At 48.6% G+C, this 67170-nt stretch overlaps 10 protein-coding genes and 1 pseudogene across 19 annotated transcripts in view; 3 read left to right on the top strand and 8 right to left on the bottom strand.

Moving 5' to 3' along the window:
- The first annotated feature begins 347 nt into the window (after positions 1–347).
- LOC112894724 (probable pre-mRNA-splicing factor ATP-dependent RNA helicase DEAH9) lies at positions 348–12526 on the top strand. 9 transcript variants are annotated; one of them, XR_003229033.1, is made up of 25 exons: positions 349–526; positions 654–798; positions 1453–1527; positions 2226–2315; positions 2505–2584; positions 3057–3126; positions 3230–3315; positions 3754–3823; positions 3904–3999; positions 4842–4947; positions 5504–5550; positions 5647–5730; positions 5808–5861; positions 6482–6582; positions 6871–6961; positions 7511–7675; positions 8810–8899; positions 8989–9060; positions 9608–9706; positions 9838–9924; positions 10379–10432; positions 11379–11458; positions 11543–11700; positions 12036–12134; positions 12273–12369. XR_003229033.1 is itself a non-coding variant. In XM_025962524.1 (24 exons), the coding sequence occupies exons 1-23, from the start codon at positions 414–416 to the stop codon at positions 11688–11690; spliced, it is 2103 nt and encodes a 700-aa protein (XP_025818309.1). In that variant the 5' UTR covers positions 349–413; the 3' UTR covers positions 11691–11700; positions 12425–12526. The 9 variants fall into 9 exon arrangements, 7 of the variants coding, with proteins under 7 accessions (XP_025818310.1, XP_025818311.1, XP_025818309.1 ...); XR_003229034.1 differs by having other exon boundaries at positions 12291–12308; XM_025962524.1 differs by lacking the exons at positions 12036–12134; positions 12273–12369 and adding an exon at positions 12425–12526.
- A 3231-nt stretch (positions 12527–15757) lies between these two features.
- LOC112891819 (sodium/calcium exchanger NCL1) lies at positions 15758–19598 on the top strand. The gene is made up of 7 exons (XM_025958789.1): positions 15758–16186; positions 17395–17583; positions 17859–18040; positions 18157–18302; positions 18389–18656; positions 18745–19047; positions 19154–19598. Exons 1-7 carry the CDS (start codon positions 15808–15810, stop codon positions 19400–19402), a joined length of 1716 nt encoding a protein of 571 aa, XP_025814574.1. The 5' UTR covers positions 15758–15807; the 3' UTR covers positions 19403–19598.
- Positions 19599–20106: 508 nt separating this feature from the next.
- On the bottom strand, positions 20107–23897 carry LOC112891820. The gene is made up of 2 exons (XM_025958790.1): positions 23455–23897; positions 20107–22141 (listed from the first exon to the last, which is right to left on the bottom strand). The coding sequence occupies exon 2, from the start codon at positions 22028–22030 to the stop codon at positions 20246–20248; it is 1785 nt and encodes a 594-aa protein (XP_025814575.1). The 5' UTR covers positions 22031–22141; positions 23455–23897; the 3' UTR covers positions 20107–20245.
- A 1188-nt stretch (positions 23898–25085) lies between these two features.
- LOC112892869 (protein SPEAR4) lies at positions 25086–27199 on the bottom strand. The gene is made up of 5 exons (XM_025959971.1): positions 26771–27199; positions 26539–26667; positions 26236–26408; positions 25736–25925; positions 25086–25608 (listed from the first exon to the last, which is right to left on the bottom strand). Exons 1-5 carry the CDS (start codon positions 27197–27199, stop codon positions 25474–25476), a joined length of 1056 nt encoding a protein of 351 aa, XP_025815756.1. The 3' UTR covers positions 25086–25473.
- An 8169-nt stretch (positions 27200–35368) lies between these two features.
- Positions 35369–36492, bottom strand: LOC112894628 (RING-H2 finger protein ATL39-like). The gene has a single exon (XM_025962393.1). It carries the CDS (start codon positions 36192–36194, stop codon positions 35664–35666), a length of 531 nt encoding a protein of 176 aa, XP_025818178.1. The 5' UTR covers positions 36195–36492; the 3' UTR covers positions 35369–35663.
- A 3701-nt stretch (positions 36493–40193) lies between these two features.
- On the bottom strand, positions 40194–40622 carry LOC112892870 (RING-H2 finger protein ATL39-like). Its single transcript, XM_025959973.1, has one exon. It carries the CDS (start codon positions 40620–40622, stop codon positions 40194–40196), a length of 429 nt encoding a protein of 142 aa, XP_025815758.1.
- A 1439-nt stretch (positions 40623–42061) lies between these two features.
- On the bottom strand, positions 42062–42547 carry LOC112892871 (RING-H2 finger protein ATL39-like). The gene has a single exon (XM_025959974.1). It carries the CDS (start codon positions 42545–42547, stop codon positions 42062–42064), a length of 486 nt encoding a protein of 161 aa, XP_025815759.1.
- A 1784-nt stretch (positions 42548–44331) lies between these two features.
- LOC112895272 (E3 ubiquitin-protein ligase EL5-like) lies at positions 44332–45292 on the bottom strand. Its single transcript, XM_025963217.1, has one exon. It carries the CDS (start codon positions 45037–45039, stop codon positions 44413–44415), a length of 627 nt encoding a protein of 208 aa, XP_025819002.1. The 5' UTR covers positions 45040–45292; the 3' UTR covers positions 44332–44412.
- A 6511-nt stretch (positions 45293–51803) lies between these two features.
- Positions 51804–54356, bottom strand: LOC112895271 (transcription factor PCF5-like). Of its 2 annotated transcripts, XM_025963216.1 has the most exons (3): positions 54253–54356; positions 52327–54100; positions 51804–52218 (listed from the first exon to the last, which is right to left on the bottom strand). In XM_025963216.1, the coding sequence occupies exon 2, from the start codon at positions 53761–53763 to the stop codon at positions 52435–52437; it is 1329 nt and encodes a 442-aa protein (XP_025819001.1). In that variant the 5' UTR covers positions 53764–54100; positions 54253–54356; the 3' UTR covers positions 51804–52218; positions 52327–52434. The 2 variants fall into 2 exon arrangements, with proteins under 2 accessions (XP_025819001.1, XP_025819000.1); XM_025963215.1 differs by lacking the exon at positions 54253–54356 and having other exon boundaries at positions 52327–54176.
- Positions 54357–61075: 6719 nt separating this feature from the next.
- LOC112892872 lies at positions 61076–63686 on the top strand (annotated as a pseudogene).
- A 681-nt stretch (positions 63687–64367) lies between these two features.
- Positions 64368–67170, bottom strand: part of LOC112891484 (GDSL esterase/lipase At5g45920-like) — a 2805-nt gene continuing 2 nt past the window's right edge. The window contains exons 1-5 of the mRNA XM_025958366.1: positions 66825–67170; positions 66520–66732; positions 66339–66406; positions 65263–65430; positions 64368–64753 (exon numbers count right to left, since the gene is read on the bottom strand). The exon at positions 66825–67170 is cut by the window's right edge and continues 2 nt beyond it. Coding sequence (XP_025814151.1) covers positions 64594–64753; positions 65263–65430; positions 66339–66406; positions 66520–66732; positions 66825–66923 — 708 coding nt within the window. The 5' untranslated portion in view covers positions 66924–67170 and the 3' untranslated portion in view covers positions 64368–64593. The remainder of the gene's footprint in view (positions 64754–65262; positions 65431–66338; positions 66407–66519; positions 66733–66824) is intronic.

Raw genomic sequence — 67170 nt, forward strand, 5'->3', positions numbered from 1 at the left:
AGCTAGCGACTGGGGTTTAATTGTCACAGGTTTTTTTTTTTAAAAAAAATCGCACCGGTAAAAGAAAGAAACAAACAAACTGCGGTAAATTGGACCGACCGGCATAGTTGTGGGAGTAAATCGAGTCAAAAAGTAGTCACTTCGACCTGCATTGTAAGTTTACAAGCTAAGAAGAAAACTAAGAAGATTGCCGGGTGCATGTTGAATGTAAAACGGCACTTGGCAGCAAGGAAAAGAAAAACACTACCTGCACTGGGCTGCGTCAAAGGCCCGAGCGGTGGGGCAACTGGGCCGCACGTTTCCTTTCCACGTTGCACACCCCGCTGGACTGGATGGACAGTCTCTCGCCGTTAGCGCTCCCCACTTCTCCCACCGCCAGCCGCGCCAATCGCCAGGCATCAGCGTGGGCGGCCATGTCCAGGTTCTGGAAGCCGGGGTCGGAGAAGCCGAGCACCCTACTCGTCGACGACGAGGAGGGCGGGGTCGTCTTCCTCCCCTCCTCCACCACCTCCGCATCCTCCTCCGGGTGCGGTCCCAAACCCTAAACCCTCCCGTTCCCCCCCCCCCCCCCCCGTGTCCTCGCATTCGCTGCGTGGTGTTTCAAAATCTGAGACTGGGTGCGCTGCTGTTGCTTTGGCTGTGTTTGGCTGCAGGTTTGGGTACGCGAGCTTGGAGAGGCAGCGGCAGCGGCTGCCGGTGTACAAGTACCGTAAGGCTATCCTCTACCTGGTGGAGCGGCACGCCACCACCATCGTCGTCGGCGAGACAGGCAGCGGCAAGTCCACACAGATCCCTCAGGTACTTCCGCAGGTGCTACTAAATTTTTCATCCAACGCCTTCCCACTAGGCGTTCAGTCGAACAGCTGGCGCACGTTAGCCAGTTCACCCCACAAGCGTCGAATGCTACTTGATGTGGGAACATTCTTAGGGTGTTTTGAAGTGACGAGGTCGAAGGGTATGCTTAACGGGTACACAACATATTTGTGATAGTTCTGTTAGAATCCCCAATCATCTTGTGTTGGAGATTGTCATACGCCGCGTGATATGGATTCCTCCATGCTGCATTTGGTTGATGCCCCCATGTAGTGTTTACAGCTACCATTGTATCGGTTCTAGCTACCGTTGTTGCGGTTGGTGATAGTCTGCACCTGCTGCTGTTGCAATAATGTCTGTAGTTTTCTAAATTGTTGTCATAAAGCGACCGACTCTGAATCTAGTAAGCTTCTTCAGATTCCAGGTGCTAATTGTGCATAGGCGTAAGAACTGCACATATCAACATCAAAACTAGATCGTGTAGTGAACTTGAACGCTAGTATATACTCACCTGGATTAGCGATATGCTAAAAGCTGGAAAAGAAGCAAACATGAACCAGAGAGACAGCAAGAACTCTGCATATAATTTATGGCTGTCTTCCTATGTTTCATATCTAACTTCATTGAACTTTAAATCAGTACCTTAAGGAGGCTGGTTGGGCTGATGGTGGTCGACTTATTGGATGCACTCAGCCCAGGCGATTGGCTGTGCAGGTATCAAGTGCTTTTTAATCTTCATTTAGTTGTGCTTGTGCAAACTATTTATTCAAAACCAGGCCCTTTTGTTTTATCATCTGATGAGGGCATGTTGAATGCTATATTTTTCGGAGTACACAAAGCATTCTGTTTTGGTCTTTTATGATGCCACAGTCTTGCTTATTTTGCACATTTCGGATGGCTAATACTTCCAACTGTGTTGTATTTGGGCCTTAGTGTGGCACTTCTACTAAGAATACCTGCCGAGCAGAATTGTTGTGATCAGGCTTAGCATGTCCTGATTCTGCAATTACTTGTCAAACATCCATGGTCTGGATAAATATTTTAGTATTCGATGTCTGAACCTTTTACTTACAGTTATTTCCCCTTGAACATTATTTGCTGAATAGTATTTCAACTTTTGATTATATCCTGTTAGCATGATGCCTACTGAAGAAATACTCTACTTACCAATTCAGCATTGGGAACTACTATGCTGAAAATGTATTCATCTGGTGTTAGTTTTCTTAGAACCCACTCTAGAGCAATCAATTTGTAGAATATTATGATTGACTTGCATGATGGATGCTAACGGCACATTTTACTAGTCTGACACACTGTTATCGCGTAGTATTCCTATTATGTATGCAGACGTTTCTCCTTTCATTTTTTCTTCTTAACATTGCTATTTCAACTCATCCTAGTAATTTGAACAGGCGGTTGCATCAAGGGTAGCTGAAGAAGTAGGCGTGAAACTTGGAGAAGAAGTCGGTTATACAATCCGATTCGAAGATCAAACAAATCCGGTATCATTGATTTTTGCTCCTTGAATTGTTTTCTTTATATGAAGCCGGCAATATGAAACACATTAACATGCCTACAGTTTTCATTTGTTGATTTGAGATTTTGAGTACTAATTTGGGTACCAAAGCAGAATACTCAAATTTGTTGATTTTTTGTCCTATTAATCTGCTTATGCCCACCTGGTTTCTCAGGGTATGACCATGATAAAATTTCTCACAGATGGGGTATTGATTAGAGAAATGATGGAAGATCCTCTTCTTACCAAATATAGGTATGTTCTTAAGCCTGAAGCCTAAATAGCTTACTGTCTTTGTGATGATTACTCAACCATGTCTTATCCAATTGTATACGTGACTCTCTTTGATGCCCTAAATATACATTGGCTGGCTCATAATGGAGTAAAATTTATTTTCTATTGGGAGAAAATCCATTAATAATTACTTCACAAATTTAAGTCCATCTAGGTTTTTCCTACGTCAATTTTTTTTAAACTTTGACCAGCAGTATGTATAAAAATATGTTATCTTAAATGAAAAGAGTTATAATTATAAAGTGATTTTTATAGTAATGTCAATCTATATAAAATTTAGATATAGATGGTCAAAATTAAAATTCTTTGACTTAGAACAAACCTAGATGAACTTATATTTGTGAAACAAGGAATTATCTAATTTGTTGCCTTGGAGGATTCCATGCCAACTCTCCTTGTTCTCATATTGATCCACGTTTTTCTGTTCTATTAGTGTAATTATGGTGGATGAAGCTCATGAAAGATCCATCTCGACCGACATGTTGCTGGGACTCCTGAAAAAGGTTAGCATCTCTTGAATACAGAGTTGGCTTTCTCTTAATGTTCTTGTGTGTGAATAATATTTTTATTTCCCACAATGGCTGTATGTTTACATGGATAAATCAGATTCAGCGTCGCCGGCCCGAGCTGCGTCTGATCATCTCCTCTGCAACAATTGAAGCAAGATCAATGTCAACTTTCTTCAACATTAGGTCAATCCTTATCAAGAATTTCATTTCTTCCTGGCTGCATGTTGTTGTTTTTGCCTATAACCTGCCAAGTGAAACAAGCACATTGCCTATCCAAGTTGTTGATATTCGTAAGTTTTTCCTCAAAAATTGCCATGGAACTAAGCTATACGCAATTTCTGGATCCAGGATACATGGCATAAATAAGCATACTGGTATCAGTAGGAATCTCATGCAATGTGGCTTTGTTCACTGTTTGTTTCTTTTAATGAAAAAGATAAAGGTCTTGCCATGGTGAATCCACCGAGAATCCTATTTATCAACTGCATCCAATTGCAACTCTGATGCATGCATTGGTGACTGGTGTTGAAACATCATTTACGTCCATCATATGCAGTGACACACTCCTTTTCTGCTAACAAGTTAGTGTGATCCTTATCTTTGTATTTGATTTCACAACAGGCGGAAGAATTCCTTGCTTGGGTCTTCTGATGATTTGCCCAACCCAGAACCTGCTATACTTTCTGTTGAAGTATGTTCTCCTTTTGAGATGAGATACACATGGGAGAATGTGAGCCCTTTTATTAATAAAGACATAATTTTTCTCTACAGGGTAAAGGATACACCGTGGAAATTCATTATGTTGAAGAACCTGTCTCAGACTACTTACGGGCTGCTGTGAATACTGTACTTCTTATTCATGAAAAGGTTATTCGCTTCTTGCTGTTTAACGAAAATTAGATTTAATTTGGCTATTATGCTTCCTAGTATCATACTTTTGACGATTTGCGACTTCAGTTTCCTTTATTTCCTATATTTTATTTGATTTGTTTGGTATGTTATTTATTTCTATTGGGCTGTTTATCAACTTAACAAAACAAATGTCAAGCTTATTCACATTTGTGTTAGATCTTAGATGAAACTCTGAAGCTAACATAAACTTTACAGGTGATTTGTATGTGTGCTTTTCAACTGCCATTACTATATGTGACCTGTAGAACTAGTGGTGTTTGCAATCACATTCTCGTCTTAAAGCATTGACACTCAAGTTATAACCTGACTGCTACAATAAACATACATTCCTGCTACAAAGTTCATAAGATGTAAACATCTAATAAAGCACTGCTTGTGATTAAAAGATAAAAAAGGGCATACCAGTGCGGAATTTCCCACACAAGGTGTTTTCTGGGTGATTAAAAGATAACTTGTCAAAATATTTCTGGTTGAAGCAATTTGAGAAAAGAAAGGAAAGACTGTTTTCTTATCCTTGTAATTGGCATCTGTCTAATTTAATTATTTATCTAACATAAAAGGTCTGGCCAGCTAGCCTCTCATCAGCTATGAGGTTACACTGTCAGGCAAAGTAGTTATTGAAAGTCTTAAGAGATGCCATTGTAGCACAGATAAATCGTCATGGTTTCCTGATCCCTTTTTACAGTTTTTTTAGTTTCCGGAGTATATAAGGAGCTGCTATCTTTCATGTTATAGTGCTGATAAAGCTCCGGAATCAAATTGCATTGCTTTGTCTTCACTTAACGGTTTTTTTTCAGGAACCACCAGGGGATATCTTGGTATTCTTAACTGGTCAGGATGACATAGACGCTGCTGTTAAGTTGCTGAATGAAGAAATTCAGCACCTTGGAAGACACTATTTGGGTAATTTATTCTCTCTGCATCATAGAAAATATTGAACTAATAGGTTAATACTATTAATCATGACCAGGGGATGATATTCTGGAAGTGAGATGTGCGGTAGTTACATGCTTACGTAGAAGGGACTGATATTGCAGTTGGTAAGAGGAGGCGCTGGACCTGTCTCTTGCGGTCTTGCCAGCTACCTCCCTCGATAGTTTGGACGTGATTCCAGAATTTGGGGGCACACAGGAAGGGGGAAGGGAGGGAGGGAGGGAGTTTTTTCTACTACTTGATTAAGGAAATAGATCTGACAACCTTGATAGGTCTGCCATAAGAAACGAGGCTAACAAACTGGATCTTTAGGAACTATAACCACTAATATGACCATGAAGTAAGTCACCAAACTAGTTAAAGATAAGGGCACAGCCTATTCATGGCCCAATCCACGCCCAGTCTGAGCCCGCAACTGGTATTTGAGTCCCCACATGACTCTGGGGCAAGTCTACTTGTCAAATTGCATTCTGCTTGCGGTTGTAAATTTTGGTTTCTAATGGATCCAAATTTCTTCAACTTTTAGACTTGCTGATTTTGCCCTTGTACTCTGGCCTTCCACGTGGAGATCAAGTAAGTAATTCACATTAGTGTTAGCAATAAGTGACGCGGCAATTGGCACCACTCCATCTCCAAGTTGACTCTGTCCGTTTCTTTTTGGCTTTCTAGGATCTCATTTTCGCTCCTACTTCAAAAGGAAAAAGAAAAGTTGTGTTATCAACCAACATTGCCGAGACGTCACTGACTTTGGAGGTACTGCATGTGCACGGTTAGGATAACAAATACCAGTTGATTGTAAATGTATTATCGATTCTGTGACTGTTTTGCAGGGTGTGGTGTATGTTGTTGATAGCGGATTTTCCAAGCAGAAGTGTTATAATCCGGTACTTTACATTTCTATTTTCTATGAGAAATAGTTCATCATTTCTTCTCAACTTGACTTTAGCACTGACTCTGCCTATCATAGATATAACTTTACTTTTTGTTCCCTTTTAATTGAATATTTGAAGTGAACATGCCTACTAGTGCAATAACCTTCAGATTATAACTTTTTATATGCTCAATACTTGGTATGCAAGCATGAGAATTCTTGGATTTCGAATCCAGTAGCTAATCAATATCTGTAAAGGCATTCCTCATGAGTAAATTCAGCCCCTTCTCTTGCTTGCTAGAGTTACAGTTTTGCTTGTAAAAGATACTATGGTGCTGTTAATGAATACTTCTATGCTTCACCCTTTCAATTGGAGTTGTGTAAAATCTTAAGCACGCCAACGTGTAAGAGTAGCTAGGATCAATCGACTCTGAAACAGTTAAACACCTCATATTCTAAAAAGTTATTTATCACACACCTTTGTGTTACTCATTCTCAATATTTCCCTTTACCTCTTTTAAAGGTTGATTAGATCCGTCAATTAAAAAAAAGAAAGATTTTATTGGTTGGTGTAGCCTCTTAATATTTCTTGGGAGACTTTGTTTGTGACACTGCATCTAATTTTGGGCTTAGATTTCTGACATCGAGAGTTTAGTCGTTGCACCGATATCCAAGGCCTCTGCAAGACAACGAGCAGGCAGAGCTGGAAGGGTGCGGCCTGGGAAGTGCTTTAGGTAGGTCAGATGTTTTGTTATGGAAATATTATTATTATTATTATTTGTTAATACAAATCATGATGTTGATTTATGGTTCTCATCTGATGGCAATCATATGCTGGCGTAATTTCATCATTACTGATTTTGAACATATTTTTTGCTGAAGTAGAAGTTAAAACATTAAAAATCATATAAATATTTTCAAAGTAAATATAGTTCCTACAGTATGTGTTACACTTTCTCATTGAGTTAGATTTTCACTGTCTTTGTACATCTCGTAATTTCGTTACTTGATATCTCCTGCAGGCTTTATACAGAGGAATACTATCTTAATGAAATGCAGTCAGAAGGAATTCCAGAAATGCAAAGGTCCAACTTGGTCTCCTGCATCATACAGGTAACTTGGTTTGTCTGTGTCCTTATTCTTTTAGTTATATTATATACAATATATATACTGCACAGTGATGTTTTTGTACACCCTACCTTTCATTACTTATGTGGTCTTATATGTGGCTCTATAAAAGACATGGATTGCATGTAGTATAGTTTCCATTTCTTTTGGTAAAAATGTGCTAATATTCTATTACACAAAGATTATGCTTGGATCTGCTGCATGTAACCAAATAAATTCCAACAAAAACGTAAGGCACACCATAGAGAACCAGTCTCATTTTTTTGGAAAGTTTGGATTGAAGTATGTATTTATAGTTAAATTGTTTTCTGCATTCTGGCATTTATGACGCAAATCATTGAAGTTGCTGTTGGTTTCTTAACAGAAGATAACACAACAACTATTAATTGTTAAGCATATAACTATCATAATGACCAACTCTCTCATGTGTGTGTGCGCCTAGCCTGTAAATAAACTGTATGGATTTGTAAATAATTTCCTTCTCGCTGAAGTTCACAAATATAATGCATTGCTATCTACTTTCCATGGTGGCAGTTAAAAGCCCTAGGCATAGACAACATTCTTGGCTTTGATTGGCCAGCTTCTCCATCTCCAGAGGCAATGATTCGGGCCCTCGAAGTTCTATTCTCCCTAGGAATCCTTGATGAAGATGCCAAATTGACAGTACCCATTGGTTTCCAAGTTGCTGAGATCCCTCTGGTATGTGCAGCTTAGTACTTTCCCTGCTGATAACTCCATGTGTAACGAAATGTTCTGAACCTTCTATAATATGATTATGGAAAAGTTGCTTTGGCATGTCCTGGTTGCCATAATACCCTGGCAATCCTGCCACAGCAACTGTGTCAAGTCTGCTTATTCTTGGGTTTGGGTTTAGCGAGTCTAAAGCACTTCCACCAACTGGTATCATTTGTGGACTACTAATCTTTGAGCTACATAGTTACATGTATTTCTAGAAAAAAAAGGATACATAGGACACTAAAAATTCTGCAAGGAAAACTCAAAAGTCAATTAAATCGTGGTCGATATGCTCTAGAGTGGTCAAATTTTTATCTGACTGTCCCCTCCTGGAACTTTCAACTATGTTTGATGGTTACTGCAGCAGCACAGTAATTTGGGGACTAAAAAGGCTAATCTGGCTGTTAAACAGATGTTACAACACATGTTAATCAAAAACCTCTTAGGAAGTATTCAGAATGCTGTTAGCTCTGACAGATATATTTATTTAGCAGGATAAAATGATTGTGTTATTTGAATCCCTTTATTTGGAACGAAAGATTTCAAAGGAAAACAAGGCCTATACTAATATTAATGTCGTTGCTTAATTGCAAAGAAAAATGATGAGAAAAATATTTTGAAATAAAAACAGGGACATGGGTTTTTTTTCAATTGTTATTTCAGCATAATGCTTTTCAGGTTGTTGCCTATATATTTTTGCCTGGCAGACTGCCAGTTAAGCTCTGTTAACAGATATTGCTGTGTAGTGTGAAGTATGTGATGCAGGCATGCATCCAATTGTGATATGATTTACTTTGTGGCTAAGCTTTTTGAGCAATTGTTGTTGTATACTATTTTTTTCCAGATGACACTTGCAATGTTTGAATTATTTCTTACCCTCATATGGTGTACATTGTTACTTGCTGAACTTGACCAACAACATTCTGAAAGCAGCTGAAAGCCTGAAACTCATGCAGTCATGCTGCTCTGTTGGCCATTTTTATGTGTTTTGATGCTTGCTTTTTCAGTATGCTCTTTTATTCTTACAATTGTGCTGAAGAACATTCTCTGCCTAAGTTGAAATGCTAATATGTACAATAACATAATAATTTCATGCAGGACCCCATGATTTCGAAAATGATCTTGTCAGCAAATGATTTTGGATGCTCTGATGAGATATTGACCATAGCATCATTTCTATCTGTTCAAGTTAGAATTTGTATCTCAGATACTTTTTTTTTCCTTTTCTTGTGCTATTTTAATCTTGCTATTGTTCTGATACCTATTGATTTATGCAGTCTGTGTGGGTTTCTGTGAGGGGAGTGAAGAAGGAATTTGATGAAGCCAAGCTTCGATTTGCTGCTGCTGAGGTGTGCAGAATCAACTTGCCGCATTTCTATTGTTTATTAGTCAATAACCCAGATGTCACTCAGCTGTTGATATTGACACTTATATTGGTGCTATTCTTACTGAGGTCAAGTACCATGGGACAACCATTGATGACAGTAAAGGAATATTAGATCATAAAAAATATGTTTGACATTAATTTACCCTGTTCCTAATTGCTTTTCTAAATTAGAGAGACACTTTTTTTTTTTGACATTTGAGCAAAATCCTCAATGCATTACGCTGCTTAAAGCGTGTGTCTTTTCTGATGCTGCATTTGCACTGATGCCGTGGGATCAGCAAGCTGATGCTGGTGATAGGTTGATTACTCCTCCTTATTAGAATTTGGATAAGCCATTTTTTTCTTGTTCTATCACAGAACTTGGATATCAGATTAGCATCATTGCTAGCGTATCCATATTATTTAGAGTGCTTCCCACGTGTGTGTCATAGAAGTATGTGCTTTGTCTGTATTTGCTCTTGGTTGGTTAATCATATTTTCTTATGTCTTGAATGTATGTGCTACCACAGGGAGATCATGTAACATTCCTGAATATCTACAAAGGATTTCACCAGTCTGGAAAATCTAGCCAATGGTGTTACAAGAACTTTTTGAATTACCAAGCATTGGTATGTATTCACTACATAAGGTTATGATTCTTTAAAATTAGTTATCTGCACATATCCAAAGCTATGCTGTTCTCCCATTGTTCCAAGTGTGGGCACACATTTTCAATAAATCTTCTTTCTCATTGCCGCAGAAGAAAGTCGTTGAAATTAGGGGCCAGCTTCTCAGGATAGTGAAGGGTTTTGGAATACCGCTGAAATCATGTGACAGAGATATGCAGGTATGATGAACTTCGAACTAGTTTTGGCACCATTATTTTGTGCATATTAGGTCTAATTTATTCCACCCAGCACGACCTTGCTCCCCTGTGGCCGGTCTTCCTTTGGATGCCGAGGTCATCCTCTCACCCTAGGCCAGCAATCAGGACAGTTGTGTCACCGAGGTGGCAGCCAACACAACTGTTTGGCCCTTGGCTCTGAGTAATGAAGCACTGTTCAAATAGCCACACTCAAAGGATATATGTATATATTGATTAAGGGACATACCTAGTGCAATCACCATTATGCTAGCTCATATTTTCTTTGCTGCTGTCCATTTTCTATCTTCTATAAAATATATAGAACTGGTTTCCTCCCACTGTTATGCTTATCTGAAGTGCTTTTAATTGTATCCTAATGTATAAAAAAATACCCCTGTGCTTGTGCTTACTGCGTCACTATCCTGATATTTTGCAGGCAGTTAGAAAGGCCATTATTGCCGGTTCATTTGCTAATGCATGTCATCTGGAGGTATTTTCTCTATTTAATCAATGTGGTCTTATCTATTACATTACCCAGCAGATTGGGTGGTCTCTAATATATCTAACTTGTAGTTTATTTCTCAATCCCCTCCAACATCTTGTATATGATTTGGGCCTGTAAATCTTTATCCGTGCATCAGCTAACTGATAGCAACTTGCCAGTCTGATTGAGAAAACATTCCAAAGGAGATTTGGTCACTCTAGACAGGCCTATTGATTGGGAATGAATTTCACCTGAGCCAGCTGGGGCTTTGCTGAGCTGGCCTGCCTAGCTAACCTGTCTCAAGTTGAACAGTGCATTTCTTCAGTTTTCCTTGCCCCACACCATATCTGTCTGATGTTTGTGATTCTTTTTCTTTGTACATGTGGTCGTGTGTTTGTCCTAAAGTTGATGTCTTAGCTGACCAAATGCTGTATATGTATGGGTCAGCACATTTTCCAGTTACACTTTCACCTTCTCGGTTGCTAACCATAAAAAGGTCACACCTATGCTGAAAGCTCGCCCACAAGGTGGGGTCTGGGGAAGGGAATTCCTAGGTAGCCTTGCCCTTGGCTTATTTTTTGAGGAGGCTGATCCGGATCCAGCCTCCTTGGTTGCTTACCATAGCCTCAACAAAAGAAAAAAAATGCAACATTTCTATGTGTATCTGATATCTTGAAAGTATCATCCTTACCCGCGTGACACTCGAGTATGCTGGCTTTGCTGTGCAGATGCATGGCGATGAGATTTCAGAAGGTTCTTTATTCTGCCACCAAAATTAGTTAGCTGCTGTCTGTTGGACATTGCAATAATATGAATTGTATTAAGTTCTGTAGTTAGCATGCTGTTCCACATTTGTTCTCCATTTATCCTAGAGAGCAGTTTGTCAACAGCATGCGTCTAAGTAACTCGCGTTAAATTTTCAATGACCCTAATGCCTTTCTCTGTTATATAGGAATACAGCCAAAATGGAATGTATAAGATGCTTAGGACATCAAAAGAAGTATACATTCATCCATCTTCAGTTCTCTTTAGGTGAGCTCAGTAATAATTTTTTATATTTCATGAACGCTTGTTTTTTCAAATTATACCTCTCATGACATCGTTGTCGCATTTTAGGGTCAATCCCAAGTGGGTTGTTTACCAGTCTCTCGTTTCAACCGACAAGCACTACATGAGGAATGTTATTGCCATTGAACCGTCATGGCTTACAGAAGCTGCACCGCATTTTTATCAGTTCCGAACACCGAATCCAACTCTCCACTAACTTAACTCTGGTAATTTTTTTTTGGTTAATTGTCTTTTCCTTGCATTCAACAATGTTGTAAAATTTTAACAATGACTTAATGGCAAGACTCGAGGTGTTTACACCTTTTTTCCCAGTTGGCTTATCTGCTCAAGTTTGGATACAAAGGCACCGCTTATATTAGTTCAGCTTGGTGCTATTATGTAGATCAGAATGGCATGCTTTACTAAATGCTCGTGCTTTAACAGTAATCAATTGGGAGTCCAGAGTGTATTGCTGACAGACTTAGCATTTGCTTGATTACTGACTGATCTGTGCCTGACACTGTTTTATAGAGCAGCGCTACACTTTGTTTTGTTTTCTTAGGGAGCTTTACTTTCTTAGCGGCACACTTTTAATGATGAAAAGGATATGCCCAACAGTTGTGGCGTTATCCTACTCCAGTAATTATGGGACATTGCTAAGGTAAAACATGCCTTGTTAGAATCATTCTTATCAGTTTACATGCTTATCCTACTTGGAATTTGATATTGTAAATTAAAAAATCGTTGAAGAGATGAAAGAAATGTGAGTGGAAAATTAAATCAGATAACCATTGAATAGGAAATTGCTTGGCTGCAGCTCCTGGGATAACCGATATGGCTGAGAAATTTCAAAAGGCAGTTATTTTCGCTGCACATATTCCTGAAGATGCCAATATCCGTTGTTACTTGTGGTTAACTTGTTACTGTATGCTTCTTCCAAGCTCCATGCAGATGGTTGCCAGAAGTTTCTGATTAAAGCCTTTTTCTTTGAACGGCGCCTATTTCTATTTCTACTGATATAACATGGAAACAAAAATACAATATTATAGCTTGTTTCGGATTACAGCTCATCTAGTCCATTTTCATCATACTAGGACTATTCGTTTTAGAATGAGCAAATCACCAAGGACTATAGTAGTATCAAGAAGGGAAGAAAAGGGGCCTGTGAGCTCTAAATATCTTCCTTAAACAAACGATGATGTGTTCGCCTTTTTGTAAGCCTGCTTGTACCTGTTTTGGCAAGTGGAGAACCCGACACACTCCATGTCATGAGATTGTCTTGAGCACGAGGTAAAGAACAAGTTAGATTTGCTAGATCCTCAAAACCTAAAGAGTCAGCAGTCCGCATGGTATCTAGTGCTCTTCTGATATGAGTACAATTTTGTACTGAATGTCCCTTGGTTGAGTATGCAACTTTTTGTTCAACCGAGAGAGAGCACTCCGCCCACGGCACCTAGGTACTGGTCGGTAACATGGAATCTCAATTTTGCGCCAGCCGAATCATGTATCATCTTTGTTGTGAGGCGGTTTGAGCTTTATTTGGATTTGTGTTGGAGAATCTTAAATCTTGTCGATTTGGTCCTTAGTGCTGATGGTCCCTTTTTCACAACGGGTAGCTCCCCTTTCGGCATTCGGAGATACGACCTGGTACTATGAAGTGGTAGAGAGCGATGTGATGTGATGATTAAGGTTGTGGTTTTGAAGGCTCCTGCGCAGAGAATGACCTGTCGTATGAAGTCTGAAGTCTGAACCCGAACATGTCCTCTTCCCCGTCCCGTCCCGGCCCAGCGGCGTTCGCGTGCCCCGCGGCCGCGGAGGACGCGCGTCAAGAAACCCAACAGTTCCATGGATCAGCACAAGCCACTGCCGACAAAGTAGAGGACAAACACCAGAGACCTTGTCCCTGCAGCGACGATTAAACGGCCGCGGCGGCAAAGCTATCCTTTTTTTTTTTCTCTTGTCCTTTCAAGCACTCGTGTCGTGGGAACCCGGGCTTTTACGGCCTGCGGCACTTTGATTTGATGCAAAGAAATTAGGATTATTGTGGTGAGCATATCAAAGCTTCAAAAGCGACGTGCAGCTGCCACCGGTGTCTACGCGTTAACGTTGGATGGGCAGCGGCTTCGTCGTGCCACTCATTTAATAGTGGCAAGTGGCAGTCAGTGGCAAGAAGAGACGTAAAGGTTAGCTAGTCATTGCTGCTGCAGGAAGACACCTACAAGCTTGTTTCTTTTTTTCTTCTTGGAGAAATGCTTATTAGGGTGAGGTGTATATTGCAGAACCGGGCTATTCAGATGCGCCACAAGCTCAGCATACCCTGCAAAACTGGGAACGAAGTCATCACTTGATCATCATAACTATTAAAAAAATAAACCCTTTTAATCAGCATGTTGCGACATTGCCTGCTGAAAACCTAACCAGCATCCAACCATACGCTGACTAGCGGCTGGCCAGGCATGGCGTTCTATATTACTGTTCTCTTTCCAGTTTTTTCCACACATGACAACCGGAACTATGGATACTAAATAAATAAGTAACAACGCTTGCATACGAGTATGGTCAGAAACGGGCGCCAGCATGATGGGTAGGTAACATGGGAATTCTTGGTCGCGCAACGCGGCCACTCCGCGGATCCAACACTGAGCGTGACCAGATCTCTTTTCCAACGCACCAAAGCTGCGAGCGAGCGACAGGCTAGTTGCTTCCAAAGCCTGCCAGCCTTTCGCGCAAGCCCCATCTGTTATCCGTCTTACTCTCAAGCTGCGCCCACTGTACTGTGTTTTCTTTTGGTCAGCGAGAAACAGGTTAGTGAGCCGCCGGCTCCGATTGAATCCGGCGTGATCTAGCTAGAAAGGCGATGAACGAGGATGACTGGTAACGACAGAAAGCGACCGGCTGCTTTTTTATTCAATCTGGCAGGTACGGGATCCGTTGGCGATTAGTGGTGGTTTAGTTAGCTGGCCATGCTGGTCAAGATGTGCTTGCGTGGCCTAATCTGGCCGGTCAGTGACAGTGATCTGAACCGGGGTTGCTAAGCTCAGGCAATGCAAGCAGCTGTTACCCCATGGTCCATTAGCACATACATGAGCTACTTCATTTGTTAATCCTTGATGAGAGCATAGCTACAAGCTACAGTAAGCTCTTCGCTGATGGATCACCGACTCCTGATCTGATCGATCATTCATCAGCCTCATAAAATAACGCTCTCGTGCATGGGCGTGGGCCCGGGGGCGTGAGGCTATCCACGTGGCTCGGATAGATGGTACCTTAATCACCCTTAATTCGTGGCACGAGATAAGATCTCGGATGCGTAAGCCTACGTGGGGGGTGGGCCCCTCATTCGTTCCCGACGGGCAGGTGGGGTCGGGGCGGGCCCACTTGGCATGCGAGCGGGAGTACCGTTGGCCGGCCAGTAGAGGAGCTGCTTGTACATATCCGGATCGCTCAGAGTCACAGGCTCGCAGGTCACAGCAGCGAGAGGGACCGAGAGCTGATCTGAGCGGCCAATCGGCTGCAGCGTGCCATCCGCGGATCCGCCACGGGGTCGGCGACCCTGCGAGGTGTTGCTGTCGCCCGCTGGGTTGACATGCCGCGTGCGAGCTGGTAGCCCGCACGATCTCACGCTCACGGGCCCACTGTTATTAGCGTCTTCGTAGCTGGAATTTGCGGTTTGCAAGCTGAAAAAATGGTCTCCATCGGATGGACAATGGGGGTGCGTATCTGTACAGATCCCTCTTGAACTCGTCTATTTCTTTATTCTTTTTACCAAACGTCTTTTCAAATTATATTGTAGGTCGTTTTGCCAGCTCTAAATGCATAATTTTTAAAACTATAGATTTAGATATTTTGGAACAGAGAGAGTACCAGTCACGTAGCAATAATTTCAAGATCTCACCTCCCCATTTATACATAAGAGTGCTTAACCAATAAGTTGAAGCAATTAAACCACAAACAGAATTTAAAAGTAAAATCCAAAATGGACACGAAGCGCCCACTTGGCCACATGGGCCCCTCCGGTGTCGCTTTGGCTTACCATATTTTGGATGTTAAAAATCTAACGAGAAAAAAAAAAGTGTACGCTTCTACTCTCTAGCTCCAGCTTCCTTGATTGATCCAACGCTTCCCTAATCGAACAGCCCGCTCCACCTCGCGCCGTTGATCGCCCAACAAGGAAAAGATCAATTCAGAAGGGCGCACAGAAGGAAAGGCAACACATCCGAGCGGCGCAGAAGATCCCGCACCCCCCGCCCGGTGTATAAAGCTATGCGCACCCGCCCTCGCCACCAAGCAACAAGAGAGAGCCCCAGGCAGCTCACCACCGCGGCGCAGCGGCAATGGCGACCCGCCGGCAGCACCGCCGCGCCTTCCCTCTGGTCCCGCTCCTGATCACGCTCATGGCCGCCGCAGCGTACGGCCGCCTCATCTCCGACGGCTCCCCGTCGGCGCCGCTCGTCTCGGTGATCCGCCTCGCCGCGCTGGCCGCGGCCGGGGCGGCGGAGGGGAAGTGCGAGCAGTCGTACGGCTTCCTCCCCTGCACCACCACCGTGCTCGGGAACCTCTTCCTTGTCCTCGTCTACGGCTTCCTCATGTTCAAGGCGGCCACGTACCTGTCTGCGGGCAGCGAGCTGCTGCTCGAGATCATGGGGCCGGGGCTCGTCGGCGGCCTCCTCCTCCCCATCCTTGGCGCCCTCCCCGACGCGCTCCTCGTCCTCGGTTCGCGCTCTCCCTCGCCTCCGCTCGCTTCCTTCCCTGGCTCATTTTGTGCTTTGCATTGATGGATTGCCAAGCATTCGGTTGCCTGCGCCGCCTAGCTCGCCTCATATTTCGAGCGTTAGGAGCTTCTCGCAAAGCTTGCTTACTTCTCACTTCAGCGTAGAAGCGCTTCAGGATAGAAACGATCGCTTAACTGCTCTTGGGATTAGCAGGGCAAAAGCGATCGGAGTAATTAAATTCAAAACCTTTTCTCTTTTTTTGTTAATGTTTTCTCTGTTCTCCATTATTTGTTTGCTTCAGATCTGATGTTTCTAGCACTCTAATTTGTTTTTTTACTGGATCAGAGATTTTTATTCTCTTTTCTGGAACCTCTGGTTATTCCAGGACTAAAGCAGAGCGAATGCTTGATGTGCAGTCTGTGCTCTGCCTTTTCTTCTCTGTAATTCAGTTCGTTAGCTTTCTATGGTTCCATCAAAGCCTTTTGACCTTTAAACCTTTCCCTTTCACTTCCTTTTGTCTTGCATAATTGACTTTTCTTCATTTGTGAACTGTGTATGATTGGTTTGTAAATTCTGTTCGAAGATTCATAGTATATATAAGCCAAACCTTAGAAGTTTTCACCAGATCATAGCCTCGTGTGCTGTGAAATCGCTACTGAAGTTTGTGTACTCTGAAAGGAGTAAGACCTCGTTGCTACAGTCGGATGCAGATTCTCATGTTATCATAACACAGTGGGGTTGCCAAATTGAATGTATAGATCTTGGTGCGATCTGCATCCGCAGTGTACCAATAGGGCACGGGCCAACAGGGACTTAATCGCAGATTCTGACGGAGCACCCAATGGTGTTATACAACAGTCACATCTGATCAGATCATTATTCTAGCTTGAACACCACAGTAACCTACAACCTCGTTAGATATGTTTTTTCCTACTCTGAACAAAATGGTGTGCCAGCCACTTTAAAAAATTCAAAGCGGTATGAGAAATTGTTTATAAATTATGTGTTATATGATTCCTTGTTTTACAGGCAAGAGCAATTATTTCTGTGATACACTGATAGTATGATGTAAAGTTCAGTATTGTTGACAATTGATCAAACACATTTCTCTTTGCCCATATACTAGAATCATGAAACTAGCTTCATTTTACTGAATGTTCACTCAGGCTTGCACAGCTACAATTCTGATCTGTTTAATGTTTATTACAGTATCTGGCCTCTCTGGGAGTAAAGAGACAGCACAAAGTCAGGTCCTGATCGGAATGGGGCTGCTTGCTGGTTCTACTGTCTTCCTCCTCACCCTGCTTTGGGGAACCTGTGTTGTTGTTGGTAAATGTGACCTTGGCCCAAACCGTGAGGCAGTTGATTTAACGAACACCAAGGGCTTCAGCCTGACTGGTAAGTTGCTTTCTGTCATGTAAGGTGTTGCTAATGGACAGTCTGATGCTTCGTTATCCAGTAATTCTGAAGTAGTAGACTGAACAAAAATTTCAGTTGTTTATATCTAGAAGGGGGAAAATGTATTAGAACGGTTGATAGGATTCTACAGATTTAACAACTAGGCAGAATAATGCAAACACTCAATAACTACCAAACTAAAGCTCATGCTTTAACACACGATCCTGTGTGATTAATTTGCCTTCCTTTTTACTAGACTGGTAAATTTGTTGCAGGCACCGGTATCACAACTGATGTGCAGACCAGCTATGCAGCACGGATCATGGGGCTATCTGTTATCCCCTTCATCATTGCTCAGTTCCCCAAGATGTTGAAGACCCACCATGGGCAGCGCCTGGCTGTCTTGTTGGCTCTTATCGCGTCATTCTTGCTCGTGCTTTCCTACTGCCTGTATCAGGTAAATGAATCGTATATACGTTCAAGCACTTCAGCATCATGAAACGATAACAAGATTGACAGATCTGGACCACAAGAATCAACTTTGACAGTATTGAATCCGCAATCTTGCACCAGGTTTTCCAGCCATGGATTCAGAGGAGGAAGCTCGCTTACGCGAAGCACAAACATGTGATCTCCGGGATCCTGAGGCATGCCCAAATGCAGGCACTCGGCCGTCTGCTCAACGATGACGGCACACCCAATGATGACGTCATCAGAAAGTACGATGCTCTGAACATTGTTGATACGGCAGGAGAATCCCTATTTCATGGAAATGTCATGAACCTTGCCTTGTGTTGACACGCAGGCTGTTCCACAAGATTGACCTAGATAAGAGCCGCACCCTTTCCCAGGCCGAGCTGCATGCTCTCATCGTCGGTATCAACTTCGAGGAGGTTGACTTCGACAGGATGGACGCGGTCGAAAAGGTCATGGACGACTTCGACACGTCCCGCAACGACGCCGTGGAGGAGGAGGAGTTCGTGCAGGGGATGAAGAAATGGCTCAACGAGGCCAAGCGCAGCGTGCCGGCGAGCGGCGCCTTCTCGAACAAGTTCATCAACGAGTTCCACGAGGTAACCTGCTCGCCCTGGAGCCTCCCTCCGGCAGCTCAGGAATGGCGCAGGGCAGAAAACCTGACGTGGGCTGAGTGAAATTGTGCAGAGGACGAGGCAGGAGCACGACCAGCTGATCGACAGGTCCGACGAAGCGGTGGAGAGCGTGGAGAACCCCGGGTGGTGCATCGCAAAGGCCGTGGGGTTCCTCCTCCTGGGCGCCGCCATCGCCGCCGCGTTCGCGGACCCGCTCGTCGACACCGTCCACAACTTCTCCAACGCCACGCACATCCCGTCCTTCTTCATCTCGTTCATCGCCCTCCCGCTGGCCACCAACTCCAGCGAGGCCGTCTCCGCCATCATCTTCGCCAGCAGGAAGAAGCAGAGGACCTGCTCCCTCACCTTCTCGGAGGTACCTGTCCTTCGCACACCACTGACAATGACAGACACGGTGACTCCATCCAGAGCTCCTTGCATTGGCAATAAAATTTTGATGGCCCTTATTCGTTTGCTTGCAGGTGTACGGCGGCGTGACGATGAACAACACGCTGTGCCTGGGCGTGTTCCTGGCGCTCATCTACTTCCGGAACCTGACATGGGACTTCTCGTCGGAGGTGCTCATCATCCTGGTTGTGTGCGTCATCATGGCCCTCTTCACCAGCTTCGGGACCACGTTCCCGCTCTGGACCTGCCTCGTCGCCTACATGCTCTATCCCCTCTCGCTGGTCATCGTCTACATCCTCGACTACGTCTTCGGCTGGTCATAGGCTCATTGGTTCTCCTCATGTGGACGCCTGTTTTTTGGCGGACACCAGTCGGTTTGATCCTGTAATTTTGACTGCTGTGAGCTATGTGCAGACTCGTTTTCTCGTGTTAATGTAATCACGCTCTACTTTCTATCTTTCCCTGTGTATCCAAACCACGTACTTCACATTCTAACAACCGCTGCATTCTTGAGCTCCACACTGCAGTGCCACTTTGAATCAAGGCTGTCAATATCCCGTCGTATCTGTGGGCGTACTTCCTCCATTTTAAATTAATCTAAGTAGATCATTTTAACTTTTCTAAGTATATTTTAACTTCTATAAGTATATGTTTAAATTATAGATCATCTTGACTTTTCTAAGTACATTTTGACTTCTAAATATATGTATAGTAAAAATTATGTATCTAGAAAAGTTAAAAGGATTTGTAATTTGGAACGGATTATATTTTGGAATAGAGGGAGGTGTTGATCGCATTTTCTTCACCAGCTAGTCAGATTCTATCAGATCAAAGGTCTTCGGATCGGAGACCATTTGATCATAAAACCAGTGTGTGAATCGTAATTTCTCCACCACCTTCCTTGCGCAGCGATTGGCAGAGCACCTAGACAGTGCTTCATATCCAAACAATTTCGTAAAATTGAAAGAATAATTTTGCAGTATAAAATGGGCACACGCATAAGCTATTTTGACCTTCTAGCTCCTACTGCGAGGTAACTTAGAGGTATTTGCAGAAGGGAACTGGTTGGACTAACAGCACAACATAGGAATATAGACAGACAAACAAGCATAAACTTCCCTATTTTGCCAATAAAACAAAGTTCAATGTACATCAATGAATAAGTATCAGCTTCGCAATGAGCACTTCTTTTGTGAATGCCCAAGAAGATGACATCGACCACACTGAACAATCCGTTTTGGCCGTTTCAGGCTCTCTATCTTAAGAATCTTCATCTTTGGACGGCCAGGAGGCCTCCGGATATTGGGCGGGCTAAGCATCACATCTGCTTTGTTGAGTACACCCTGTAACCCTGAAGACGAACTGTTCCAGAGGCTCCTGTCTGGAATTGGATAGATGGGCTGGGAGTAGGTTTCCCGGTACTTCATCACACTGAAGCAGTCATGAGCATAGTGGCGGGGGTCTTCACCACATGAAAGCAGCGCAGCAGAAGCATGTGCACATGGAATGCCGTAAATTTGCCATCGACGGCATGAGCAACACCTAGCTTGAGTGTCCACAATGTTTGTTCGCTCCGATGACACAATCTCAAACTCCACCTTGTTTGCTCGAAGGACTTGATAACATCGTGAGTCAGCGATGGCTTCTGAAATAAGTTTCTCAGCTGAGGGAACAAGAACCGAATTGTATGATTGTGCCAGGTTCTGACGTTCAGCAAACCAGCAGGTCAGTTGGTGCCTGATGTGCTCGATGGTTTGAACAATGGGAAGCTCATGACATTCAAGGGATAAGTTATATAATATCTCAGTTATTCCAAGACTAAAATGGCCATATCGGACACCCTCAAAGAAAGCAACTGCCCACAGGTTTGGTGGAAAACGCTGTAGCCATGGCATAACATCTTGGACTTGCATCATTTCATTTACCTTTGCGTCAAATTCTGCTGCCGTCAGAGTGTAAACAGCACTCCAGAAAAGGTTAAGAAGTTTAGGATTCTTGAACTCATCACGAAAATTCTCACTCGCATATCTCAAGCAAAATCCATGGAAAGCAGTAGGGAAGTTATCTTCAACAGCTTTAACCACTTGTGGTTTCCTCTCAGATAGTATTGTCAGGACGGGCATCTTATCCGTGTTAACTCCAAGCATCTTCCTCAATTCTGATACAAACCACCTCCAGTTGTCATCACTCTCAGAATCGACAACACCAAATGCTAGAGGGAACATCATGTGATCAGCATCAACAGCTGAAGCACATAGCAATGTCCCAAGATACTTCCCCTTTAGGTCAGCCTTGTCAATTTCCAGAAGGGGCCTGCAACCATTCAGGAAACCATAAATGGATGCACGAAATGAGACAAACAGACGCTGGAAGGCATTCCCTGGTCCGGTCCCTCTATATGTTGCAATGCTACCAGGATTTGTCTTCCCAATCTGCTCACAATATGCAGGAAGAAGGCGGTATCCATCCTCAAGTGTACCATTAACAGCAGCCATACTTCTCTCCTTTCCACGCCATGCCTGCATATAAGATACAGCAACCCCATGCTGCTCCCGAATGTCCTGCAATATCTCCTTTGGCTTAATCTGTGGGTTATCCCTTAGCCTTGCCTCAACAGACCTAGCAACCCAACCAACGGTAGCCTGCTGATGATGCAGATCCCGAACACCCTCACATGTGTGCTCCCCGTGCAAAGTCCGGACAGTGAAAGTTGGAACACCAGGGCACTTAGCGATGTGCACACGCCATGGGCAGCCTTCTTTTGAGCACTTGGCGATGAATCGGCTACGATCAGATTTCACGACACGGAGCTCATAGTGCAAAGCAATGGCCATGTCCTTGACAGCCCTCCGGCATGTGTCGACATCTGCAAACTCTTGACCAATGACAAGGGTTTGCTCGCTAGGTATAAGGTTCTGCTCTGGCTGAACTAAAATCTGGTCGTCTTCCATCAACGAGCACACCCACTAGCTGAAGACTATGTCTGCTTGAATCATAGAAAACTCACAGATAACTTGATAGCAACAAAGGTAAATTTTACCTCTAGCTGCAAAAACATTGACCTGCACAGCATTGTCACAAGCAATTTGTCATTAAAGTAACAAAAGGTATATTTCATTCCATACAGGGGCAAGTGGTTTATGGCTACTGAGAATTCCGCAGGGTACAAACACTAGATTAATAGCCTGCCTCTGCAGTTTGTTACTACTCCCTCCGTTTTTAAACATATGACACTTAGGGCAAGCTAATTGGTGTGAACCAATTATCTTGCCATATGCATCATATATTTAAAAATGGAAGTAGTAAATCAGTTTTGGCCATCTGCTTTGATTCATACTGTATAAATGTATAAATTATATCTATATCCTAAGTCAATGCCCTAGTTTTTAGTGTTCAGTATGTAACATCATCAGGTTCATAATGGATTTGGGGGCAAAACCTCCTGCAATAAAAAAAAGAAAAAGAGAGAGAAAGAAAAAGAAACCCTCTGCAACCTCACAACTCCAGGGACCCTAACAGCTAACTTGAGCTGTAAGCAGCCTAAAATACAATGTTTTTGCTTTTTCAGGGAAGTACAACATTCTATTCTCTAACCTTAGAATAAGGGTTTTCAATGTTTCATTAAAAAAATGACTTGGTAGTTCGCTATCCTTTGGTAAGGCACATTGTCTGCCGATGATATCTTTAGCTCCACCGTCACAGTTAGTAGACAACTGGACAGGTCATCCCATATATTTACCAAATAGCCTGAGTTGAATTATATTTGCAATAGTGAACACTAACAATTTCCTGGTGAGTGAAGCCACATTGTCCACTTAACCCAGTGAACAAAATTTCAGCTCGATTGGGTGACCATGGCTTGTTTCCCTCAAAAATCCCAACTTTAGCAAAATAGCACGGAAATGTTCCACTACAATTTAATAGCACCCAAAGTTTCTACTGTTCTGATTTGTAGCACTCTTTGCCCTCAAGGCTAGTCCTTGGACTATATTCCTCCCAGGTGGCAGGTAGACTAAATTGCAATTTGCATACTAATGCAAACACTATTTGACATCATCCATGCATAGCTCGTATCCATATCAAAGTTGCACATTATCATATAATTTGAGCACAATATCTATAGGAAAGGAGACTAAGGAGTGAGACAACACGCAAATAAGACGGCACAGCCAAAAGAGTGGGCACGTAAAAATGGCATGCAAGTGTTGTGTTAATCAGTGAATATTATCCTACTAGCCTCCTATTGATGCTCTCTGGTGAAAGCGAGCACTAGCCATGCTCCTAGATGTAGGGCTTCTTGATTTTGCCCCCAAATTTTAGGGTTCAACATCAAATCCCACAAAATTGAGAGGTGTCAACGAAGGGGATTGCTTACCTTTTGTTGTCTGGGGTTCGCAGGCGGAGGAGAGAGGATCAGCAAGGCAGGCAGTGCGACCTGCTCCGCGGGCGGATAAGCGGGCGATGCGGCTTGTGGCCTAGCGACGCAGCCTGCGGGCGGGCAGCGCGGCCTGGCACGGGCAGATCTCTGCTTCACGCTAGTCCAGAAGAGGACAGCAGGATGAGGAACGAGTAGAGAGGACGAATTCCTCCGAAGTGGATGGAGTGCTTCGCTTCGGTGGAAGAAGGTGCGGAGGAGTGCTAGTGGACGGCGGAGAGGGGCCGCTAGTGGACGGCGCGATACTTCCTTCGATACGGTCAGGACGCGAGGGTCGTGGGGGGAGTAGGAAGACGGCGTCGGTCGGTCGGTGGCGTCGCCGCGCCGCCGCGCCGGGAGATGGGGAAGACGATGGATGTGGGTGAGTTAGGGCTGGATGGGAGTGGGCCGCAGATGGAGGGGTGTTTTTGATATTGTTACGTCGGACTTTTTTTTTCTTTTGTACCCCTTTTTTACATTTTTTTTATATTTTCCAGGCGATAGTTCGCCGGTTCATCTTATTGACATCTTCCTGGTTCCTACGTACTCCCCGATTCAAAATTATTAGTCGTTTTGGCACGGGATGGAAATGTATAAAACTTCAAAACAAGCTCAAATATTTTTCCTCCCAAAATTTATTAATTAAGATGAAAGGATCTAGTACGATGGATTTCGAATGAAGTTAAAAGAGGTAAAGGCCAGTTGCCCAATTTGATAATCTCAACCATGGTAATCAAGATTGGGTCATTGAAAATTTACCTTAAGCCTAGAGTGAGTTGAGTACAATGGCTTAATAGAGAGAGTGTTTGATTGCCACCACCTCAGCCTCGCTGCAAGCTGCAATTATGCAAAGCATCCAATGCTTGGCTGTTTGTGAGATCACTCCGGACTTGGAGTATGCTCTCGGAGACCGGGATCAAGCTTAAAAAAAGAGGCCCCTCAATCAAGCTTTGCATCTGTAAATATGTAGACTTTTGGGTGTTCGTGCAAAGCCAAGCAGGCTGCATGCAAGCATATACCCAGCTAATGATTTAATTGGTATGCGATTTGTAAATATTAAGTGATATTAATATAATTAAAAAGATAGCCTTAATATGATAACTAGTTGCAGTATAATCACACAAAAGAATAATAATAATATACTTTTATCTCATGCAACCTGTCTTTATGCGCGACTAAACTCATCTCTTCTCATCCATGTTGGACAGCTTGGCTAGGATGGGCTTCACTCACAAATACAAAGCCAGGTTGAGGCATGCAAGCAACCAAATGTATCCAAGTATAATCAACACCCAAATATAAGAGAAGACAATAGTTATCGGGGAATTTTTATCTAGAATTATTTTTTTTCTCGTTTTCTAGGTTATTTTCTGAAAATTTGATGGCACGCTTTAATAAAAAGTGTATCTTCATGTTACTTATTAACATACAATTGTGGAGGCTGCGATAAAAGTTATATCTTGGAAGGTAAAATATAAGTAATTCCAAATAAAATGGGAATATTGTGATTCCATGGACGTTACCCTACATCCACAAATGTCTCAAAGAAAAAAACCATGATGCTTGCTAGATCTATATACAGAAGAGACCCCACAGCCTAGCTGCAAGCTAGTAATGCCCGTCCTGCACATGCTCCTGTTCAACACACACACCACCATCTACCCATCTGATACTCCTCTGTTGAGCGAGCCTCTGCCACGTTTGGCACGAGCTTATCGGGACCATGTGGAATCGCTTCGTGCTTCGATCACGCACAGCAGGCTGCGCTCTGCTTGAAACGACCAGGGAGGGGATGGCTCAGGTAGAGGTAGCCTTCACCAGATGCTTATTTGAAGCGAAAACCATCACGTTTCAGGTTACAAACTGAACACACCACTACGATCGATTTTTTCAACAAGGTGTTGTTTCCATTGCAGATTTGGTGCCATGTTTATCAGGAAGGAACAGAGGAAGGAGCCCGCTGTTGTCTGCTGAGCTCTTTCATAGCTTCAGTTCCAGATCGACGCTGTCAGACACGTCGGCCTTGATCTCATTCAGGGGCCTCTCGCATCGAACTGGCCCGACCGGCATGAAGCTGTAGAACGGCCGCGACGACGACGAAGCTGAAACGCTTCCCTGCTGTTCAAATTCACCAGTTAGGTTAATCCATCTCCATCAGAATGTCTGCACATAGTCACAAGTTTTTTTTTTTGAAGGGAAAGTCACAAGTTTCAGAGGAAGATGGCAACAGAACTTCACTTGCCTGAGACTGCATGACGCCGAAGTCGCTGTACTCCGGGAGGTGAATCGACGGGATCAGATGGGGCTGCTTGATGAGGGGAGTAGGCTGCGCGTTCAGGGTGAGGTAGGCAGGCTCTCCGGTGCAGCCGTTCTCCTTGATGCTCTTGCAGGGAGCAAACTCTGATGCCCAGTCTGAATAATTCGGATTCGTGCTGCACAACAGAGATTAAACTAAAAAAATCAGATTATGCGTCTTAAATGTTTTTTTAGCACTGAGATGAATTGCAGCAAAAATACATAGAAAGAAATGCAATTTCGTTTTTTTTCTCTCCCCATTTCTCTGCATTAGCTTTGACTTACTCCTGAATGTTGTGAGAATAATGCAATGACTGAAAAAGCAAAGAATATATGCAGATGCACTGCTTTATCTTGAATTTTTGCAATAATTTACTTTGTGCAGAATCTAATCGGATGAAATCACAAATCCACATTGATCATGTGAATTAGCTTTACAAAATTTACCTGAAATAATTCGTTGCTCTGAACTCGTATCTGCTCAGGTCAGGACAGACCTCAGGCAACCCGGCCTCTCTCGCCGCCCTGGCGGCGAAAGGCGCTTTGCCTGTCGTCCGGAAGGCGGCCGCGTTCATGCCCTCGAACATGAATGGCCATGACCTATCCACGCCGGCCGCGTCCTACACTCTGGCCAAATCCACACTTAGCAGCAATCCCAGGCACCAAAATACGTTTACAGCACAGTAATTCTGAAACCTCGATTCCATCCCCCAAAAGAAAAAAAACCTGAAAACTCAACGAGACGCGTACCCTGTCCTCGTCGGCCGGCGCCGGCGCCGCTGCGCCGCTCCTGCTGACGCTGCTGCTGTACATTTGGTTTGAAGGGGGCTCCGTTGGGTGGTGGCTCGACGACGCCGTCAGCGACAAGCCCGTGCTCACCTGCCCAGCGAAAGGTTTCCATGCCGCTGAGGTCTGAACCCTGAAGCTTGTCAGCATGTATGCATGGGCGTGTGGAGAAGAGAGGAAGGGCTGAAGGACGTACCGTTGGAAGTGGAGGCTGCGGGCACAGGCTTCTCTTGTACGGGTGCCTCATGGGGTCCGCCGGGTCCCAGAGCACCGGCGGGAAGCCGCAGTGCACGCCGGCGTCTGCGGCCGGCCTCGGCAGGGCGCTCAGGGAGAGCGGCGGCGGCGGAGGGTGCATCGAGAGGAGGTGGCCGAGGCTGCCGCCGCCGCCACCGAGGGCGTGCGGGTGCGGCGCGTGCGCGGCCCCTGACACGGCGGCTCCCTCCATCTTCTTCTGCTCCTCGATCCGGAGCTTCTCGAGCTGCGCGACGCCGAGGCCGCGCTGCGGGATCTTCTTGGGCTTGTTCTTCTTCGACGCCCGCGCCACGCCGGTGGGCGCGCCGGCGCCGCTGCCGTACCTCGGCAGCTGCTGATGGTGGTGGCCGCTGCCGCTCTGCTCATGCACCATCTCTTTGCATCTAACCAATCGACCAGAGACGGGACTCCTGCCGGGGTTCTTGGATGATCTTCTTCTTCTTCTTCCGTCACAGAAGCATAAACGGATTCAACAAGTAAATGCAGGCTGCTGTTTGTGGCGGAGTTTCCAGTTTCATGAACTCAAGACAGTGAAGAATTCAGAACAGGCAGTGAGAACCGCGTGCGCTAGAGAGAGACCGCAAGATCAAACTTTTGCTCGGTGTGGACAGATAACTTTACGAGGCCAAGAACGAGAAATGCATCAAGGGAGAGATAAAACGAACAAGAACGAACAGGAACAGATTATTCCAGCAACAGCGGAGAGACGGGGCGAGCAACAAACCCCCAGCAGTGAAGAACGATTCAACCACCGGTTCCGCAACCGGGCCGGGATCTCGATTCCCTGCAGGCGCCACGAGAGCTGCCAGGATCCCGAGAGATAGAGGAGGAATCAATGCAACAGGGGCTCGCAGCACGGTTCTTGCAGGCTACCAAATCGAGGAATACATGTGGCTGCGGGGAGCGCCACGAGCAGTGGCGTATTTATAGGTGGGAGCCGAGAGGAGGAGTGTGCCCGCGAGTGGCGCGGTGCGAGCCGGCCGGGAGACTCGGGAGCGGGAGATCTAGAGCGAGAACAGGGGGGCAGGGCAGTGGATCGAATCTTGTTCCTCTCCGTTCGCCCCGGCCAGCTAACCCGCGGCCCTAATCCTCGCTCCACTTTGCTCCCGGTTCTCTCGAATCACACCCGCTGTCTCCTCCGAGGTTGCAGGGGAGGGGAGGAGTAGCCGCCCACGATAGCAGGAGCAAAGCCCTCCCGGCGAGGGGGGTAGCGAGCGGCTGCAGCCGCGTGAGCATGCGAGATGGCTGGACTGAACTTCTCGTTGGAAACTGCTAGTCTGCATGAGGGACATGCACCACCAATCAGTAAGCGTGATGGATAATAGGTCTCTAGCCAAGTCAGCTTACTAATGTTTCTCTTGCATTCCTGCATAAAAAATACTAACTAAACTTATCAGTAATGATTTTCTTGTTGCACTCCTACACCAAAAAACACACTGAATTTGCATGTCACCATGTTTTGAGCATACTGTTGAAACTGTGCTAAAATAGACATGAGTGCATGATCATTTCGTTGAATTTTTTTAAACTATGGTGAAATAATTTTACAGCGAGTAGTCACACATTACAAGAGCCTCTTTTTAGGCAAGCACAAATGAGAAACTCGCCAAGGGTGGTCGGCCATGACAAGCATAGTTGTCCTGAACCTAGAAAACAACAGGCACCGCTCAGCACAGAGAACTGCCTCGAAAGCGGATCGCTTGGAATCCAACGAACAAAAGCCAATCTGCATCAGCAAAGAAACCCCCTCCACATGTAAATGAACTCACCATAGGATCGGAAGAAAATTCTGTGCGTTCACCGACGACGAACAAAGCAAAGGAGCACCTAATCTGGTCCCCCGGCCTGCCAAGGTTTCTATTCAGAGGGCACAATAATAGACCCCCAGTGTTCAGTTTCCCCATCCGGGGAGTGAGGTTGGGGCCGACCAAAACAATCCCGGCGAGCCGGGACAAAGTGCACGAGCTTTCACAGTAGGTTCTCCCCCCAACCCAACCCCTCCGGCGGGCGATCTCCTCCGATCACGACGCGCTTCCAGCACGATCTCGCCCTGATCTCCCCCGACCTTTCCATCCGCCTCGTTTCGGGCGTCCCGCTCGGATTGGCAACGCGCGCAGCTCCTTTCTGCCCCCTCTTTCAGGCCCCCGTCCGTCTCTGCCTGCAACCACTTGAAGAGCGATCGGTTCAGAGGATCCTTGTTGAATCCCATTCACTGCATGAGGTCCATGTGAGCGACCTAACCTACCTCGATTCATCAGGGGGGTGGCCGGGCAGATCATGAGCAACTGGGCGACGGGATGCTTGTTCCAGCTGCCTGGCACGGGACATTATATGCCTGCCTGCTGCCTCTCTGTGCATGCAATGCAACTTGCTTCTTTTCTGTTGCGCGCCTCCTCTGAATCTAGCGAGCTAGCGGTGATACGATCGAACGGGACAGTGACAGCGGCTCAGGGTCTCAAATCCTAGAGTTGGAGAAGTAATAACGTGATCCAGGTTGCAAGTAGTAGGAAGTTTGGCCATTCTTTTGTGTAGAATTGCTCGAGTTCAGCGAGAGGACGACGCACTCGTCAGTATGTTTCTGGCATAATCATGGCTAGTAGGTTAAGCAATGATGTGATCATGTGAGTGATGGATGTATGGCCGCATGTGGTCCGTATAGTTTCTCGTTCGAACACGCAAGAGCTTTGCGCGCCACCTTTTTATAGAAGGGAACGCAAATGACAAAGAAAATACCAACATCGTCATTGTAGACCGACACTAGAGTTGTGATTTGCAAAAGAACGATAACAACTAGCGACCATCTAATTGTTATCCACGCAGCGAAACTACATCGTCCATATATTAGGGTCGTGCAATTTTCTTTCTTTTTGGGTGTGGCATGTGCCGCCTTTCTTATTTCTAATTTAGCTAGCGGCTCCCCTGCCTGTTCGTTTTTTTTTTTGAAAAAAAATGTTTCCTTTTCCCGTGATATGTGTTTTTCTAAAAGTCGTTAGCATGGTGTCCATTTGTGCCAGCCATTCAATTGCCATTGGACATGACAGCTCGTATATCTTGTTGACCTTGTATCACAATCACATTGGTCCATCTCCCAGCAAAGTAGCTAGGGTTTCTCACGAGACGCGCATCGGTTAAGATCTTGCCGGGATCTCAGCACAACACACACCATTTCGGCATCGGGGTAGACAGACGCCACCGTGTCGCTATCCGTGCATGTCATGCATACCAATTAGCATGAGCACATCCTGCGTACGTACGGTCTGAGCCACCATGAACGGCAGGACTAATCTTAATGGAAGTGTCATGAGCATCAAATATCATACCACATCAGCAAATTTGCTAACATGGTAAAGTCATTTATGAGGAGAGTGGAAGGGGAGTGTTATGGAATAAGAGAGGAGTGTCATCACCACGATACTTCTCCGGCGTCTTAGCAAATGTGCGATGATACTCCCCGTTAAGACTAGCATAAGATGCAAGCAAGAGTAGTAGTGAGTGATTCAATGGATCCAGGCCGCGAGGTAGGAAGAAGATACTATAGGAAAGGGTAGCGACATCTTTCGGAGATGGCAAGCTCATCAATCTCCCGTGTCACCGTATATCTAACCACCATATCTTTCTCGTGTCCACCTCAGGGGCGGCCGTAAGAGGGAAAGATCACGGTGCTCCTTCCAAGCTAGCTGCTAGCTAGACCTACCACGCATGGCCCGTCCTCGCTCGATACCCAGTGCCCAAACCAAACCGCCCCCCGTCGGACTGCGAGGATGATCACGCGCACGGATGCGCCGCGCCGGAGTACGCGCCCGGTCCGGTCCCCCGCGCCGGCGCGCGCGGCGATCTCGATCGAGCTATGTTCGCGTGGCCATGCATGTCCTTCTCCGGTGCGCGGTGGTGGGGCGATTTAGCCGGTGGATAGAGGAGGACGACGAAGCAGGCCAGGCCGGGTGAGCCACGGCCTGCAGCTAGGGCAGGACCACCCGGAAAGCTGGGCCGCGCAGGTGGAGCTTCGAGAAAGATTCACCGAGATCGGCTGACTCCGCCGCGGATCCACAGCTAGGCTCGCACATGCATCATTCATGCGTGCGCGCGCTCCCTAGCCCCGCTCCGGCCGCCCGAATCCTCCCACCCTCTCCCCTTCGATCGAGCCTCGACATGGCTGGATCCTCGCGTGATCGCGTCGATGGCGCACGGATACGCTCACGATCCGGCACCAACAGGCCGACCGGCCCATCAATCCGCCCGCACGAGCCATGACCATCCACTGCAAGTTTTTTTTCTTTGAAGTTTGGACTAGTCGCTGACCGTACGTAATGGCAGCAGCGTTAAACAGACCGGTCTTCTTACAGTGGCATGCATGTATAAATTTTTTTCCTACTGCGAGCCCAGCCCCGTGGACACGCATGTGCCACTGAGGCCTACTCTAGATGCCTTTGCGCGGGCTCTGGCGCTCTGCACCCATATTTTGTGGTCCTTGTTTGCCCTGCCCGGCAACCTTGTATTCTCGGGTCGGAACGGTGGGGGGCTTGCGCGCCTGCTGTCACTGTATGGCCGAGCACAGCAAGTGAAAGGGACCCTGGGGGTGATGGATGGTCCTGCTCCAGCTGTTGGATCATGCGTGTCAGCCATCACACTGTTTTTCTTCTTTCTTTCTTTTTTGTGAGTGGAGCCATCATCCTACTGTTTGTTTGGTTGAACCAAACTGAACTAGCTGCAGCAGAATTCAGACAGAGCCCAGCAAGAAAAGGACGGAGGGACTGCCACATTCATGAACCAGCTTTCAGGCCCAGCCCATTTCAGTCACGCCGTGCCGCTCCGAGTCCGGCCCGCAGCGGATTCGGCCTGCACCAGGTGCCAGAATCCACCACACCCACGTCGCGTGGTCGGTGCTGTGCTTCCGATCCCTAGCCGGCGTGTGGCGCGCGTCCGCGTGCGCAGCCGCGACACGTGCACGATCGGGAACGGCGGCACCGGCGGGGGATGAAGATCAAGTAACTGTCGAATCGCGTGTGGCGTGCGGTTGCTGCGTCCGTCCGTGTAGATTCGTCGAGTCCTGGTCTCAGTCATCGTCCTCGAAAAGCAAGCCGCGACCGCGAGCGAGAGGTCTCCTCCTGCTCGTGCCGTCGCCGGGCGCGATCTCTCTCTGGTCTCCGCTGCTCGATCTGTGCCGAGCAACAACTCGGCCGGCTCCGTGGCGCGGCAACACATCGATCGGCTACCTACCTAGCCAACGCCTACGGATCCTATCAAATCCGTTCCTTCCTCCCCATCCTCATCCGATCCGATCATGTCCATCGGCTGTTCCTCGTCCCGTACGTCCAAAACGACAGGTTCTTGAGCGGCTGCGACCTGAATCTGACAGCTGAAATGTTTGATTCACACCAGGGTTTATTTAACCTGTGCGACTTCTGAATCGTCCTGACGTTCCCCGTTCTGCCTTACGAACCCGGCGGCCGTTTCAGAGCCTCAGTGTGCAAATACAGCTACATTCTTCTTCTTCTCTTTGAAAGGTATCAGCTACAATCTTCAGCTACAAGTGATGGACATGGAATGGAAATGTATGCCTGGCATGTGCAGATTATCCGTATCTCGTGGACCGTTTAATCTGCACGCGATCGAGGGAGGTCCCGTTTCTTCGGGGAAGAAGCAACGCGAGATCTGGGAGCTTATCCACAGTGGAAAAGGAGGAGTATGCAAGCCACAACAGACCGCAATCCGCAGCGCCGCGAGCGAATAGGGGGCCGGCATGTGGAATCCCCCGCTGCAGCAAGCGATGCAAAGGGCGCTACGCGAAGCTTGGGAGCGCCACCTCTGAGGGAGCAGCGTCTCAATCCACGGCGCATCTCGCGGCCTGGACGTTTCTTGCTCTTGTGCGGTGCGGTGAGGTACGCTACTCGGCACCCGAGCCGATCTCCTTCTCCGCAACCTAACCTATGCATGCTTCAGTTAGAACAAGGACTGACTGCTGCGTTTCTCTGTCGTCGTCATCAGCACGGCAACTTAGTAACAACTCTCAAGTGTTGGGTCAGGGGGTTCAGACTTGATAGCAGCTGCTTGGTCTTTCCTACATTCAGTGGACTAGGGCCCGGAACAGAGCACCAAGTCTCCTAAAGAAAACAGAGCACCAAGGGATGTGCGTGCGTCTAGGCTTTTGGTGACTTTTGTTTAGCTGCTGGATCCTCAGTCCAGCAAAGCACATTTTTTGTTGGAGAAAGCTCAGTCAAGGGCTCTGATGAATCGCTGAGGATTCTTCACATAAAGACACAAAACTGCTCTGTTCTTATGATGGGCTTTTGTTGATGATCTGCTTTTCGTCGCACTTCACCGCATGATGGTCAAGGATATTGTTCATTTTTAGACCAAATTAAAGGTGGCTGTTCGCTTTAGCGTTTTCCAAAATAAACGAAAAAGAAAGGCTCTTCACTTTATCTCCGTGGGGCTTTCCCATTTGACAATTCTCAAACGACAACAGAACAACTTTTCCAGCACATGAAGCAGCGGATCCATACGTAGGTAAGGCGGTTTGTGCACGGACAAGGCCCATACGGGCGCCATGTCAGAGAGCGTGCAGTTGTAGCTCTACTGCTTCAAGCTACGAACTCAGCTCGTGATCACTATACTTTGATGGGATGTAGGATGACAATCCTATGGTGGATCATCCTATCATAGTGGCATAAAGCTCGGCTAAAGTTGGGCTTTCCAAGATCCTACACGATCATCTCCATGCGCGTTCAGGACAACTTGCATACATAAGCTAGCATCAGTCAATCACGCACCCAGCTAAACAGCAGTTCAATTAGAAATTAGGAAAAACTCCGAAAAAATCCGATTTACACTTTCAAATTATCACAAAAATCTGATTTTCAATTTCTAACTACAAAATCAGATAACAGAGGCTATCGAACGCTTAGCAGTAGTAGCATTAGTGATAAAGTTTCAGTTCGTAAGAAACATGCAGGCACCCTACTACTGTTGGAGCTGGAGCAAAACTTTTTTTCGAGGAGCCTACTGTTGGAACAAACCTAGGCAGGGAAACGATACGAATCCGCGACCCATATGGACGGGGCCATACCTCCCGGCCCTCCGTCCTCAAGTTGCCGCTCCCTGTTCTCATGTCCCCGAAAGCTACTCACGGCTGTGCTGCGCTCTCACCCTCTCCCCCCTCCAACAGCAACAACAACATGCAGGCGCCCCATGCGCCTCGGACGCAAGGCCCCAACTGAAAGGAAAGAAGCGAGGGCGTAGGCGCGGACCCCCTGCCCCAAGGCTTCCTCCCTTTCCGCCCGTTCGGCCAGCATCATCGACGCAGGGAAAAGCAAAGCGGCATTGAGTTCTCCCTTGGCTCCCACGCAAGCTGCTGCTCACCACCAGGTCCGTCGTCGTCGATCGCGAGCACAACTAGCAGCGAGCTGGTAGCTCGGTTCCAGTTGTCTGACGTTTGATGGATCGCCTCACGCCCGCCAACCAATCCGTCCACGGCTTGGGAGCCGGCGGCAAGCAACAGCCAGCAGCGTCGGCGTCGTCGATCGATGCCAGCCAGTATAGCTTGGCGAATCAAGGAACCCGGGCCCGAGAGCACGCGGCTCGAGCTCGATCCGATGCCCCCACTCCGCGATCGCGGGCACAGCCCGTCCGTGCAAGCTTCGGACATGTTCGCGCAGCAGTTAGGTCTTAGGTGAGCGCACGGCACGACTGGCCGGCCTCGGCCAACGTGCGTCGTATACGTACCGGGCTGGGTCTGGCCGAGTTGCGTACAGCCCCGGTGTACGCGTACATACGCCCACCGTATGAACGTGTGCCCGGCGGCCAGCTGATAGATGATGGGGAGCTGGCCGGAGAGCTCAGTGGCGGCACGGAGAAGATCGGTCGACCATAAATGTACGGTGAGCGGCGGTACGCAAGACACGCACAGCTGGCACGGAGATGCCAAAAGGCCCCAGCAAAAGGGTGCGGCGCGATGCGAAATGAGTAAACGAGCCCCGAGAGGAGTGTGATGGAAATGGGAGGTGTGATTCCATGGGTTCAGTTCATACCATGGCTGCTGTAAGCCGGCAGCAGTCTCCGTCTCGATCTGCAGATTTACGATCGACCGAAAGAGAGAGAATAAAGCAGTTGGCAGCGCGCACGGCCGGTTCCGTTTTGCCTCTCGCGGCGTAAGAGGAATCGGGGACGGCCGGACGGAGGTCAGGTCCAAGGCTGAATTGCATCGGCCGGCCGGGCACGCGGTTTCGCGCCCACCGATGCCAATGCGTGGAACGGAACGGAATGGACGGACGCCGGAGCTCCGCCGCACGCACCGGGCGACCTGGCCGGCCGAGGTAAAGTGGCGGCGGAACCGTGCAACAGAACCGCTTGTCCCTGCCTTCTTTCTGGCCGCGAAAACGGCCGGGACGGGACAAAAGAGGGGGTGAGGGGAGCCGCCGGCACGACGTCGTGGCACGCGCACGCGCCGTGGCGTGGTGTTCTGGTGTGGCACAGCTCGCTTGCTTGCATTGTTTGTTCATTCCTTCGTTCCTTGAATCAGAAAGTCCAAACAGCTCAGCTCAGCTCAGCTCGGAACAGTAGCAGCAAGAGTTGACGTCATAAACATCGCTGTGCATTTGTACAAGCACGCACGAACCAAACCAATAATAAATCCCCGCGGTTAACTAAGCCTCTGTGTCTCTCTCTAGTCTCTATATGATCCTAGTAGGTTACCACACTAGCTAGTATCAGTATGTTGCTGTCACTATGGCTAGCTGCTGCTGCTCTTCTCCAATCGTCCATGATTCGTCTGTGTTCGATCGACTTGAAGATCCCCAGGCGGTGGTCCGGCCCGCCGGCCACGGGACGGCTGCTCCGCATTACACGGGTGGCAGCGCCTCCGCCGGCGCCGGGGCGGCGGTGCTTCCGGCGGCGGCGTGCTTCGTGGCGGCGGCGGCGGCGGCCGGGCCGACGACGGCGGCGCGGCACATGGGGCAGGTGGAGTGCGCGCGCAGCCAGGCGTCGACGCACTCGGCGTGGAACGCGTGCGCGCACTTGGGAAGCCGCCGCACCTTCTCCCCGGCCTCCACCTGCCCCAGGCACACGGGGCAGTCCAGCGCCGCCGCCTCCCCGCGGCCGCCGTCGTCGCACGCGAAGGTAAACGTCGGCAGCGCGGCGATCGCGTCCGCGCTCATGCCGCAGTCGCCGCCTTCCGCCGCCTCCACTTCCGCCGCCGCGCCGCGCTGTTGGCGGCGGCGGCGGCTGCTGCTGCAGATGTACCAGATGGCGAGGTAGAGCAGGAACGTGAGGATGCCGATGGCGAAGGAGAGCCCCATGAAGAGCAGCCGCGCCCGGGTGCTGTACCGCGAGCTGTCCGAGAACAGCCACGAGTTGGGCGAGCTCATGCTCATAACAGCTGAGCGTGGACCTGCCCGCCAACTTGCTCCGGGTCTTCCCTGGCTCCTCGGCGCCGGAAGCGGCAGCCGCGGAACGATTCGCCGCTCGCTCGGTCACTCCCCCAGCCGACGACTCGGCCGAGAAATGGAACGGAACGGGATTCCGGGCGCGGTGCAGTGCACGCGAGGATACGTGGGCTCAGCGGCGGAGTGAGGTGCCAGCGGCGGCGGTGGAGGTGTTTGCTTTGCTTGTTGGCGGGCGCGGTGGCCTCTGCCGCCTGGGCTGGGTTTGTTTTGTGGAGTGAGGCCGCGGGTCGCGTGCGCTTGCTGGGGCGAAGGGGCGCCGCGGCAATTTATAAAGGGGTACGCCGGCGGGAGGCTTCAGCGACACGACCCGCGTCGAGGCGTGGCGCGGGGTCCGTGCGGGTCTCTGGAGACCTGGCGTGGCGGGGGGCGACGTCATGCTCGAGAGCTCGCGAGATATTTTCGGTGCCCCGCCCGCCCCAGGCCGCGCCGCGGGCGATCGGCGTCGGCGCTGGCTCGGGGACGGAGAGGAAAGCGGCGCGACAGAAAGGAGCTCGCTGGGCCAGCCAGGGCCTACTACGGCGGCGATCGATCGCTGCTGATCGTGTGTGTGTTTAGTTTCCTCTCGGCGCCTTTACGGGCTGCCTGCCTGGTTCTGTCAAATTTTTTTGCCTGTTCTCTCCAAAGCAGCTAGGATGGTTCACACGTGCCAGTCGTTTTCTCAGTCCTTTTTAGGGAGACGACGACCAACCAGCCTTTTCCCTCTGCTTGCACCGCACCTAACGTCGCTCAGACTACGCCATCCGTTGGGTCATTTTTTTGTGTTCGTGTTCAACATCGATCACCAAGAGTTTACGAGTGCTGTCGTGCCTATTTGTTGACAGTTCCTGCCTCCTTCAGTGGGCCGGCACCTGGGCTGCTCTGTTCACTAGCCTGCTTCCACTCGGGTAGTGCGTCGTCGTCGTCATGTTTAACATTTTGCGGTTAGCAGGGGCTCTGGCTGAATTGGAGCTTTTCTGTCAGAATTGAGCACTACGTTCCCTCGTTCATGTGTTAGTGAGGTTTGATCACGGTGCTGGAAGATAAGATGGCGATCGTTTGATTACAGTGGCCGGTAGTCAATTAATCTGGGGCTACACTCGGTGGTCATATCCCAATGATTCAGGCGTAATGCCCATTTTTTTACCAGCCCACAGGATTAGCAAAGTGTCAGGTCTTGTCACCGAGCAGATGCTGCCAATTCATCTGCCCTCCCTCCCTCCCTGACAAAAAGAGGATTCAGAAATCCGGCACAGAACCTTTGCAAAACTGCATGGAACCTGTGCTGCATAGCTATAGCACGCTACGAGGAACCGTGAATGAAGTAGAAAATGAGAAAAAAACAAACCAAAGCTTGCACGTCCCCAGCACAGGACTGTGTATCTTATTCCTAACTGTCCTAGATGTGTACTGTGCGTTGAAGAAACAAAAGATTATGGCACGGTTGGTGGTACGCAGGATTTGCAGCAGTGCGCTTTGCCAATTAATCATGTCTGCAAAAGGGACAGTGACTGTTCCCGGAGTCGCAGCACCTGATCACCCGCGAAAGTTGCCACACGGACACGCGACACGTAGCTCTCCGCGCGCTCTGTGAAGTGACCCTGAACCTGAATGCCAAAACCGGAACAGTGCACAACCTGCCTTGCGCCGCTCGCAGGTGGCGAAGGGAACAGGGAAGGCCGCTCGCAGGTTCGATGATCAGTTGGCAGGTTGCGGTGAAGTGCGGGCGAGCAGGCGACAGCTACGGTTCAGATGTTGACGTGATCTGTTCACGCTCATGATAGCTTCAGCGATCAGGCCCTCGACGCTCCTCCTCACATCTTTCAAGTGATTATTGGTAGGCAGGCAGGGCATGATCATGAGGAAATCCATGTCACTCGTTTTGCGTAGATGTGGCCTCTTTCAGACGTCTCTGTGTGTGTGCAGCAGTGCAGCATGTCGATTCAGTCCTACAGCTCGCGCTCCTTTCAGAAAATACACGATGATCAAGTGAAAGACGAGGAAGAAGAAAGGGTTCAGAGTATTCTTCTTCTTCCCGCTGGTTCTTGTGAAGATTCAGATGCCGCACCAACATCATCTGATGCTGCTGGTCTCTCAAATTCCCTGTCGGCCAACACAGGCCACAAACCAAACCGAGGCTGGTATGACAACTGCACGGAAAAAGCTCTCCCCTAGGCTGCCTCTTTGTGCAAGGTGCAATGATTTTTGATGACGTCGAAAAGGGTGAGCTGAGAGTTTGAGATCCCAAACTGCCCCCACATGTTTTCTCCTCTCTCTTTTCCCTTGACGTCCAAAAAGGCCTTCCCCCCCGAGAGAGAAACAATGGGTTTTGCGCATGATTCCCGGCCGGCCCCCAGTTTCTGGATCCGCCCATTACGGCGTGGCCACCGGGTTCGGTTTGGGAGTGCGGCGCGCGGCCAGTTTCCCTTTCCTCTTGTTGGATCACGTCACATCAGCTAACCTGTGCAAAGTGTGCGCAGTCTCCTCCTAGTCGGGCTCGATGCACCTCACTGATCTTTTTTTTTTTAACTAGGCAGGAGCACTGTAGGTTATAATTAATACAAGACGTTGTGATTACATGAAACAAAAGAAACTCCTCGACTCGTGATTACAAACTAAAACACCACCGGAATGCCACAAGCAACCCTTGTAAGGTGTACCTCCTCTTTGATTAGCTGGAATACTTGTAGTGGCTGCAATAGCTTCTGCTCAAAGATTCTTATGTTCCTTTCCTTCCAAAGATTCCATGTAGATTGCAGCAACCGATCGCTTCTGCACTTGTGGCAAAAATTCCAGGCTTCTCTTCCACCAATCCTCAATCCCTTGTTCTGGTTCAGCTGGAACTTGGATTGTACTCAAAGTCCAATTGCTGACAAGAGCCAAACTTGCTTGGCAAAACTGCAATGCTGATAGAGGTGTGCGCCTGTTTCAGGCTCCTGATTATACAAAACGCAAACAGTGTTACACGGCCAATGCCTGGCGACAAGTTTGTCAGCTGTAAGGATCTTGCTTTGAACCAAAAGCCATCCAAAGAATCTGTATTTTCTTTCTGCATGCGCTGTCCAAACGATGTTGACATCAAAGCTGCAGTAAGTTCCTTTCAATTGTGATTGATATGACAAATGGGCTTTTTACATCGATCCACGGAAATATGTAGACGGACAGATGGGTTTTTAACATTTGGGCCCATGCTCGTCCTGGTCCGGTCTCGTAACCCAAAGCCAAATAGCCCGCTGCTCCTGTCCCGGAAGGAGGAGGGGCCGCGGCCCGCGCGATCAGCAACGGCGGCGAGGACATCATCCTCGCGCCGTTACGAGGACCGCTGGCGCCGGCTACGCAGGATGCCAGGATCGCTACGCCGTTACCTGAGCTCCTCAGCACGCGCCTTTTCGTCCTCTCCTTCCGCGCCGTCCCCGTCCGTGAGGGTCGCAGCGCCGCAGCGGCCGCGGCCTCGCGCCACGCGTGGCTGTGCACGCTCGTGTCTGACTTGTGCCCGAGGCCGACCGGTGGCCGTCCGTGAACCCGTGCCGCCGGCGGCGGCGGCCATGGACGTGTTTATATGCGCCGCGTCGAAGAGTTGCTAGCTTGTCAGTGTAGTTTGTACTGTGCTACGCCTACGGCAATAGCAACTCGTGTACAGCGCACAAGTTTATGGCAAGAATGAATGCAACCGTATACTTTTGTCATTTCGAAAGCATTGGCAGGCCCTGAACGTACAACTGTTCAATCGATGGTTCAGTAAACAGTATCATTTTGCAATGAAAAGAAAACTGTTACGGATCGTCTAAATATATATAAAAAATCTGCGAAATGTAAAATTAAAGAGCTCGAGCTACTGAACAAAAAAAAAACTAATCTCACCGCGCAGTCGCGTTCAAATCGAATCCAACGATGCTGTTTGGTGTGGCAGTGAGTCCAAATTTTGAGCGCCGGCTCGCCGCGCCGCGCGTCTCAGCGGCACGTCGCCCGGCACACGGGGCACGTCGGGCGCAGGCGCAGCCACGCGTCGACGCACCGCGCGTGGAACGCGTGCGTGCAGCAGGGGAGCCCCCGCGCCGTCTCGCCTTCCTCGACGGCGCCCAGGCACACCGCGCACTCCGCCGCGGCGGCGCCGGGGCTCACGAAGCAGGGAAGCCGCGCGATGGCGGCGTCGTCGAGGCCCGAGGCGCCGCAGCGACCGCCCTCGTTATCGCCGCGTGTGCCCGCGGGGAGGTCGTCGTCGTCGACGTCGACGCTGAGGGTGGCGAGCAGGTGGTTCGCGTAGAGCACCGCGGCGTACCGCAGGAGGACGACGAAGGCGGCGAGGGCCGCGAGCTCGAGGGCCACGCCGACGCCGTCGTACTCGCAGGCGACGTCCGACGATCCGGTGGCAGCCGGCATTGCTAAGCTACGCTAGCAGCCAGCGTATTAGCTCTTGGCATGCCTCGTGCTCTGGATTCGCAGTCAAGCTAGAGAGCGCTTATGAACTAGCGGCAGGGCGGCGCCAAGCACCGGAGCCGGAGACAAATCGGGCGGTGTTTCCCGGTTTCTGCAAGCGGCGCTGCAGTGGTTTTGGACTCTGCTGCCTTCTTGGTCGCGTCGCGCCCGTAGGAAGAGTTGGTAACGCGGTGGCCGGAGATCCTTCTGTTGGCAGTATCTTTTTAAAATTTGCATGAGGTTTAAGAACACTGTCCACTAGATTGACTCTGCCTGTAGATACTGACACGGCCACCCACCAGCCCAGCAAGCTCTTTTCGCTCGCTGCAAGGGAGGTGATCTGGTCAAGGAAGAAGCATGCTGGGAAATTTTAGGCGGAAATGAGAAGAGGCCCCCCGGATGGACGTCAACGGATCAGAAATTCAGAATAGCATGACATTTTTGGTGGGGAGAAGTTTGCGTCAGGCCCATTTAAATTTGGGAAACGCTTTGGATTCCCTTTAATTAATTCTCGCGTTCCGGAAGCCCAATGCTCCGAGATCCTCTTAATTAATAAATAGGTTCCTTCCAATCTGAGTTTCTGTAGATTTTAGCGCACCACTTAAATTTAACTTTTCATGGAGGAGGCTCCAAAAGAATGCAGGCTATTGCATGGAACTATTTGTAAACAAATTTCAAAACCCACATCCGAGAAAGTAGTAAGTAGCACGAGAGAAGTGGTAAACTTTTTCTTCCCTTTTATGTTGTATCGCGCAGTAAAACGAGTTGAAACAATGATTCAGGAGTCTCCTGTCCGCTGACTCAAAGCGAACTGTGGGCGTTGGATGCCATGCATGTCCGCTAATACTAGCTGCAAATCTGATCCATGTCCCATCCTATCACTCTCCGTGTTGGCCTGCCGTATCAATGGACATCTCCATTTTCGGTTTCCACTGGTGCGTCTGATCTCATATTTCAGGCTCCTGCACTCTTGCAGTCACACACACACATGCACACTCATATATCCTTTCGATATTGTTCTTCAGATTTTTCAACGTCTAAAGATCTTTTCCTAACATTCTGTGCTCGCGGATAAAACAAGGTGATCACGCCCCAGCCAAGGAGAAACATCCCCGATCAAGATGCTCGTTCTCGATTCAGTAATGCGTCTCCTGTTCAGAATGGAATTGTAAGCGCGGATCTTATTGGGATAAGGAGATCATATGTTACAACCGAGAAGTACCAAACATAATCCACTCGCACGGACTGGGGAAAAAAAAAGACAATGAAACATGATCCTCAACGGTTCGAAGCAGATCACATGGTAGATGACGGTAGTACGAGCTAGCGGACACGAGACAACCACTGCCATGCATTGCCCATTTCTGCCCAAGGCTTCACGATCGAAGCGGCTGGTCGATCTCTCACGCCAAACCGAGTGCAGCCGCCGCCTCCTCGGCGCGCGCCGGCTCGGTCCTCCGGCGGCAGACCGGGCACGACGCGTTCGACGAGAGCCACGCGTCCACGCATGGCAGGTGGAACACGTGCATGCACCCGGGGAGCTGCCTCAACGTCTGCCCCTCGTCGAGGGCGCCGAGGCAGACCGCGCACTCGGCCTCGGCAACGCCGGCGCCTCGCTGGTACGGTAAGGACGGGAGCAGCGCGATGGCCGCGGCGTCGAGGCCGCCGGAGGGGCTACCCGGGCCGGCCTGCTCCTGCGGCACGAGGCTGCTGCTCGCAGCTCCGCGCCCGCGGCGCGCGCGCCACCGCCGCAGGAGGAAGCGCAGGTAGAGGAAGAGGGCGACGAAGAGGACGCAGAACGTGAAGGAGGCCGCGCCTGCCGCGAGCACCGCCGTGAAGCGGCGGCACCGGATGACGTCTCCCGGCAGGGACTCGCTGCTCGGAGCCATGGCGGACGATGCTGGAGTGGAGGTGGCGGCGCGTGGCGGGAGCCTAACTGAAACCGTTGCCTGCGGTGTCCAATTTTCATAGGGCACGTGCTCTGTATACCGCCATTTGTTTTTTGTGCCTCTATTTATTGTTGAGAGGCTATCCAAGTGCGAAAAATCCGGAAGGACACAGCACACACTTTTTTTTTTGCAAAGAAAAGAGAGTTTTATTAAGTACTCGAAATATACCAATTACTAATAAATTTAAAAAAATAAAAGAAGATAGCTTTGTCTTGTAAGAGATTTATATTCTAATAGTATAGTGGCTGCAACCTTGGTATTACATAGAGGATCTTGGAGAATAACCAAGTTACACGCTTGGAGCCAGAGGGTTTAATTTGTTTGGTTTGGTGCATATCGAAGAGAATTGAAGGAGATTGAAGATAACTAAAGACTTATTTGGGAGAACTTATTCAGGCTTCGACTTCATGTATGTTACGCAATCAAATTACTTTAGCGTGAAATCATTTTGTAAGTTCGGATTAAATTGAAGTTGGTACAGGGAGAACCTTTTGCATGGGCCAAGGCAGCACGTAAAAACACAATCCTCACTTTGTTTTTCTTGAGAAACCTTATGGTGAACAGGTCTTCTCCATGACCTGCTAGTTGAAGAATCATAGCCAGAGGGGGGGGGGGGGGGGGGGGGACCGTGTCACAAGCATGGACTTTTTTTATAAAAAATGACTTCGGCATCTGGATCCTCCAAAATTATGTTACGTCAGCTGGTGGGTTAAAGGAAAATATTGTCATAGCTATAAATTAAGAATGTAGGCACTACTAGAGAACCTATCATCCTTCCATCCTAAAAATACTAGAGTAAATTGGATCCCATATTAATGCTAGCTACAGGTACTAAAGATACTAAAGAGTCTTTCACGGGTGAATTGAAGTCATCTCATGTTTGAAATAAATTTTTTAATACCGATCGGTGAGCGACCCGTTATTAAAAATTAAGATTTCTAATTGCGATTTCGTAGTACCCGTTATTAAAAATTAAGATTTCTAATTGCGATTTCGTAGTACCGGTTGGGAACTCTCATTAAGAGCATCTCCAACCATGAGTCCTATATTTAGGTTCTATAATTTGTATTAGGGATATATTTGATGTGTTTAGGGCCAAAAAAAGCTTATACTCCAACAGCGGGGTCTCAAATCATGCCATTTACAACTAATTGGGGAAAGATTGGAGCTGAGGCATTGGGGAAAGAAGTCTCTGTCAGTTAGATTTCATGGCAAAAGAGAGATAGGGCTCAACCAATTGAGTCCTATATCTAGGACCCGGGAGACTGAGTCCTAAATTGATTTGCCACTTTTTTGTAAAATAGGACTCCTGTTGGAGGCTATTTTTTTCTCTTAAACCCTATATTTCAAGATAGGACCCAATTTAGAATTCCTATTGGAAGCTCTATATTTCAAGATAGGACCCAATTTAGAACTTCTATTGGAGATGCTCTTGCTGGAGAAAAACTAAATAGCTAGTAGATGGTTGGGTTAACTTGTGCGATAAATGTGTTTGCATGTGACGGGGTGGTGATCATGTTAACGCGCGTTGTGTGTGTGTGTGTGTGTGTGTGTGTGTGTGTGTGTGTGTGTGTGTGTGTGTGTGTGTGTGTGTGTGTGTGTGTGTAGTGCTAAGTAAAATGTTGGTCTTGTGTGAGACTGACTTGTTGCTTCGTGGTGATTATCGAAATTGTGACATCTAGCGTTTAGCGTTATGGGTGACACTCCAGAACACAAATACAAAGTAGTAGTACGCAATTCTAATTACATTTACAATTACTGATTCGTAAGAAGCAGTCATAGATGACAATGTCGCTTTTGGCTACCTACCCTACTACGGCACCGGCCCGTTGACCGCGGAGCCCAGCACGGGTCTCCGCGCCGCCGCCTTCCACGGTGACGACCAACGTGCCCCCCGCACCGAACAACGCTGGAGCCGGCGGCCGCGCGTCAGGGTTGGGCCGCACCTCCGCTCGGCACACCGGGCACGTGGTCCTGGATCGCAGCCACGCGTCGACGCACTCGACGTGGAAGACGTGCCCGCAGCTCGGCAGCGCGCGCACCTTCTCGCCGTCCGCGAGCTCCGACAGGCACACGGCGCACTCAGTCGCCCCGTCGGCGCTGGTGGAGGCCGCCGAGGCGGACCCGCCGCCGTCGTCCGCCTGCTGCGGCTTGCGGCGGTACGCGGTGACCGGCAGCGCGGCGAGCGCGGACGCGTCGAGCCCGCGGCGGGCGCTCCTGCCCAAGGAGCCGAAGGAACGGCGGATGCCCGCGGTGAGGCCGCCCCGGCCGCGCGCCACGAACTGGTAGAGGAGGAGCCGGACGAGGACGAAGAAGACGGTGAGGATGGCGAGGATGACGACCGCCGTGAGCAGGACGCGGCCGCTGAAGCTGTACTCCTGCTCCTGCCGCCGCGTGAACGGGCCGCCGCTCCCCGCGGCGGGGCTCGACATGGATGGATGCACGGGCACGACCAGCTACCTAGTGCCTGTTAAATTGCAATCGAGAACCTGGCACGCCGGACGCAGGCTAAGTAGGTCTGCTTAGAGTGCAGCACACGTTACTGTTTGCAGTGATCAGGTCAACGCCGGCTCGTGCTAGGAAAATCCGAAAACGTCCGTGCCGGCGAGAGAATTCCAACGGCCGTCAGTTGCTTTGCGCGCGAGAATGGCCGTCGGGCGTCTAGGATATGTGAGCCTGATTGATCGGCCGGTTGAGCAGACGATATGATTTTTTTTGTTAGTGTAACATTTAGCTTCAGTTTGACGAGACGCTGCTGTCACGTAGGAGTTCATGATAGAGTAGACGCGTAGGGTTTTAGTTTGTACTAGTTTGTGCTTGATGCAGGAAGGGTCCAGGAAGCTTCCGGGGATCAGTAGTCATCGGCCGGGTTTGTTTTCTTGTGCTGACTTGCAGGCCGTAAGCTAGAGCTATCTTGGACGAAAAGGAACGCAGAAAAGAAAGAGTTCAGACAGCCGCAATGTCGCGGGAAATCGAACACGCGTGGCCTACGAAGATCCAGCGCTTTGCTTCGTGGGCGTGCCGTCCCTGCTGATGCTGTGTGTGCAGGCAGAAAAGAATCCTGATCGAAGTGTCGCTGTTCTCGCCGAACTCTTCGGCTTCATCAGGACTCGGATTTTCCTCTGAAGTCTGAAGAGAGAGGAGGCGGCCCTGGCGTGTGCGCGCGGGCAACTTCTCTCCAACTACCACCACCACCAACGAGACGAGGCCGGCCGCAAGCAATCCGCGTTGTGTTGGGCCGGCCAGGCCGCAAGCAGCACTGGCCCGTGGATCGGCGGCCACGGACCTCACGGGCTGGTGGGACGGGCCGGAGCTACGATCCTGCTGCAGTGTGGCTAAAAAGTAACTCCTGGCTGGCGCTTTCCTTTCTTCAACGTCACCTGTTACCACCTGCGCTTTAATTTGTCGCAAAATATATATATATATATATATATATATATATATATATATATATATATATATATATATATATATATATATATATATATATATATATTGATGCTCTGCTACCAGTCCAGCCAGTTTAAAAAAAATATCCACCTAGCTACTAGCAGTATACAAATAGCCATCCGAGCACTACAAAACTAGTGGAGCGAGTATAAAGAGCAAGGGAATTTCGATTCGGCTCCATTTCAAGAATCCGCATCGCCGAAATGCTCTCGTACGTGTCCCCCGTAAAGAAACGAGACGGAATGCCTCGAATCAGCGGACACTTGCTTATCAACCCATGCTCCCGCCACTACCAAATTAAAAATAGCAAATAATTATAAGTCACGCTTTCTTTCAATTATTAAATATTCTAACACAATACTCTAAAGATACATATTTATCAGTATCTAATTGTAATAATTGTGATAGGTTTAGTTAGTACCTATTTCTTTTCATTTTGCATCACACCTCCATATGTGTTTCATATGTATTTACTTGAACATTTTGTTTGAGCTATGTGAACAATATAAAAATTGATATTCTTATCTCTTCCCTCGTACATGAATATATGATGACACACATTATGGGTTGTATTTTTATATAAATAATAATATAAATAATATATTAATAATGTAGAAATAGTAATTTAGAATTTTATATTGGTGCACTTTAAGATTTTATTATAATTATATATTTTAGATTCAGATTGAGGGGTTACTTTAACTTTTAATAATGATATAAGTGGGTAATTTACATGAAGATTAGGGGGCTAGTTTAGATTACTTTTTATAATGGTAGAGGTGAATAATTTAGATAATATTTAGGGAGTTACTTTAGTCTATTTTCATAATAGCAGAGGTGGATAATTTATTGGAAAAGATTACAGATCCAACGGCTATTATGACTAGAGTTGCCAAATTGATGACCGGATGTTTCTGATTTTTATAAGAATTTGTAGAATTTCTCTATTTTTTTAGACTGTACGCTAGCATTATAGATGGCTTCACATGTAGACTTTAAAAAAAGCTCTCCAATTAGTAATAGTAAGACGAGACAACAACCGAGAAGCAGCATCGCCTCGCCGGAACACACGTTGCCCCGCCGGCCGGTGCAAAACCACCCGTTAGACCGGTCGTCCGGCCGCCCGGTAAAAAACTTGCAAGAAGGCAGGTTACAAAAGGGCAATGGGGCCTCCGCTTGTTTTGGCACGGTCGCACGGATGGATCGGCAATGGGGCCTCGATCGGCGACGCGTCTGGTGACGACGAGTGCCGCCAAATTATGATGGATGGCGCCCGTCGTCGTCAGGCACAGTTCGGCATGCATCGCTGCTGTGGCCCCGCGCCGGCCGGCCGGGCTGACAGCAGGATGCATAGTTGTGGCTGGGGGACCTCCGATCCAGTATCCATCCATCCATGGCTGTCATGCATGGCTGCTGCTCGTCACAGGCAGCAATGGACGGAGAGGCTCGCTCCCTTAACTCCCGCCGCGACAAACGAAATGGCTCGGCACCAGCAACAAACCCAGCCACACTGCGTGGACTGTGCTCGTCTCTGTCAGGAAGGTTGCTGCTAGCCTTGTCTGAATTGATGACCCGTGTTTTTTTTTACCATGGGAATTGATGAACCATCGATCCATCTCCTGTGCCCATTCTATCTAGCGAAATCTCAGCGTGTTGTACATCTGGGTGGAAATGCAGATTGTAAAATGATCGCATGAGATTTACCATCGGTTGTCTGGAAGAGAAGTAGAGAAGTTACCGTTGACCGTGCGAGTAGCCGGAAATGGCTGTGCCTGCGGTGGCGCTATGCTTTGCATGTGCGTTGGCAGTTCTCGCTTTCAGGCTACTACTAGGCTGCACATACGGACTGCAAGTAAGACAGGACTGTCCCGCTGGCCGATCAGGACAGACCCTGGCCCAAGACCCACTGTTCGCGGCGCAACAGCCTCACAGGCCGCAGCAGCGCCCTGCTCCCCCTCCCCCTCGCATCGCCACCTCGTCAGTCTCCTGTCCGTCGCCGTCGCCCGCACGAAAGAGCTAGCACGGTGGCCGTCCCATCACGCACGCACATCCATGAATCCATCGACCACCGGCTGGCCGTTCCATTGCTGGCGTACCAGGGTTCATTCAGTAATCAGTACCCAATTACCCATCCCGGCCGGTTCCCGCGCGCCGCCACTGGTCGGAGGGTGCGCGACCGGTCGGAGGGTGCATGCATCTCGCGCGCAGCCGTCGTCGTCGTCCCATCCGGCGGCGCATTGATGCGCGCTCGCACGGCGGCATCAGCACCATCTACAAGCAAGTCGGCCGGCCGGTCTCCGTCGAACGAACGAGCCCGCGCGCTCTCCACTTGCCCGTACCACGCCGTGGCATCTCATTTATCGCGTCCAGCGCGGCGTCGTACGAGCCAGGCGCGCCACGCCCCCCAATCCGTCAGAGCTTTCGGATCAATCACCAGCCCGCCGCGCCGGGATGGGCGATGGGCCACGGCGGGCGGGCGCCGCCGTACGCGGCCGCATTTACGCCTCTCATGTGCTTCTCATGTCCCGTCCTGCGGCCGGTACAGGGGGCCGCCGCGGATCGGGATCGATTGGCCGGCCGCCTGCGGGCGGGAACGTGGCCGGCCTGAGCCGCCGCCTCCGTCCCGGGCATGCATGGGCGCCCCCCCGCCGGCCATCATTCTGTCGGGGCCGCCATGATACACCGGCGGCGGCGAACTCCACTGCGCCATGCACGCATGCTACGACGCATCGCTGTCGTGCGTCCACGGATCGTATCGAATTGAAACCGCTAGCTGTGGAGTGCTGGCGGTGGCGGGGCCGCCGATGGGGGGGGGGGGGGGGGGTGGCGGGTCCGTCGCGGCGTCGCCACCTGCCCGTCGACCATGTGGTGCTCCCAGAATCTGAGGAGCCGTTCGTTTCCGGCTACAGTCGCCGGCGGGCCGGGCCGGCCGGGTACTCGTCAGTTGTTTTGGTGGCACGCGGGGGTGGCCGTGCGACCGCATGTGATTCGCTCCGGTGGCTGCTTCTGATCTTGATGAGGCGGACGCCTGCGTGACGCTCGATCTCGGCAGATGCTACAGTACGCCACAGCCACATGTGGTGTAGCTTTCTTTCCTCCCGTTGCATCAAATCTTTTTCTCTCAAGAAAAGGCGCCAGGGATCTGGTTCTCCCCAAGCTAGATATAGTACATCATAGATGTGATGGTGTCTTTGTTTGGTTGTTCACTTGTAAAGTAGTATATTAGCCGCCTCTCTTTATGTATGTGATGACTGGATTTAGTATAGATTCGGTAATTCATATGTGTAGTGTATGCTTTTGAAGGCGACTCTTGACGAAATTGATAGGTTTAATTTGTCGTTAGTTAGGATGTTAGTATGGACCACAGGTGCGGTGAGTAGTGATTGTGTGGACTCATCATAAAGGCTTGTCCCCTTTTAACTTGACTTGACTTGGGCATTGTATGCTCTCGTTCTTAAGTGGCTTCTTTACGTTTGTACCTCACAATGAGAGCGTTCTTACTACTGGAAACAATAATTTCCCTGTTAGAGCAACTCCAGCAATAGCCTATAAATCAGACCCCTCAAATGTTAAATAGAGCAGCCTCTATTTTTTAAGGCTTCCAAATTTTTCTCAACTCCAGCAATAGCTTTCAATTCTAACTTATAACAGAGAGCTCACCCTCTAGAAATGGAGGGTGGAGGAGGGGATTTAGAGGCCTCCCCAAAATAAAAAGTCTAGTAGAGGGTCTGCTGGAGTACATCTTTTTGATTTGATAGGGGGCTGTTCGGAGAGTCTGCTGGAGTTGCTCTTAGTTGTTAGTTTGCACGTGCATGTATAGGCATTTTTTCTAACCTTATATATAGGCATTTTTCTGCCGCTGGTATAATATCAATTATTACTGCTAAATGGTACATTTTTTCTGATAACCCAAGCATAGTGTGCTAATTACATGAATACAGTTGTATGTGTCTTTTATATATTGCATATTTTAAAGATACATTGGGGTGAGAGATACCATGCCTCCATTGGCTTTGGTCTTAAGTTTCGGGTGAGAGTGCAACATGGCTGGCCAGTTAACTTCTGCCATTGCTAGTCAGCTTATCTCAAGAGGATCCTGATCTATATCGCTTATCTCAAAGAGTAATGGATTTGTAACAACATACATCTTTGCTATGGACTACTTTGCATAGAAATCAAAATCATAACAAACACAGCATTTCGTGTTCTAAATCAATAGAGCAATTACAATGTTTTGTTCAAAGATGAAATTTCATCATTAACCAGAGACAAAAAGGAGAGAATCAGAATTCCATCTGGTCAATGAGGTACTCAAAGAGCTAAAGTCTAAACAAAATGAGAGACAAGGGATTTGATTCACAAGCTAACACAAAATGCAATTATGAAATTGCACTATAAGTAACATAAAAAAATGTTAGCCGCATGTATATCCTCTTCATTGGCAGCAAAATAGGCCCACAAAACTCACAATGTAACTGCAGCTGCAGGGCCAGGCTAAAGGCTGTAAAGGAGTATGTACTTGTGCTAACCACTTGTGCACTCATCCGTGCTGTGAATAGTATGGATGCATGTATAAAGTGTTCATTGTTCATTCCATGTTCCAAGCATGCAAAATTGCAAAGCACTCATCCATGCCGACGGACTCGGAGTGAGAGGAGATACGCGAAGGGCCCAGCTCGACTACAAATATCACGAGATATGCCTCGCATTAGGGGCGGAGCTAGGGCCCGTGCTGCTGCAGCACGGGCCCAGTCTTGCTCATCTATGTAATTATTATGATATTTAGGTATAAAGCAGTCTTAGATACAATTTTAGACAGTCTCTTACTTGCTTGCCCATTGGTTTAGACCAGGTTGGAGGGAGGGAGTTTCTAGCTCCGCCCCTGCCTGGCATCATCTCTCTTCTCATCCCCACGGCACCCCATAGCAAAATTACCAGCCGTACCAAAGTTACAGCGGCAGGGCAGACAAAGGGAGCGGGTCCATGTGGAAGCCAATCAGAGAGGAGCCGAGAAGCAAGCGAAGCATGCATGGCCATCTCCTTCCTCCTGGCATCTGCCACGAAGAGTTGCTCGTGTTGCATCAGCCACTGCAGGCAGGCACAGGCTACGGCCTGATTTAAAATGGTTAAAAAGCCGGGGGGCATGTACTGTGCTAATGACACGCAGCAGCAGAGCCAGCAGAGGCGCCAGGCAGACAGATCCTGTACTAATCACACGCAAAGAGACACAAAACCTTTTGCTAGTGTCATTCTTGCCGTGCCCAGTGATGGATAGATGGATGGAGTAGATCATGGATGGCACAGGAAAGCTGCAGCAGCAGCTGCTGCTGCTGTCGCTGCGTCCTCCTGCAGTGTCCTGCTACAGCAGCAGCGGCAGGAAACCAATCACATGCTGGATATTTAGGGTAGGGAAAAATACTGTATCTGCTAGTGTGAGGTACTGAGGTGAGGCCATGCAATGCAAATATGCAAGGCAAGGTTGTGTTCTTTTTGTTTAAAAAAAAAAGAGGAAGCTTAAAGTATACATCAAATCCTACTCTTTTGGTGGATTTGAGGTCTTTAATTTCTCAGTTCCAAACAAAGGTTCAGAAACAACAAAGCCAGGATAAAAATACTTGTAGTATAGGCAGGTTGGAGTTTAGCGATATACTAGGTGCATAGTATAATTTAAAACTCATCAAAATATAAAATTAGGAGAAGATCTTAGGACAGGCCCAATCTGTTTCAAATGCCAAACAAAGCAAAGAAAGAACGAAAGACTCCTGTCCCCATCCACATATCTGGTTAACAACAACATCTGCTAGCACTGATAGCTCCTGAACCACAGGAGGAAGCGCATTAACCATCCATCACGAGTCACCAACAAGAACAAAGTGAAAGCAAACAAAGCTTGAACTAGAGCAACTAGAAAGAACATCAACTAAACCTACTGTGGTGCAACAAACAAGCCATCGATCTAGCCAGTGCGCTGCACTCTCACAGGCCTAATTCTAATTAAGAAGCTCCGAGTGAGTACTTTGAAGCAAAAACCAGTGACACAATCTGCAGATAGAGATCTAGAAAACCGACCGACCGACCAACCAAAAGAGTGGCAGCTCCCAACTTTGCTCCTCCTTGTTGCAACCATCCATTCTCATAGGGAGCAGCTGCAAATCAACTTCCTGAAATGGGGATAAAAATTGCATCAGAAATTTAGCCCAAGAAACAGCAATGCTGACATGCTGTAGTAGAAATACAGTCTAGACGAATAATGAGAAAATTATTCTCACAAGGGTGCAAGTGGAGGAGCTGAGGATGGTGCTACTGGTACATGGCGTAGCGCTGAATGCTCATGGTGGTTGGTGGTGGAGTAATCGATCTGTGCTCCACTGCTGCTGTCAGTGGTGAGAAGCCGAGGACACGGACGGCGGCGGCTTGTCGCCATTGCCGCCGCCGTTGTGGTCCTCGTCGCCCTGTATCCTGGTGGGGATGCGGAACCCGGAGAAGCCGATGCCGGGCGCGAACACGGCGGGGCTGAGCCCCCCTTGGTGCTGCTGCATCGGGTTGTCGGCTTCGACGGTCTCCGGCCATCCTCTCTCGGAGGGCTGGTTACTGGACTGAAGGGGTCCCCTCTGGAAGAAGAACTGGCTCTGGCCGGCAAGCGCCGCCTGCATGTGCGCCGCCTGCTGCGACACGTTGAACAGGTAGCCGCCAGTGCTCCCGCCGCCTGGGTCGGGCACGTTCCACGGCACCATGCGCTGGCCCTGCGCCTGCTCGGCCCACATGGCGCCGCCGCCGAACGAGTAGCCGGGGAAGAGCGCCTGCTGCGCGGAGCCATTGCCGCCGTGGCCGTGCGATCGGTCCTGCTGCTGGTGCCGGTGGTGGAACATGGGGTCTGGGAGAGACTGCAGCGACAGCCGGAGCTCCTGGCTGTGGCTGCCGGTGCGCGACAGGAGGTCAGGCGTGTAGCTCTGGAAGCCCATGGCCGACGACTGCGCCGCCGCCGTGGACGAGGACGCCTCCCCGCCTGCCGTGCCGGCCATGGGAAAGAACGACTTGATCGTGTCCGCGATGGAGTCGGAGTCGAGCGACGGCGGGAGAAAGCCTGTGCCGCTGGCGCCACCGCTGGCTCCACCGGCGCCGGGGAAGTCGAAGGACGTGTGCGCGACGGTGATGGCCTGCGCCTGGTCGTCGGAGTTCTCGGCGGAGTCGGGGTGGGTCGAGGAGGACGGCGGCGCGGCGGCATTGGAGGCGGTGGCCGTGGGCTGCCACGCGGGCAGCACCTCGAGCTTGTCGATGGCGTCCTTGGCGTTCTTGATGAGCCAGTCGACGGCCTTGCTGGGGCGGTCGTAGCCCAGGCGGTCCTGCACGTCGTAGAACTGGATGGCCGTGTGCGCCGACAGGCGCACGCGGCGGTCGCGCGGCCCGCGCGCCGTGCAGACCTTGCTGTGCCGGTCCTTGCGCCCGGTGGAGCGCACAATGTGCCCTCCCTGCACCGCCACGATCTCCCCGCCGCCGCCGCCGCCGCCTCTCACGCGCGAGTGCGAGGCAGACGTCGCTGCCACGATCTCGCCGCCCGCGCCTGCTCCTCCCCGCGACCGCGAGTGGGACGCCGCCACAGGCGCCTGCGCCTGCGCCGCGAACTGGTGCACGTAGTGCTGGCTCCCGAAGGAGAGGAGCTGCGGCTGGAAGCCGTGGTGGTCGTGGGACTGGCCGGCGTCGCCCATGGGCGCGAGAAGGGCATACTCGGCGGACAGACCCCGCTGCCTCACGGCCGCCGCCGCCTGCAGGTGCTGGAGCTGGAAGACGGGAGCCGGCGGCGGGTCTGCTTGGTCCTGCACTTGTTGGTGGAGCTGGAGCAGCCGGTGGTTGTGCTGCTGCTGCTGCTGCTGCTCATCTGCTTCCTGCTGCGCTCCTCCTCCTCCTCCTCCGCCGCCGCCTCCGTCGCCGCCGTGAGGACCCCGGTGGTGGTGCCTCGGATCCAGATCCCCCGCCTGTTTGGCCGCCGCTACTGCTGCTCCGACTCCAGCAATGCGCGTCCATCCACCTCGCCGGAGCCCATAACTAGGACGGCAAGAAACACGGAAAAAAGCAGTCAGCAGAGTGGCGAAGGCGGCGGCTGCGGCGGCCGGGGGGGGGGGGGGGGGCGGGCGGGGGAGGAGAGACAGAGAGAGGGGGGGAGGGAAGGGAAGTGGTGGCCAAGGATGGACACTGACCCAGGAGGAGCGGAGTGGAGTGACTGGAGTGGGGGACTAAACTAGAAGCAACCGGGCGGATGGCAACATCACATTTTAGCAGCAGCGGAGTGCAGGGGTTGAGGGGGACGGGGGAGGCAAAGCTCGAAGCTTTCTCGCCTTTCTTTTTCTCTCGGGGGTGCGGGAGCTCCGAGCGCAGGCGGCACGAGGGAGGCAGCAAGACAGGATGATAAGACTAGGATTTGGGATTTAGTGAGAGAGAGAGAGAGAGAGAGAGAGAGAGAGAGAGATTTTTCTGATGATGAGGGAGAGGAGGCAGCCTGGCTGCTGGGGATGGCTGGAGGTGGCTGGAGAAGGAGCCAGTGGTAGGGGTGCTTGGGAAGCCAAATTTGGAGGAGCTGGGACGCGTCGTGGGCGGTTTTGGGTGGGGATTCATCGCGCAGGGGGTGCATGGTTTGGGCATCGATCTGGATGATTGTGGAGAGATGGAGATGCGGCACGGGACGACGGGATGGATATTTATGTCCTTTGTATCCTTGCTTATAATGCCTTGTTTGTTATGGGTCGGACGTATTTTTCTTCTTCTTCTTCTTCCCGTTACAGACGGGCAATCGCTGCGTGAAAAACAACTCGATTCGGTGAAACTTTGAAATCCGCGCCTCACAAATAACTCAATGCACTCCATGTACAATTCTAAAAAAAGAATGTCTGGAAGGAAATTCGTGTGCGAGGGGAAATATTACGGAAGCAATACGGTTTTCATGATCAATTTTGTTTTTGGAAAATCCGTGGACTAATTTGAATTGTGTGAGGGAGTAAATTGAGGTTAAATTTTGTTCCGAGGTTAAGCGGACAAAGTGAATTGGTAGGTGAGTAAAATAGATTTTTTTTCATTTTTTTTAGATACGATGTTTTTGCGAGGAAGATACAAGTTGGAGTTGACAAAGGGCGACAAAGAAAACGACAACGTCATGGAAAAGGGCCTAGAACAGCAGAAGATAATCCATGACGTGTCGGGGAACGCAACGCACGCCTTTCCAACGAGCCAGCCCAGCCCAGCCCGGTGGTTGGACGTCATGGAATTATGGGGGACCTGTATCCCGGCGATCGACGGCAAGGCTTCCGCCGTTCTCCGTGCCGGAGCCATGCCCATGCCCTCGGTCGATGCCGCCCATGGCGGCGAGATCTGAAATCTGAATTCCGACGACCTCTGAGTGTGTGACAGTGCGCATGATCTATCCTCACTGCAACTTCTGGTTCTTCCTCCGGGCTGCGCTGCCGCCTTTAATCGCTTTATTTGAGCTATATATGCTGTGCGCTTTGCTTTGCCAAAAGAGACGCGCCCTTTTCAATCCCCACACATGGCGGCGCACTGCACTGCCGGCTGCCGCCGCACACCGGTGCGCGCTGCACAGCGAAGTGAAGACAGAAGACACGCGCCCTCCCGCGAATCTCAGTTACTAGTAAAGAACGCTCATGCTCCACATCTCCAGTGACGGGAGAATTTGGGTCGCTGATGAACGAAACGCATCCGCATCCACATCCACCAGTACGCTTTGCTGCTGCTGCTTGCTGTCCAGCGTCGGGGCAGACACGGAAACATTCCGCGATCCGCCCCGAATAAAATTTACCACCGGCACCTGCCTACTAGCTCGTACAGATTTCTCATTTCTTTCTAGGAGAGGAAGGAACCAATTGTTTTTTCGTCCCCGTGATCCATCCGCGGTCTCCGGCGGGAGGGGCCGTGGGATTTCTTAAGGTTTCTGTCATGTCCAGGATCGCCTGATGTGGTTGTTCGGATGATTGTCCGGCCGGCCAGGCCAGGCCAGGGGTGAAATTCAGAATTCCGGCTGCAGCTCGCCGCAGTCCTTGCGGCGGCCACCGGGCACCTGCAGGGGAGAAGACAGAAGAGAATCCAGCGGGAACAAACGCACGCTGCCGCCGCCCGGACTCAACTGATCTTCAGCATCCTTAAGATCCGTTCCACCCATCTATCAGCTCCTCTATCTTCAGCAGCAAGTAGCTATCTAGCGTGGTGCCAGCGCTGCGCATCCGCGGATAGCCACTGCGCACGCACGCATTTGCTTTCCCAAAGAACACAATTCCGGGACGGAAATAAACAAAACCGGAGGAGGCCGACATTCGAAAAGCCGGTGGCGTTTAAATTTTTAAAACCCCGGCGACGGTTTAAAAAACCGCAGCTTTCAGCAACTGGGCGGAGGGCGTGCAAATTGGCCACATGAACAGTAGCATGCGAGCTGCTGCCGACCTTGCTTGTGTAGATGCTGCTAGCAGTAGGTGGGTGTGTTTCTTTTTTATGTCGTCGGAGCGTGAGATTTGATGTTGACTGCAGACTTTTGATTACGTGCAGTGTGGATCCATTGGCTTCTTGGCTCGTACGGAGAATCATCGTTATCCTAGCTTGGCGCCTCTCGTTTGTTTGTGGCCTCAGATGGGTAGCGTAGCGACTGCCGAGTAGAATAGTAAAAACTATCGAGTCGCCGGTCATGCATCTCAGCTCTGCCCAACCGTTGCTTGTTCTCTCTTTTGGCTTAAGAACACGGCGACGTGACCTGTTCGAATTAAGAACAAACTAAAATTCGATCCCCACTGGCAGACTATACCCAGTGTGCGGTGGGTTATTCTGCTATATGGATCGGAGTATAGAACCAATTTTCGTAGAGGTCCAGGCTTAAGAGTTCCTCAAAGGCATCCAGGTCTAGCGCGCACTCGGGCAGCTAGTGTATAAAAAAAAATACAGTTGATGGAATAATGTATTTATAGAGAGCACTCCGAGCCGGAACAAAATTGTACGTAGAAAACAAACATATACGTTCCAGCAAAAATAATAATAGCATGTACTCATGCGAGTAGTTTTTCCTGAACTGCTGTGTGTTGCAGATCTGAAATTTCCTTTCAGCTAACCATTTTGGAACAACCACTTCCCCAGTCCTAAATGCAAGTCGTTTTAGGTTTTTGGCTCATTTTTTTTCTTTAACTCAGGCTACTAATATATGAATAGTCATATTAGCTAGCTTGGCAACTTATAGTAGTTAATGTTAGTGGATATTCTTCATCATATAAATGCTCTCAAAATATAAACTTTCACTAATGGAAATAATATAATTAAACTTGTTGCCTACTGGGAAAGCAGCAGAAGACAATGATTATCCTGCTCTTTTGCTCTTTTTTTCTTTTTTTAAAAAAAGAAAAGCGACCCTGTTCCCGCAGTTTGGAGTTGAGCTAGGCATAGGCCAGCTATATACATAGGCTAGCTATAGTTTGGAGGAGCTAAAGTTAAATGCTAAACTTTAATACATATTAGCACTTATATACTTGCTAAAGTTTTTAAATCTGAGCTAAAGTTTAGCCTATCCCATTAGCACTCCTATTTGGATGAGCTAGTGCTAAAGTTTAGCACTTTCACCCATTAACCATTGGATCCAAATAGGGTTAGGTGTTTGGATCTTGAGGGCTAAAATTTAGACCTTCAGGTGTAATTAGGAGAACTAAATATGAGCTAATTATAAAACTGATTGCATAAGCCTAGGGCTAATCCGCGAGAAAGATCTATTAAATCTAATTAATCTATCATTAGCACATATTTAATGTAGCATCATATTGTTAAATTATGAACTAATTAGGCTTAATAGATTCATCTCGTAAAATTAGTCTATGGGTTATATATGCAATTAATTTTATTATTAATCTATATTTAATACTTACTAATTAGTATCAAACATTATTCGATATCATAGGTTCCTAAAGTTTAGCTAACCTGAAACCAAATACTCCCTAGCTAGCCTGCATGAGGCCGGATCGACGATTGCTGACACGGGCCGAGATCAGAGATGAGCTAGAGAAACTAGGCGAGGGCCGGGGGCGGCATGCATGCCCGGCGCAGGCCAGTGCATGCATGCACACTGCCTGCGCCGGCCTGCGAAAGCCGAGCCAAATTATGAGCCATGCATGCTGCTCATCGTCATCGTTCACCAGCTAGCTAGCTACACGTCTCGCCAAAGGTAGTAGCTGTCGGTCGATCTGCAGGCGGTGGATGGATCTCTATTCTCTAGCTAGCTAGCTAGCTACGCCGGCCGTTTCATCCGCAGGCCTACGCATGTGTAGCTAGCTCCGAGTTTGCGACTGCACTTGCTGCTGCCCCTCTCTTTCCTTTACGCGCATGCATGCAAGCAAGCAGATACACCCGCTGCTTCTTCAGCTTTACAGTTGGGTGGTCTACTTCACCCGTTGGAGCTGAGACGGCCGGCCCGATCGATGGATACCTGGCTAGCCGCCTACTCCGTAGCGCTAATGCGTTCACGGCGAGGCCGGCGGCGTCCCGGGCACTGGTTGCTGCTTGCGGTAGAGGAGGGTAGCCGGCCGGCGAGATTTGTCGTGTGTCCCCAGCTCGTCAATGCAATGCACCGCCGCCGGCCGTGTGTCCAATCAAGCCCCTCTCGATCGCTCTCCATTTCTTTGCCTTCCTGACGGTCCACCGTTGCAGTTGCAGTGGTCGCCACGGAGCGCGCCCGGGATGTGGTCTCGGTCGTTCCGGCGGTCGCCTTCGGTGGATGATTGATTCCTCCTACGGCGACAGCGCAGCTGCTGTTCGCTCGATCGCCGAGTGATGGCCGGGGAGAGAGGCCGACAGATGGACACGCAACAGATCGAACCGACACGGCAGGTGCCGTTCCAATGTCGAGAAGGACACGCGGCGTCATCTCCCAGGCCTGTTGGTGGTGCGATTAATTGGGCATGCCTCGCTTGTTGTCGTGGCGCGCCGCAGAAGACTTGAGAGAGCTACTATGGATGCATGGCGCCACCCCCGGCCGTGTTTGGAGACCGATCCTCGGGCGTTGCCGTGTTCTATGCTAGTATGCATCATGCCATTGGATGCCCGGCCGGCGTCGCGACTTGCGAGTTAAATGAAAAGTAAAATCTCCTGGCGGTACGGCACTGCATGCTCGGAGGGAGAAAATTACCGCGTGTATTCACCGCATGGTACGGCTGCTCGACGGGACGCGTTCCCAACGATGAAACAACAAACTGCGTGCTACCTGCCGGCTAGGCAGGCCTAGCTAGTTCGGGCTACCGCTGCTACCCAGCCAGCCAGGGTCCGTGCCCAGCTCGTCCTGCTGCTGATCTGCAGGCACCAACCCAATGCAGTAAAACACTGTTTTTGAATCGGTATCGTGGCAAGCGCCTCTACGATACATTTTTGGTCCATCTCACTGAAGCCATGGAGGTGATGAGGCTGGCTACTACCTGGCGTGCGTCAACACACACACACACACACAGAGAGAGGAGAAGAAGAGGGAGAAGAAGAAGAAGAAAGAAGCAAGCACGCATGCCGCTTGCAGATCAAGGATTAGGAATAGGATGATGGGATTTAACAAAGCCCCAAAGGCCCAACCGAATTCTCGCCTAGGGCCCCGCCTAATCTCTGCCGTACGCGTAGGCCCGCCTTGTTTACGCGTGGATTTTGGTTTAGTACCCCTACGTGCGCTTGATTAACCGGCCTAGAGACTAGAGTAGAGTATAGGTAGCTAGCTAGGGATCAGTAACCCATGCGGAGGGTGGGCCCCGCGGCCGCCCTCAAGCTCTTCGTGATCTCGTCGTCTGTCCTTGGCTCTTGTTGTTTGCGCTGTGCCGCCGGGCAGCGAGCGGTGCACCGCGCATGAGTTCCTGCAGCGAGAGGAAAACGGCCATTTTCTGGTTTGGAAAGCGTGCGTGACCCACCCCGTTTCTCTTTTCTGGTCACGACATGTGTCATCACTGCTGCTACGAGTAAGGAGTACATCCTTTGCATCTTGAGGCAGAGACGTGGAGGATGTCGTCCTCGACTCCCATCCCCTCCCTCCTCCCGAGGTGAAGCCAGGCCCAAACAATGACACAACGCGGGGGCCTAGAAAGTTGTTTCTGCTCTCATGGGCCCCCGCTCAGCGGCCCAAACAAAGGAAGACTTTGGCATAATTTCTCTTCCCTTCTTCAAAACTACTCGTGACGGATATGAGTTCTTTACTGCAGTGTGAGGCCGATGAATCTGCGAGTATACATTTATTAATGGAATACTAGAATTTACCTCAATGAAAATATCTTCTTGTTAGATTCCACTCTCGGTTGCAAATACGTGTACAGAACAGAGAAGTGAGAGAACGTTTTGAATCGTCAAAGAAAACAGCTTCTCTCAAATCGTTTGGTACAGTTTCAGCTTCTCTGAAATTAGTTTAAAAATATTCGATGAAATAGCTTCTTTATTCCACCAGGAGGTCCAGGACTTCGATTTCAACAACCAGATCGATTAATTCCATGATAATCAGGACAGGTTCATTGGAAAGATTGACACATAAGGCACCAATATCCTATTATCCTTCTGTTTAGAGAGAAAATCCTTCGGTTAGTGTCACCATTTTTTTTTCATTTTTCGTTCTTCTTTTTGGGAAAAGTTCACCTAGATAATTTACTAAATAAATACGCTAAGCATGACAGTCTGAATACATAGGAAGTTCTAGACTGGGATTCAAACCCATGAATAGACATCATTGATGATGTTTATCTTTAATGCTGTAGACCATTATTATAGATTCCTTTTTGTGCATGTCAGGAAATACCGTACGTCGTGTTTCATGCTTATTGCTTTTCTTTGAGAGTATGCTTGTGTTTGGTGCATGCTTATTTCTGATAATCATGCTTTAAAACTTTGTGTTGTCATGAACAAGGAAACCGATACTTGAGCTACTCTTATGAGTGCTTCAAGGTGTTAGCTTACCTGTCATTTTAGAATATAATTGGAGCAAGCAGCTACTTGTTATATTCTTACAATATTTCATTATAATGTAAATTTTTTGTTATTCTGATACGCCTCTTTTTTGGGGGCAAATTTTCTGATGAGGGATTGCCCTTCAGAAGGAAAAAGGTGACATCTGAGTGGAGGAATTCTGTTCGCCCAATTCTGTGGAGATGCCGGTGGTTAGAGTTGCGTATGAAGGAGCTGTCATCTCAAGTATCAAAGTATGACAGGGAGCTTGCTCTAATCAAGAAAGAAAAGGAACTACAACAAGCAGTAAGCAAAGCAAATGGTTCTATGTCAGAACCGGTGCAGATTTACATAGGCCATGGGAACAGTATAATGAAGAGGAGAAAGAGGAAGAGACATGAACAAAATGTGGATGCGTCCTTGTACATCAGCAAGCACAAGATATTGTCATACTACCATGGTCCAACATCCAATTATGCCTACCGTTTTGTAGGAACAGGACATCAATTTATTCATGACCATGTTGATTTTGCACCTGATTTAGTTGTTAATGGTAAGAATCTTTCAATATTTCACAGATAAAAAAAATAAGGGAGCTGAAACTGGTGGTCTCTTAATTGATGACGATTGTGGCGGTACAGGTATGACCGTATGAATGTGCCTGTCTGGTCAAACTTTTCAGTGAAGTTAAAATGGAAAGCATGGTATTATGCAAAGTTACATTAGACCAAGTTAGCTCTAGACCTGGTTGTGAGAAAAAAGTTTGCTTCTGTTAGGAATATGTTCCTTTTTAGAAAATGAAAAAAAATATCCGGCCTCTGCGACCGCACAAAGCCAAATTCTTACAATGATTTCAGCTCAAAGAAGGAATATGTTTGTGTTTTAGTAAAGGCGTATGTTTGTGTTTTAATCGATGGTAAATGATTATGCCACATGGAGTTTAGTTAGATTGGCCATGTAGAAAATGCAATTCATCTATATTCTCTGCCTTAGTAATGTTCATGCAAGTGGTAACTATGTATTGTATTTGTTTCATTATGAATGCAGTTGATGGCAGTATCAGAGGAGGACTTGACACTGTTACATTGCTCAATTCTGAGAATTATGATTTGATTTTTGAGCAACTCACTTTAAAGGATACTCTCATGACAATTGATGGGGTCCAGTCTAGAGTTAATCTGCTGCAAGATCTTCTCAGCAAGGCTCATTCTGGAGGAGAAAGTTCGGCACTTTCTGAGGACCATTCTCATGTCAGGGTGCTACTCAAAAACGCTCATTCTCCTTTACCAAGTGTCGATATACTAAACCACAGAAAAGGAAGAATCTAAACATTTTGCTGAAGGATGATGATGGACCAGCTCTTGCAGGCAGATCTGCTTTGCCTGACAGGGAAATTGACGCTCATATAAAAGGTGCAAATAGGAATACTGATGAAATAAGTGGAGAGTGCAATCACTAGAGGGAGAAAGCAGTCACAGTGGACCTGCTCTTGGGTACTGACAATTACATACCAAATGGTCATATTGGGGATTTATGCAAAGAAGTAGGTCTTTGGTCCTTTGCTTATTCTTATTCCTCTTTTAATTCTTTAGTGCTTGTTTGGATTTGGGTTGATCCTCTTAGAGTTACTGCTTACAAATTGGAATTTAAATCATCTTATATGCACATAGTAGATTTGGGGTGTATAAAGTTCCCATTCAACTTTATTTGCCACATTGAGTGTTTTATTATCTAAACTGTTTTACTGATTTTGAACCATTTCCAGAAAAAAAAATGGTGTTTGCTTCTTGGGCAATATATTTTCACTGGCATTTAGTTTATTGTATTACTGTTTCTTTTTCACAGAACATTGATGATATCCTCATAGACAATCAAGCAGCCAATGAAGCGTTTCAGCAGTTTGATAAGGCCAACCATCTGCCTTCTGGAACTTTGTTCAAAGGCCAGAACATTTCTGGTCGAGCAGAAATTAAGAACATTTGTGCTCCTGCAGCTCCAGTGGTGGAGCCTATCTCCCATCAGAGCAAGAAGGAGCTGAAACCTAAGAAGAAGAGGAAGAAATGCTCTGTTTTCACCAAGAAGCAGAGGAAAGAGGCCTCCAAAACACCTGCAGCAAAGGAGAAAGCTGGGGGCACGCCATCTGCTGCGGCAGTGGAGAAAACTGAGAGCACGCCCTCTGGTGTAACTGGGTGGGGAACCATGACCGCTCGCTCAGCTGGTAAGAAGCGCAAAACTGGAACTGAACCTGCAGACATGAAGAAGTGTGAATCTGGGAGCAAATCTGCATCATCGAAGAAGCAGGAAGCTGAGAAGCCATCCACAGCAGCAAAGAAGCAGAAAACTGAAAACCCACCCTCAGCAGCAAATAAGCGGAAAACCGAAAACCCTTCCTCAGCTACAATGAAGGAGACTGAAAACTCGCCCTTCACAACAAAGGAGACTGAAAGCGCCCCCTTGAATCTGAAGATTGAGAAGGCTGTGCTGGTGGCTGTTAATAGCCGGAGGAGCCAAAGGGTCCGAAAGCCCAAAGATTTTGCTGGATGAAGCAGAGAGACCTCTTAGGGTCTGTGATTTGTAGGTATATCCTGTTGTCTGGTCACCAAAGTCGGTGGCCATATTTACATGGATCGCCATGTAAGTTAATGTACATATCAGCTTTTGTGTAGTAAAAAAATCTCACCCAAAATTGTTGGTTGGTTGGTCAATGTCATGTTGTGTCACCTCTATATCCAAAATGAAAAAAAAAGTGAAAATCATGCCATGTAATGCATGCATGATTTCTCCGGGCTTTGTGATCTTTTCAATACGGTTTGTGCACGGCAGTGGGTGGTGACTAGTGAGTGCTGACTCGTGAGGAACACTGAATAGTGGGACTCCATCAAGGAACACAAACACAATCAACCTTGGCCATGTCAACTCTGAGTGGCGCACCATTGCTCAGGATCAGAGATTGGCCGTTTCTCGGTGTTGCAACTGCAATTGCAGTCATGCAGGACACCATGAATCAGTCCAGCTACCTTCACCAGTGCTGGCCGTAGCAGGCTGCTAACCTAGTCTGCTACCACAGATTGAGAAAAGGATAGAGGAGCTGGTTCACACCAGGCCGCCGTGGTCCATCCTATGATGATGGATGAAGCTGTACTCTTGCAGTTATATTGGAATGTGCATGGTCCATACTGCCAATACACTGTTCGGTAATGTTTGGAACCCCAAGTGTTCTCCTTGCCACATTTCCTGTAACTCAAGCTACTGTTTTTTTTCATGTTTGTACAATCAAGGAGATTTGAACTACCCGGTATTTAACGGATCGTACCAAGCCAAAACTTCACCAGGGTACCAAACTAACAATTTCTCCTTTTTCCCCGTGCCTTCAGAAATGTGGTACTTGAAAAATAGCGACAAAAAGTCATTTATTAAATTTCGCACAAACAGTTTGTGTGGTGGCATCGTTAGTCCATATGCATATTATTATTGTACAAGCACAAAAACCATCTCCAGAAGGAGAAGTCGCACACGCACTGCCATACAGAATAGAGCCTGACTTCGGGGACATCATTTGAAACCAGCAGGCATCAGTAATCCAATCATGCAATAAGGTGTCTTCTTCATGCTCCGAAAGCTTGCATGGGGTCTTTGGGGTCAATGTCATGGTAGAGGGGGAGGTCAGATGGGAGGCTCTCCTTGCTGAAACCGATACTTGCCAGCATCTTCACAACCTCGTCGAACAGGATCTTGTTTCCAGTTGGGGTGAAGTGAAGCCCATCACTGCATTGTGGTGTAGAAATATTACCCCATGCTTGCACATGGAAAAGATATAAAGATTGCGATAGTTATTAGACAAGAAATTCATTACAAATTTAGAATCAAAGCTTTCTTTTTTAAAAAAAAAATCCAGCACTCATTACAGAACACTGAACATTGTTAATGATGGTGAAAAAAATGTAAGACTGTTCAAACTAGACACCCTAAAAAAAGTATATTCTGTCTGTCTGAAAAATCTCCTATCCATAATTTTTTTAGTGTCTTGGATGTACACAACCAAAATACGATATCCTCATTTAACTTCAGATTTTGCTGATTAACAAGCTACTGTTGAAATAAAACATGCTGGAAAGCTTTTACATTCAACTAAACCTTATCTGGTTTGCTATTCCAGAACATGTAAAGCAGGAAGCTGAAAACACAGAAGGGGAGAAAATACTGAGTAACTACTGTTTATTTAGCCTATCTGGTCCCTGCATTGCTCACAGGTGTAATTGAAATAGATGCTTTACCTTAATGCAGATGTTTGCCAATCTGGAAATTCCTGCATCTTTGTCCAGATGTCTATAACTGGATGACCCAATTCTTTGGCAACAGCCATGCATGCCTGTGCATAAGAGCCAGCAGCCTCGTTGGTTCTTTCAGCTTGTCGTGAAGGATCATCAACTCCATAAATGTCTCTGCATAAGGGGAAAGGAAATATCAATGCGGCTGGGTTGAAATCTACTTTAGTAAACGCTGCATTTTGCATTGAATGCTTGAAGAACTCATTAGATCAGGCCACATAATCAGAGAGCTGGACATGCCTAGAAAGACAAGAGACACAATCCAACACTCTAGGATGCACATGCTTTAAATGGAATATATGGGCAACATTCACTGAATCCTATCTCATGGACTCTTGGACAAATGTATGTAGGTCCAAAATAAGCATGCCCTGTCCTCAATAAGTACATGAACTTTGGCGACCTTTTTATTACTTCAGTGAGTAAAGCTGGTAGTCTGGTGGTCTGATGTAACTCAGCAGTTCTCGTTTTTTCTCCCCTCAAGTCACTCATCAAAATTAGCATGTACAAACAGAGGGCTGTGAAATATAGTGTAGAGAAGACATCATCGGTGTGATGAGTTATCTATGGTTGCCTGATACTCCTGGCAAAGCCAGGCGGACTAACTAGAGAATACAGATCAACAAAATGGTTCTTTACCGATTCTTGCAGGTTAGTCGATCGGTGTCAGTGTGATGAGTAGCCGTATCAATATGGTTCTAAATGCTGAGCACGTTTTCGACTTACTGTAAGTAGCAGCCTGGAAAGATATGGTTCACCTTTTAACTCAAAAACAGCAGATAGTGGAATGCAGTATCATACTACTTGCACGCCATGACTGCTTGCAGGAATAGCATATATGCATCAGAGCAGAAGGAAAGCAATGGGGATCATCAGTATACGAAAGGCACCCAATGATTTGATTTCTCAATGGTTGACCACTAGATTCCCTTCTGAGGGCTAAAGATCAGTAGAGTGACGAGTGATAGACCAGTGGATTTATTCCATTTGTAGTATCTTCAAAAGTGGATTTATATATTTACCGGATTCTCGCTGGCTCATAAATCGGTGGCGGGGTGATGAGTATGATAGCAGTGGAGGGCCATCGCTCCTGCGATCGAAGAACCAAGCAACGGACAGGTGAGCGAAGAATCCAACATATCCGAATCCGAGAGTCACATGACGCAACATGGCAACAAAGCCCAGACAGCTACTGATTATAACCTTGAAGTAGCCGCAGATGGCGCGGAGGTTGCTCTGGTACTCGTCGAGCGGGACGTTCTGATGCGCCTGCACCTGGTCGGGCAGCGAGGCGTCGTTGGCGCCGAAGAAGACGGTGACGGCCGCCGGGTCCGCCGCGCCCTCCATGGCCCGCGGCAGCACCTTGAGCGCCCACCGCGTGTTGTACCCGCTGAGCCCGCGCAGCACCACGTCCGCCTGGACCAAAGGGCGGGGCGGGGCCCCAGACACGCGGTCAGTTCACGGCGGGCCACCGGCGCCGGCGCCGCCAGCGAGGAACGCGCGCGTACCTGGCGGGCGAAGCGGTCGGTGAGCGCGGCCCCCCATCCGCCGGACTCGAAGGACTGCTCGGTGATGGAGTCGCCGAAAAGCACCAGCCGCGGCCGCATGGTGGATCGCTCGGGTCGGGGAATCCGCCGCGCGGGCTCACTCGCTGGAGTACTGGTGCGACGGCTTCCGTTCGAGATCCGAGAGCACGAGCGCGGACTGGCAGTGGCATTGGCCGCTACCGTGTCATCTGGGGCCGCGGGTTAGGTGGGCGTGTGATCTGGATGAGACGGAATCTTGGGTGAGCTCGTGAGGCCGTCATGACGAATTTTAATTTGACTGGCGTCCAGCACGCGAATCGTTCGCACC

The sequence above is a fragment of the Panicum hallii genome, chromosome 5, assembly GCF_002211085.1.
Source record: "Panicum hallii strain FIL2 chromosome 5, PHallii_v3.1, whole genome shotgun sequence".
NCBI lineage: Eukaryota > Viridiplantae > Streptophyta > Magnoliopsida > Poales > Poaceae > Panicum > Panicum hallii.

What these genes read in the sequence shown, in the direction of transcription:
- LOC112894724 (XM_025962525.1), top strand. Translation starts at nt 414, where the DNA reads ATGTCCAGGTTCTGGAAGCCGGGGTCGGAGAAGCCGAGCACCCTACTC. An exon ending in ACCTCCGCATCCTCCTCCGG is followed by an intron (nt 527 to 653) that starts GTGCGGTCCCAA and finishes GTTTGGCTGCAG; the next exon opens with GTTTGGGTACGCGAGCTTGG. An exon ending in CCTCTTCTTACCAAATATAG is followed by an intron (nt 2,585 to 3,056) that starts GTATGTTCTTAA and finishes CTGTTCTATTAG; the next exon opens with TGTAATTATGGTGGATGAAG.
- LOC112891819 (XM_025958789.1), top strand. Translation starts at nt 15,808, where the DNA reads ATGGCGACCCGCCGGCAGCACCGCCGCGCCTTCCCTCTGGTCCCGCTC. An exon ending in TCATCAACGAGTTCCACGAG is followed by an intron (nt 18,657 to 18,744) that starts GTAACCTGCTCG and finishes GAAATTGTGCAG; the next exon opens with AGGACGAGGCAGGAGCACGA. An exon ending in GCTCCCTCACCTTCTCGGAG is followed by an intron (nt 19,048 to 19,153) that starts GTACCTGTCCTT and finishes GTTTGCTTGCAG; the next exon opens with GTGTACGGCGGCGTGACGAT.
- LOC112891820 (XM_025958790.1), bottom strand. Translation starts at nt 22,030, where the DNA reads ATGGAAGACGACCAGATTTTAGTTCAGCCAGAGCAGAACCTTATACCT.
- LOC112892869 (XM_025959971.1), bottom strand. Translation starts at nt 27,199, where the DNA reads ATGGTGCATGAGCAGAGCGGCAGCGGCCACCACCATCAGCAGCTGCCG. An exon ending in CGCAGCCTCCACTTCCAACG is followed by an intron (nt 26,668 to 26,770) that starts GTACGTCCTTCA and finishes TTCGCTGGGCAG; the next exon opens with GTGAGCACGGGCTTGTCGCT. An exon ending in AGAGCAACGAATTATTTCAG is followed by an intron (nt 25,926 to 26,235) that starts GTAAATTTTGTA and finishes TCTGTTGTGCAG; the next exon opens with CACGAATCCGAATTATTCAG.
- LOC112894628 (XM_025962393.1), bottom strand. Translation starts at nt 36,194, where the DNA reads ATGAGCATGAGCTCGCCCAACTCGTGGCTGTTCTCGGACAGCTCGCGG.
- LOC112892870 (XM_025959973.1), bottom strand. Translation starts at nt 40,622, where the DNA reads ATGCCGGCTGCCACCGGATCGTCGGACGTCGCCTGCGAGTACGACGGC.
- LOC112892871 (XM_025959974.1), bottom strand. Translation starts at nt 42,547, where the DNA reads ATGGCTCCGAGCAGCGAGTCCCTGCCGGGAGACGTCATCCGGTGCCGC.
- LOC112895272 (XM_025963217.1), bottom strand. Translation starts at nt 45,039, where the DNA reads ATGTCGAGCCCCGCCGCGGGGAGCGGCGGCCCGTTCACGCGGCGGCAG.
- LOC112895271 (XM_025963216.1), bottom strand. Translation starts at nt 53,763, where the DNA reads ATGGGCGACGCCGGCCAGTCCCACGACCACCACGGCTTCCAGCCGCAG.